The sequence below is a fragment of the Chrysoperla carnea genome, chromosome 1, assembly GCF_905475395.1.
Source record: "Chrysoperla carnea chromosome 1, inChrCarn1.1, whole genome shotgun sequence".
Classification (NCBI taxonomy): domain Eukaryota; kingdom Metazoa; phylum Arthropoda; class Insecta; order Neuroptera; family Chrysopidae; genus Chrysoperla; species Chrysoperla carnea.
Window position 1 is genome coordinate 53913001 of NC_058337.1, and position 72089 is coordinate 53985089.

The following is a 72089-nucleotide window of genomic DNA, read 5'->3' on the forward strand; positions in this document are numbered from 1 at the left end:
ACGGTTTTTAATTCTACAACAATTGGAAAAAGAAAAACATAAAAGGGCACATCGTTTTCTATTATTACAGGCGAACAATTGGGGTGTAATTTGTAACTAATTCACAGCATCCTTGTGGCTATACATGTTTTTAGAAGGGTCTGAACTATATTATTTTCAAATTATTTGACAAGTGTATATATATATGTTTTTCAAAAACTATTATAATGCCCTTTTTTTTCCTTCCATATTGCATTCAATAAATAAATAAACACTTAGTACATCGATTAGACAAAGTATTGGTAAACTTTTAAAACATATGTTTTAATTCTCATATTAATATTTTATATCTCGATTGTATACGATTGAAGTTTGAAGCAGTAAGCAAACAGGTGAATTTCATTAAGGTTTTTAATGTATCAGTTTAAGACTTATTCATTTCATTTTTATGATACATTTTCTGGAATAAAAACTTGGAAATTGAATGAGAAAAATGGACAAGCAAGTAAATGAGTTAAAAAATTAGCATAAGGCTCGAGTCTTGAATTTATGGAATTCTAACAATTTGAGGAACAATGGCAGGAAATTTTCAACTGTCAAAGAGAACAATAATTGAAAAATTGGAAAATTGCACTCCATGTTTCAAAAAAAAAAAAACTCCTGGGACAACACGTCTTCTTAATATATTTATTTTAAGTGCATTTCGGGCCCTTTTTCAATACGTTTTGGGAACCCGGTCGCTTAAAAGTGGAATTTCCGAAAAAGGGAGAAGGTAGATCCTATACTAATTTATTGGGTTTTATGAACAAAATGAGTCATGTTGAATCAATTCAATCCCCCCCCCCTCCTCAATTTTCAGAATTGATTTAGAAGTAGTCAAACTTCATATTAAAAAAATAATTATCCAAAATTTCCCTGGCGCTTGTACATCCTTAATGTCCTGGCAAATCACTTATATCTTAAAACCTCTGATTTTGTTGTTGTTCTAAAATGAAGTTTAGGGCTTCTTCTATCTATTCTCATGAGATCTGTCAGCAGAAAATTTCTACTGACATACAAATATAAAAGGTTGTTCTTCAGGTTTGTGTTTCAAATTGTAGCTAAATCTAAACCATTTTAGAGTGATTGTTGCTTTCATTCATTCAATACACTTTTCGATTATGATTCAGCTGTTACTGCGACCACCCAGTAAACAAATTAACGTGCTTATTTTACTGTTCATGTTCTTATAACAAGTAAACATTTCTTCAAGTCAACGATCACAATACTCACCTTATTCAAGAAACTTTTATTTACTAAGAATATATTTTCTTGCAACAAGCACTTTTTTCAATTCTGAATGACAGTACCAACTACCGGGACATAAACTGCCTTCTTTTAAAATTTTTGGATCGCAACTTTAAACTTGGACATCATTCGAATTTACCCGGATAGAAAAACGTGTCAAACAAGCTCTGGAACAAAAATTTTTTTTTTGTTGCAAATTATGTTTGAAAAACGTGTCATCTTAGACAATGGAAACAATGCGTTTTGGTCTAATCTGCAATTTGACACTGGTTGATACGTTTTTAAGGGGAAATCAGTTATACTTTAACGATTTGTACACTGTTGAATAAGTTTTCCAAAACAAATTAATATGCAATAAAAAGTAAAAAAAATAACGATAATATAATGTAGTTAAAATATTCTTATTTTTGGAGTCGGTATCAGCAAAGGAAACAACTCTGACAGAACAGTTTGCTACATTAGCTTAGTTGACACCGACTCCAAAAATAATAATAATTTAAGTTTTTCTTTTTGTTAAGTTTTATTCTGACAATTTTTTTTAATCTGAAGTAAACTAACTAATTTGTCACTAAAAAAAGAATCATTTAACACTTTTATGGTTTTCTCATGGATACCGTTTTCAGAACTGGACCAAAATGGAACCACACGGGAAACACCAGCTTTCAAATACATCGGTTCACCCAGTCAAAAGTTCTGAGGTAACACACATTAAAAAAAATACAGTCGAATTGATAAACACCTCATTTTTTGTATGAAGTTGGTTAAAAAGGTAAGTATAGTTTTAGTAGTAATTTCAAATAGAAACTGATGAGCCATTCTTTCCATATCTACGAACATTGCCAGTAATGGCAGTTAATAAAGAGCTTAAAATAAAAGCAAAGAGTACCTTACATTTTTTGTCCACAATTAATGTTTGAACTTTAAAAATATTGAACGTATTAATTTATTTTTAACTGACGAAAAAGAAAGGTTGTTAATTTGACTGAATTTTGTGTGTGTGTGTGTGTGTTTGTTACCCAATATCTTTGCTGATTTTGAACCTATTTTAATGATTCCTGATTTATGGGATGGGGTATGTTTTCAAGGCAGAATTGCAAAAAGTGTCACAGACAGAGCCAATCTGAGAAATTTCTTAAATATTTTCATTTAATTTCCGCATAAGATGAAGATTTTTTTTTAGAAAAATTTAATGGTGGCCATTTCCATCCATAATAGAAAAGGAAAAATCTACATAAAGTGATTTACCATACTAAACTCCGCCCACAACAAATCAAATCAGAAAGAGATAGACATACTAAGCGCCCATATATGAAACGACGTCGCTTACTACATATATAAATCGACGCATATAATACGATTGAAGCCCCGACCATTATCATAGCGCGCGTCATGATTACACAAAACAAACAAGGGTTGTGAATAGCTCAGATCAGATAATACACTAGGGATGTAAGCACGTGTCCAGTACACATGTACAACGCACAAATCTTAACAATCCACACGTGTCCTCTTGAACAGTGTTAAAGTGTTAACGTGCGCTATTAATTAATTTGGTGTTAACACATATGACATTAGATTCGTTAATAAATAACGATACATCAGTGAAAATGTTTAGTATGGAACATCATGGCCATGGCCATAATCAGTTCTTCTTTGATCCACAAAATTTTGTATCAAATAATCATCATTTAACAAATCATCGTAGCTCACCTGGTATGCTAATGAATTCGGTGAATAATAATAATAATAATAATGGCGGAGGGACTCATTCTTCTGCTGTGGTAACGTCTTCATCGTGTTTTGGAACAAATAGTGTAACATCCACAAGTTTAAATGACTGTAGTAGTGGTTCCACAAATTCTAGTGATATGTTCTTTTATGATGATAGTTGTACCAGCGATACTGGATCGAATTATTCGTATGGAAGTGATCAAGAAAATTCGTGTACAAATTCAACAAAAGAGTAAGTGTGTATATTTTAATTGTTTGATTGAGTTTTGAAATAGTTTGTCTTGGATTTGTTATAAGCCTTTAAAATGATGTGATTTTTTGGACACAACAACCCCCCTCCAGTGACCCCCACCCCGGTTATTGTCACAAGTGGTCACTTTATTTTGGTGGGGGCGCAGATAAATATATTAAACATTATCTATTTTTGAATGAACTGAACGAAACCAGTGCTTCCACTAGAATTATATTTTATTAATTACATTTAATATGTTCTTTATATTTTTGGTTTCTGTATTTTAGAGATTGTTAGAAGTGAATCCTAGTTAGAAAGAAATAAACCAAACAAATCACTTGGTGGGCATATCTTTTAATGATAAAATATAACCTGAAACTTTTACTTTTTTGAAAGTTTGATATGTGGATTAAAATATTTTAATTGGAGTCCCAAAGACTTTTTTATGATATATGTCAATTTAACTGAAAGTTTATGATATATGTCTTTATACAGAATGGTCCATTTATAATAAGATTCATCAAATGGTAGATAACGTTTAAATAATCATAATACACTTATAGTCGGAAAATCGTTCTTTTCTAGGTACATTATAGTGATAAATTTCGAAAATCAGCGGTAGAGATATGGGTGTACCAACCAACACCTCGTTTCGTTAAAAAGTTTTTGCGTAACTGACTATATTCCAAATACAATAAATAACGTTATAAAATATACCATTCAATAGGATTTTAATTATTAAGTAACAAATTTCCATTTTTCTAAGCAGCCGTTTTGGCAAAATTCACAAAAATATCATTTTCTTTCTAAAATTTCAACATCCTGTATCTAGAAAAGGACTCTCAGTCAGTCGGCTACAGACCCAATTTTTTTAGCATTTGATGAAGTCCTGCTGTTATAAATTTGACCATCCCGTAATAATTTAATAATCAATTAAGGTATATTGCATTAGGAATATATTGTATCATTTGTTCACCACATTTTATGCAATGATGTCGGTTACTTCGTCCTTATCCAAGCGACGACAATGTCATCAATCCTACCGCCCATTAATTATAATTGCTCACACTGCCGCTGCCTGAATTCCAACCCATAACCTAAGTCTGAGTAGACAAACGGTTAAAGTCTATCGCTTTAGACCGCTCGACTACTTAGGCTCTTATTTAATAAATATTTCAAAGAAAAAAAAATTTTTTTTTGGGTTTCCTTCAAATGAATGTGGAAATTATAGTTGAGTACTTGCTACTCTTACCCATATGTTATAATTTTGACAGGCTTAACGGTTTTGCTCTTTTTATACAGAAGACAGTATGAGCTTTTTTAAAAAAACTAGCATATTGTAAATAAGAAATTAAAAAAATTCATATAAATGTGTCTATCTGTACACAAACATTTCATTTTACTTCCATTACCGACTAAGATTCCTGATAACACAATGTACCTACCTTAACACAACTTTTGTAGTTTTGCCAAATTAATAACTTGTTTGTTAGTACTTACGGACCAAAAATTACACAAATTAAATTCTTTACTCTGAATTTTCATTTTTTCGCAAACCACTTCAGTCGATATTTTTATAAACCAAACTAAACGGATTAAATCTACATTATTTTCAAATTTCTTGGTTATACTTTTGTGTAGCGTAAATTTTTTTTTTATTTATCTCTTTAATTAAAGTTCTGAGTCACAAAACTTATAAATGTTAGTTTTATTCATATTACTTAAGTTATTAGATTCATTTACTCGATAAAAATTCAGAAATTTCGAAACTCGCATGTAAGAAGAATATCTAATTAGTTTTTTATAATTTATTTATTTATTTTAGACGCCTACGCCATCATAAACGCCGACGTCGTAATAAATGTCCCCAACAGCAAATTCAACAACGTCAAGCTGCTAACTTGCGTGAACGTAAACGTATGCAAAGTATTAATGACGCATTCGAAGGTTTACGTGCCCACATTCCAACATTACCATATGAAAAACGTTTATCAAAAGTGGATACGTTAAAATTAGCTATTGGTTATATCAATTTTTTAAGTGAATTAGTTAGAGCGGATCGAAATAATAGTAATGGTGGGGATGGCACCACTAATGGGGGTACTGTACGACAACCATTAAAAGAAGAGCCTAAAAAAGTTATTGTTAGAGGTAAGTTTCAAATTTTAAGTAAAACCTTATACAAACAATTTAACATGAAAGTTATTCAGGGAAAAAACTGAAATACAAAAGTAAAAATTTCTTCGTTATAATATTGGTAAATCGGAAATGTTTATCTATGCCAGGAAAAATAAATTTTAAAATAGTTCTTATCATCAATATTACAATGAAATTTTTTCCACTGTTTGTCATAGCAAAGTAGAGATATTTATCATAAGCAAAGTGGTGAAAAAAAAAATTTTGCTAGAATTTATTATTTCAGCATTTTTTTGTGCAAGTCTAATATTACGATTATAGTTGCTTATAGCATCCTTAATGCAAGTGCTGTAAGTTGTCAATTTCCCGAGAGAAAAATTGTTCATAATTTGTATTACGAAATCTCGACAATTACTACCTATCTATTTACTCGTTATTTCTATTTTAGTGATACGACGCTAAGACCTTATGGTTACCATATGGATTTTCTGATTAACCTGAGAAAAGTCAATTAACGGAACTTGAAAAAATCTTGTACCTAATGAGTCAAACGATTTAACTGCTAGAATTAAATAAAAAACTTTTCATTTGGACAAGATTCCAATAAGATGTTAAATGATCTTTGGTTGCAGATTATGTTTTTTTTTGCGTTTTCCGTGTGTGTTAAAATTTCGGATGGGTTAAAAAATTGGGAACCAACTATTTTTTATTTTTGTATACATCTAATGACTTTCTTTCAATTTTTTATGGCAGATTAAAATATCATGGAATTCCATTAACCATAAGCTGCTGTAAGTAGTACACAAAATTCAATAAAATCCCAATTATTTAAAAGTTCTATTATATTTACCTTGCAAAATTTTTGAATTTATTTTTCTCATCTCAGACAGAATAATCTTTATTTTCCGTGCGACAGGCATCTAATCGATCATTCTAGGAGTAAAATGAGAAGAACGTACAGAAAGCACGCCTATTTAAATCACACATTGGGCATTAACCTTTAAATGTAATTAAGAACACAAATTCTTTCTTTTTAACTGATACAATAGTTTAAACTAAACTGAACAAACTCACAGGTTAAACTGCTATTAAAATTCTGAGCCTAAGTATATGATATAGGTACTTTGTTACATAACTTCCCATGGCCTTGTTAAAAACATATTAGACCATAATAATTGTAAAAGATAGAGTTTTGCTCGTGATCTGCAGTCCATTCAATGTCGTTGTCATTATGTAAAGGTAGTGTGGGGTTAATCTTTTGATAATGGCGGATAACACTCCAGATGCGGGGATGGAGGTGCGAGGGTGAAAGTGAAAATCTGCTCATGATAAGTAATATTTACGCCTTTTTTACCAATATAATTTACATCGCTTAAGAAGTGAAAACTGAAGTAGGTGTATTACGATCTTGCCTAAGGATAATTTTTATTAAAACTCCAGACCTAGTCATCTGCTCAAAATTTTAACTTCTTAGGTGACGTATATCACATTGGAAAAAGGGCTGAAATATTACATATCAAGAGCAGATTTTCACTTTTTTTTATCGAAAACAATTCCCTCCCTCCGCATCAGGGGTGTTATCCGCCATTGCCGAAAACGGTTACTAAAAAAATTGAAAAAAAAAATTGAAAAACTACAAAAAATGGAAAACAAAAGACAGCCTGATGCACAATACAAAGTACGCAATGACCGAGGACTAGACCCCGCCCAGATAGGCGCCTTTTTTCCTGCTACCGTCTCTACTCGAGTTTCACGTCCTTATATATATATATATGTTCTTGGTCGGATCCCTTTCTATAACTTAAATAAAATGGCCTAATAAATTTGAACAATAGTACCCTAATTAAATAACAATAATTAATTACTGTAAGCTTCGCTACTGATTGAACCATGTTTTGTAACCACTTCAGTTTATGAACACCCAAAAACATCTGTTTTGTGGATGCATAACAAATTAATAACAAATTGATACATGAATTAAATATTTTATCAATAAAAGTGTACCGTCATCCACTTCATTGGATACGTCGCATACACCATTGACGCTTACATCAAACATATTTGGATATACTCGTTTAAGTACAAAGTAAAATTTATTGTCCGAGTATTAAAAATTTTTCCTGTTTGGGTCTGATTGTAAGAAACTATTTGGTGCTGTTTGTCGTAGATAGCAAAGTCTCATAGGTAATAAAATTGTCTTTTTGTACCAGAAATTCTTAAAAATACCTCAGATATACAAAAGAAAGAAGAGACGGAAAATTTTTTCTCGGCAACTAATGTTTTGAGTTGTAAGTTCATGAAACCGAAGTTAAAGAACTTTGTGTTTAAAATGCAGTGATGAACAAAAACCTTGAATTAGATCTAAATTGACAAAACAAATTTTATTTGAAGCTAGGCCCACAACTGATTAATGATCTTGTTTATACTAGTGAAAATTTATCCTAAGCGCTGTGGCAATCAACAGGCACGTAGGGCATATTTCCAAAAGTTAATTTCCTCCCAGATCTTTAATATTATTCCAACAAGCTTTTTCAAGGAATTAACCGGATATGTGACGTACAAAGGGGAAATACCATCCAAAAAAATTTAATAATTAAAAACTTTCTTTACTGAAGGTGAATAATTTATGTATTTTTAATTACACGTTGTTAAATGGCAATTCGAAACCGAAGCAACTGAGAAATAATTTATTTTTCTTCTTAGTTTGCTCGAAGTTTTTATTGAACCAATTATTAAGCCTTTGAGTGTATAAAAAATATTTAATAAATTTGTCTGCCATAAAGTTTGATAATAAAATATTATCTAATCAAAAAGAGTGGTAGAATTATAGTCAAATCGATACAAAATTGGGAGATTAAAAACTCAATTTTGAAAATTAATTCAAATACAGATTAAAATTAATCTAAAAAATTTGCCTCACTTGTCTACGTGGATATTCTTCGTTACATTTTCTTCCTTATAGAAACCATTCCTACCAAATAACATTTTCCCTCGTTTACCTCTCCCCACTATTAATTATAATTCCATTTTAATTGTTTTGGTTTCTAACCCTAATTTTTTTCTCTAAATAAAAGTAGCCCAAGTTATTTCTTCTATCCCGGAATAATGACATATCATAAGGCATATCTATGGACACGTTTTCTTTTCTTGACAGTCCCACGGAAACTTTACATTTGTGTTAATCCAGGTAATACCAACCATATGTGTGCCAAATTTCATCGAAAGCCGTTTGGCCATTTTTGCATGATTGAGAAACAAACATCTTAACTTCAAAACATCAAAACATACAAACTTCGGCATTTAAATAATTATTAAGATAATTATAATTTATTAGATTTTATAATTTCTTACATTTTTCAAGTTCTTAATTAACTCTTTTGTCTGCGTATATCTGCTATTCCCTTTTTCATTATATTTGAAAGCTTAAAATCCATTACAGTGATGAGCTTTGTTCGTCCTAATTGCAGTGCGACATCGTTTTGTATGATCTAAAATCAATTTTTTCTTAAACAAGTGAAAACAAACAATTGACCAAGTTAATTGTTGAAATACCAAGAAAAGACAGTGTTGATGAGTGTTGAGTACGCAGTCGTTTGTTTTTTACGTCATGTAAGTAAAGAAAGATAGCCACTCTTACACACAAAGTAATAACAGTAACTTTCTTTTAATTGAAGCCCTAACAGTGATGTTTACGAAAAAATGTTTGAAACAAAAGTTGTATATTTTTTTATAAGGAAATTTTTTTGTTCTTTTTCTAACGGTATACAACAAGGATCCTACGGACACAAGACCCAATTGTCCTATGTGCTCATTTACGAACTGGACCTCACTTTTTACGTCCTTAGCACGCTATAAAAATTTCAGCTTGATAACTCCTTTTGTTTTTGAGTTCGTGTTGACGGGCCCCTATTACAAAATTTTATTCGTAGCATCATTATTTTACAAACTTGGGACTAAACTTCGTATACCAGATCTTGATATATTTCACATACATTTGATATAAAAAGATTAAAAATTATTATTACTTTGCATTTTAATGGTAACACGGTTCTGACATTAAAACAACTTTTACACATCAACCGCTTTAAAAAATCAAAATTTTATGGAGAAAAAAATATTTTTTAATTTTGTTTTTTGGAGATAGAGCTTTTTAACTTATGACTAGATGCTCAATATCATTGTTTTATTCACAAAAATAGTTCTGTAAAAATTCCTGATATCTCGAAGTTTCTTGTTTATGATAATCGGGCAGAGATACCAATAATAATTGTATTCATGATATCCTACTAATATTATAAATGTGAAAGTTTGTATGCTGCGATATTTGTTACTCAATCACCTAAATACGAATTTGAATGAAATTTGGCACACATTACCGGTGTTAACACATACGATACTTTTTATCCTAGAAAAATGTTATTCGTCATGATATCCTTCTAAGGATTTAAATATAACACATACTTGTTATCCCAGAAAAATGCTACGCGCCTGTGGGATTATCAAAAAATGAACTACAGAATGTTCCACTTAAAATTTGGTTTAGAAATAAAGAATATCTAAGGCTATTTTAGAAAAAGAATTAGAGATCATCAACAAAAAAATAAAACCCATGAAATTGTGAGCAAACGGAGGCATGTCTACCGAAACGAATGGGTAACTGCTAGTAATTAAATAATTTTATCCTTATAATTCCGTCCTATACTCTCTCACATATCTCATAAATCATCTATGACAAAAATAAAAAATAAATTTCTGTACTAATTAATAATTTGTAAACTAATTATAAAAATATAAAAACACTTAATTACACCAATATATTACTAAACAAATTTTTTTTGTTTCGTTTCTGGTACATTTATCATTTTATTTTCCCCGTATGCGTTACAAGCGTGATATATGTATTATTTTTTTTGTTTTATGAGGGATGATTTTTTTTTTTTCATATTTCATATTTATTAAAAGATGGGGTGAGATGTATTTTGTACACCTGCATTTAATACATACTGTATATACATATTATTATAGGTAACGTATAGAAATATTATTTTAATAGATAGACAATGACAGATCTTTGTGGGGTCGATTAGGTCACACACCGGATACTATTGGCACGGAACCTATAATCATTAATTATTATACTATACATATTTAAGGCATACAGTAAATTGAGCATGTATTACCTATAATAAAGTATTTTCTATAATTTTAACTAAATATTTCGATTTCTTTGTAAATATTAGACTTACAGAAAATATTCTCTGCAGTGTTGAATTTACCAGGACGCCGAGTTAACCCGTGACTATAGTGGGAAATTTAGGAACTTTTTTTTAAAATTATACATATAAGCAAATAGGTATGTAGCAAAATAAACAGTATTCGCTTGTGCTTCTGACTTAAGTTATGAACGTATATATTTTAAAAGTTCCACATTAAATACAAAAATTTGTGATAAAACTAGATTTTGAATCGTTGGCATTTTTCACTGTATACTGCTGTGACAAATCAAGAAAAGTAAATGTCAGGCCGTTAAGTCGAAACCAACGGACCTAATTACTTACAACTACGTTATTCCCCCCCCCCCCCAGCTCACATAAGGGCATATACAGATTTCTTAAACCATCTTCTTCCCCAGTAAAACGCTTACGTAATTACTGTGTGGCTCTTTATAAAGTTATCCGTTGTCTTACGGAGTTGTAAATTAAAAAGATCAACAACAATTTTTAACCTTTTATCAGCGCAAATACAGTATTTAGTGAGTTACGCACCAATAAATCAAATTACATTGATAATAAAATTTAAAGGGCGAAAGCAATAAGTACCTATTAGAAAAGTTTTATTTTTTGTTTCAGGAATTGGTGCTGGACATTATACAGCCCATTCATTGTCTTGGTCCCGTACCAAAGATGTAAATGCTAATGGTATTATGTATGCAAAAGTTTGGACACCAGAAGATCCACGAGCTAATAAACATTTACAACAATCCACAACAGTCCAAGTAACAATTTTACCAAATTTGTCCCCAAATTAATTGTAAACTAAGTGATATAATCTTATTTATAAAATCTACTATTCAGAAGGTACTAAACGGCTAAAATCATTTTGTTTCATTCTTTCGATAGGTATAATTTAAAAGGGAGTTTATATAACTTACATCTCAGCAAAGCGTATCTGGATTATTGGGATTTTACGCAGGGCGTACAACTAGTCAAGCTTTGCATAGCCACAGCTAGACCATTTGGCAATGCTTGGTTGAAGCTCACTGGAACAAAGTTGAGAAGGGTGGTGGGAATCTGGGCAGGACACTGTAAAAAAAAACTGCAGGGTGTCAGGTATATAATGTTTGAGTCCGAAACCTTGGATTCATCAATCCTGGGAGCAATTCCGACGGAAAATCTGTGTGAATTTTTCTATAGCTTCATCTACTTTAAATAGCACTCCTTACTTGAAGACGCTTCGCCTCCGGATGACAGGATGTTTTCAGGGAGGGCACACAGGACCTCTTGGTTAAGATCAGTGTTTCTCAAATTTGGCGATAACGCTCCCCTTATGGACGCAAGAGGCTTACAGGGGGGCGGAATGACTAATTTGTTTGGACAAATGTAATAAGATAAGAATGATATAACACTCTTTGATGGGGCTGAAAAATAATTGATTCTGGAAGTGAGCGGTAGACAAAATAAATTTGAGAACCTCTGGTTTAGATGTTGTATACCCATTTGCAGTACCACTTTCATCTGTATTTTTATTACATTTCAGCAGCATGTAAGGTTTTTCGTACATAATACTAAGCTAACCAATTTTCACATCGAAAAAGTAAAAAGTCAACGAATCTTTATTATCCAATTTTATTAATATTGAAACTGTCCGCCAGTTTTAAAAGTAACAAATTAAAAATGACAAGTAAAGCAATCAAAGAAAAGTGGTGTAGTTATGTTTAGCAGAAAATGGAACATAAATTAATATTCCAGTAATTTTTCTGAGAGAAATTAAAACTTGTTTAACGTTTAGTACCTGAAGATTATTTATTATTTGTGCAATATAAAAACAATTCTCTAGTCTACTCAAGTCAAAAAATTATAAAAACATTGTTATGAGTATTATTTACTTTTATTTTCAAAATAAAGGAAACATTTACATATGCGGGGTGATTTTGAGATGTTATGATATTTCATTTTGACGAAAGATTAAGTGTTCTAATTTTGTAGGATGTGGTTAAATGATTGATTTTTATATTCAGGTGTAAAATATTTTATAATTAAAATAAGGCTTTTATATTAGTTAAGGATCCATGTATAAAAACATCATAATCGTCTAATGGTTGGTAAATTGATGATTGTGATAAGACAATACTTTTCTGTATAGAACAAACAAAAGTTTTGTCGTATTATCATCTGCCAACCAACAACCATCAAAGGGTTAGAATTTTCAAAGGATATATGTCAGCTTCTATACAAAACAAGTTTTGCTCTTATTTAAAGACGAATCTTATGTGACAGAACTTGCTTGTTTCAGAAATTCCTAATTTAAACTTTCACGCTTCCCAAAATTAAAAAAATAAGTCTTTATTGATTGTAAATTACTTTACTTCTGAATCATAATTCTAAAAAAAATATCTCAAACCAAATTCCAAAATATCTCAATATTCAAAATCAATCCGTATAATTATTTTGCTGTATTATAAAAATGAAGACTTTTTGTAAATTATTTTGTAATATTTATTATGTAAATAAAATATTTTTAGTTGTTTTCTTGAAAATTGTCTTGTTTAGTCATACAAAAATATCCTGCAACTCAGATTTGAAAGGTCTATCATAGTTGACCTTGGCCTAAGTAGGAGAATAAAGCGCAAGATGGAAGGAGTGGGAATTTTAGTAACGAAGTTCAACTAGGTTCGCTCATTATTACAAAAGAAATACGTAGGATTTAGCAGTGAAAAAGGTAAGAAATGTTCCTAATTTGTGTCGACTGAGATATTTACTAGGAATCGATGGTATGAATTGATATTTACCATAAGAAAAGAAAGTAAGATTACAGATGATATAATAAAACCGACCTATGGACGAGTTGGAAATTGGAATTTTAGGGCAAGATGGGAAAGTTTCTACAATTGAGACAAGCCATTATTAAAGAAAGGGAGTTGAAAAAGAAACCAAAATGAGATTCTGCAAGAGCTGAATTCACATTTAGGCCACGGATTGACTCATCTATATATATATAGGTTAAAAGTATCTTCTATGATAGTTGTATAGGGAATGATTGGTCTTGCCAGTATGCACAGGTGAGACAAGGACTACGCAAGGAAAAAGTAAGGTAAAGCATATGTTGAAAAATTTTATTAATTCAATATGAAACAACAATGCAAAAATTATAGTATATTATCAGTAGTAATATATAAGCCGAACATCATTTTAGTGGCAGGACGCGAGGCTAGGCCCATGCCACTCTTAGGATTTTGTTGTTTTAATAATAATGCCAAAAATCCAGACCGTTTCGGTGGTTGGAAAAGCTGCCAGACACGCTAAAAATACTCTTTAAGATAGAGTGAGACGGAAGTCGAGAAAGAAAAAATATGAGAGACATAATTTTTTGGATGCGTGCTTCGGTGTATTATACGTTGTCATTGAAGCGTTCACGTACTATGTTCTGAAACAGAAAATGGTGGTATCTTATATATCAATTGAAATAATTTAGGTAAACATACCCTCAATCTTGCCCGTATAAGCTTTCTATTTTACCTTCAATGTGAGGGAAATATACAAGGGTTTTACTTCATGGATTTTGGATCCAATATTAATAATTTATTAATATTATTACAGAGTTATATGAATATTTAAGTTTACATTTAAGACTGATTAAAATAAAATATTTATAATATATGCTATTTTAACAATACAAAGTAAGACCTGCCATTGTATACCTCCTTCCCCTATGTATCTGCACAGGTTTGACCATTCTAAGTGATATAGCAGTAACATATCATACAGTAAGATCACCTAGAATAGTAAAACCTCTGCACATTTTGTGACGCAGAGTATACATAAAAGGTAAATTTAAAACTGGAATATGATATAACTACTTACTCACCAACAACCAAAGAGACAGCTGGTAAATAGATAGTCAGAAAAAAAGAAATTTTTTACTTTTTTCGATAAAAAATTTTCGAATACAAAGCCACATTGACAAACAATCTTCAACCTACCTGTATTCTGATAAAATACATATCAATAGCTGTCCAGTAAATATCAATACCTGTCGAAAACAAAAAGTTTCAAGTTAAAACTGACTCTAGGTACTACATATTACCCTACTGAAATGTAAATCATTTAACAGCCATACGTAGGTACATTATTTAAATCTGGAAAACACGAGCTGCTATTATCTATGCAACGGTTTGCTTTAGATTCTTATCTAGCTTCATACTGTGGCGTGATGAAATTTTAAGCCAGTAGCATCATATATAAAAGTTTGAATCCGTTTGAAGTTCATGTCAAGGTCTTGTAGTATACATCTTATTTCTTTCAGACTTTTCTCTTGGAGCGTATCTTACTTCGAAAACTAAATGATAAAAAATATTTGTAATTCATACAATTTTTTGAAATTATGTTTCAAATAGAAGTTCATAATATTTTTATGAGGAATATTGGTCCTAAAAGATTTGTTCTTGTCATTATTTCTTCTTTATCTCTAAAAAGGAAAATGAATCACCCTTTACAGTTGTGAATGACACTGTGTTAACATGAAAATAAATCCTTATATGTATTTTCCATTATGAGAGACCTTTATATATTTCCTATGAGAAAATTTCCAGATGTTTATCAAAAGATAAGCAAAAGTTTTTATATATACAAACACTGTTATGTTACTAACAAGAGCAACACAGTTTTACTCCTTCACTCCTGTTTTTAATGGTCAAAAATTTTAGAATTTTGGTAATTTAAAAAATAATTATTATAAAATAATATTATTAATTTAATTTAATTAATTAATTTAATTTAATTAATTATAATACATTAATTTGATTCCATCAAAGCCAAATTTGCTAATGCGATATTGATGGGAAAATTGTGAATATGCAGTCCTTATTTAAGTATTTTTACTATATCGATTATGGGCGTTATTGAGAGAGCTGCACTTTTTAAGTTATGAATTCGGTAAATTTTAAATTGCTCCTTCCCCTAGACTTTAATTGATGACTATTTGTCTTTTATTTATTTAATAGAAAATAATTGGCCCGACACTAGACCCAAGCCAATAAATCCACTTTTTAAAGTTAAAAATAAGTTTTCAAATTTTATCTTTTATAGTTTCAAAAAAAAACTTACTGTAAGCTAAGCTTAGATTATTGCGGTTTACCTTCATTAATTGACCAGATGAGTTTGGTATAAAATTTGGTAGAATAAATCGATACCTAATTTGAACTAATTAAGAACCTTTTGTCCTTTATCTCTAGTTTCAGGAAAATCTCTCGGAACTATTACGCAATTTAGTACCATGAGGTATCCAGAGCTTTTTTCTGAATCTATAATTAATTCAATGTGCTCGATTGATAAGATTCAAGTTATTGGTTTTTTAAGATTGGTGTAATGTAACAATTTTCGGCATTTTATCTTTCTGTGAAAGCTTTTTTATGTACGCAGTACGGAGCTAGGGAAACATTTTTTTTATTTTTAAAATCCTTGTATTCTAGAAAGTAAAACCTTAAAATTTGAGGAGAAATTAAAAATTTTTACCCAGACTCGATTACAATAACTTCTGTTCTTATATTTTTTTTACAAAAATAGGAATAGAAGTTAAAAGGAATAAAAATTTTCATAATGGAGGATATTTCGTATGGCAATATAGAGCTGTATCATGGAAAACTCGATGTACATATACATATATAACGGGGCGTTACCATTCAGTTCGAATCAATATTATAGTGAATTTTCCATTGGTTACATCTTTAATTTTCCCATAAGGAGGGTTCTCATCTATCTATCTCTTATACGATGAAAACTGTGGGTATTTTACAGTTAAATACACTTGGAAATCATAAATAATTTATGATTAAATATTGTTACAGAAAAAATAAATAGCAAAAATTATGTATTTCTTTTAGTGAAATACTGTGATAACATTGAAAAAAGTTGAAAATTATAAAAATTCTCTTCTCAGTTCGATACTTTCTATTCAGAGCAAACACCCGCAAGCATGAGTACAAAAAACATTAGAGTTTTGAAAACAAACATTTTTGTCTTAAAATTGTTATTTTAGCATATACAGTGTGTCACATTTAAGATAAAGACACCCGCACATTTTCGCTATTTACAGTAATATCGATTTGAAACTGTACAGTCATACAGGGTGATGGGTGATTTTTTTAAAGATACATAAACGAAATCTGAACTGTAAACTCAGCCTTACAAATAGACAAATAGGCCGATTCTTAATATTTTGTCAAGCATCAGAGATAGTTACAGATATCGAAAAAAAACTATTCGAAAAAGTTGCTTAGAATATTTTTTTTATACCCATATACCGATTTTTATCTAATTCGCATTTTTAATTTTTTCATTACTTTGGTATTTACTCAAAATTATTATAAGTTTATTGAAATATTTCAATAACACTATTAAATTATCAATTTGTCCAGTTTTTACATTCCGTAGCACACTAGTTATAAAAAGCTTATTTTTTAATTTTATTTCTAGTGTGCTATGGAATGTAAAAACTGGACAAATTGACAATTCTTATGTACTCAAATATTTCAATAAACTTGTAAAAATTATTAGTGTGGACCAAAATAATGAAAAAATTGCGAAAAAGTGCGAATTTTATCATAAAAATCAGTATACGGGTATAAACAAATTTTCTAAGCAACTTTTCCTAATAATTTTTTTCGTTTCTTCAAATTTGAGTTCTTCAAATTTTATTTATAATGATCTTTGAAACGCAAAAAAATCGATTATTTTTTGGAATCGATTAAAGTGGCTGAAAATTGCATGGTTGGTTCATTATAAGAAAGAAGTCTATGGCCCTATACTTCTAATCATTTGGTGGGAACGGAACATTTTTGAACCAAAACTTTAATTACATTTGTGTTAACAATAAAAAAAATTTTTAATAATAAAACAATCAACTACTTTCCTCAACAATGTCTTTACTTTATTGGTTAAATTTATTAGTTAACTATTGAGTTTTGAACAAAAGTATGTAAAGCACTTTCGACTTAAAATTGTCAAAAGAATGCGCTCTTAAACTATAGCCATCGAGTCATAGGACACTCTGTACATACAGGTATATATTAGAATTTTTAGTTATGAATGTAATAAAATAAATTAATTCATTTTTCATCCGCTTTCGAACAATAAATTGATATGTTACTTTTTATCTTCTTTTATTCGAAAATATGATATGAAATAGATATCTCATTGGTAGAGATGATCGGATGCCATGAACGTTGTTTTTTTGCATTTATATACAAAATGTATTTAAAAAAGAGAAAAAAGACGATGTATTTATAACGTATGACTAGAAAGTACAAAATAATTTTAATTTTATTATAAATTTCATATTGAAAAATTGTGAGGTTGTCCTGTTAGATACATTGGTTAAAAGATTGTATGTAGAGAATAGAGAATATCTCACAGCTTTTTAACATTGAATCTTATTAAACTTATTTTGTACTTTATAGTAGTTGCATATGTTAATAAAGCCAGTTTTCTTAGTTTTTGACTATTTTTGTACCATGTTGTATATATGAAAAATATATAGTATATTAAGTTTAGTCCCAAGTTTGTAAAGCTTAAAAATAATGATGCTAGGAAAAAAATTTTGTCATAGGTGTTCATAAAATCACCTAATTAGTCCATTTCCGGTTGTCCGTCCATCCGTCCGTCTGTGGACACGATAACTCAAAAACGAAAAAAGATATCGAGCTGAAATTTTTACAGCGTACTCAGGACGTAAAAAGTGAGGTCAAGTTCGTAAATGAACATTCTTGGTCTTGGTTCCGTAGGACCCATCTTGTAAACCGCTAGAAATAGAACAAAAGTTTAAATGTAATAAATGTTCCTTATCAAAAATTAAACAACTTTTGTTTGAAACATTTTTTCGTAAACATCACTGTTTACCCGTGAGGGCGCCAATTAGGCGGAAATTTTATAATATGTACTATACTTGATTATCAGTTATGTATGTGTCACATGTTTGTTTGTGTGTGTTATGTGATAAAGAAATCAACACTGACTATGCATGGTATTTCAACAATTAACTCAGTCAATTGTTTGTTTTCACTTGTTTCTATTATTCTAAAAATAATTGGGAAAAAAAGTCAAAATACTAAAAATATATATAAATATTACTTTTGTTATTTTTCAATTAACTTTTTTTTTACTTTTTGGATACCAATCTTAAAACGAAATTTTTATAATCCTGAGCTTATGATATATTTGAATAATCAAAAGAAGATTAGTGTGTGCTTTTGAAAGGAACAATAAAAAAAAACAATTGTAACAATATCCTGTACCTCTGTGTATGTATTTGGGCCCTTTATTTTTTATCAATTTATATATGGAATCCCCTATTATATTGAGTATTAATTTATACTTTTTTGGTTTACAAATGATTGAACTCCAGCTGCGTTTATTCTCTTCAAGTGTTTATTTAATGTTTATCGAAATAATAACTTGATGTGTCTATCCCCGTTCTCCCCTTTTATTCCCTTTTACTCCCTTCTACAAATAAAATATCTTTGTATTACAATGATAGGGCAATCTAAAACAACATTATGATTTATTTAAACTATATTTTTAATGATTTGAAGGGAAAAATTTTCATTGTATGCAGTTATCTACCGGGTTACCGGCGTTAAAGCTCTACACCTACTTTTCTTCTTAGGGTACGAAATTTTGAAAAAATAAATTATACGTATTTAATCATTTGTAGTCTATCATCTCAGGAGATGATTTTCAACGTTTCAGCATTCAACTTTTGATTTTCAAATGGATCACTATATATTTTTTGGAAGAAATCAAATTACTTGGACTCCTGTAAACAACAAAAGTTTTTCAAAATCCCTTATGTTAATGGCAAAATTACCGTATATTTTAAAGAATCTGTTAAAATTGAGCTCCATTCACGCTTAGGCAATTCTTAGGTCAGGATTCCTAAGAACGATTTGAAATAGCACCTAAATTTCCAAGAGAGGGACGAGAGAGGGTTAAACCATGTGTAGTTGGGAACAAATGGTTTAATCTATTGACCACCTTGGTCTCTGGATTTGACTCCAATAAACTATTTTTGTGGGTATGTTCCAAAAAAAGTGGCATCAATAGAAGATCTATAGAACTATACGAAAAATTCAAACTTGTGTAGATCTTGATGAGGCCGGCATAAGTGCTGCTACAAGTCGATCGATGGGATTATAGATCTATGGCCTGTCTAAGCGTGGGAGCAGCACAGTTGGAACAGCTCCTATAAAAAATAGGGCAATTTGGACATTAAAGTGAGTTAGTTTCAATATGTATTTTCCCATTAAAATGTGCCGTAACTTTCGAAAATTATAAGGGATTTAGAAAAAAAAATTTGTTATTTACCGTAGTTTATTTACTTTTAAAATCTGAAAAAAAAAAACAGGTATAGTTCATTTGAAAATGCCTATTTATCTGAATATTTTTCTACAGCTATAGTGTAATTTCTTTCGATTAAATGCAATTATAATGACATATTTTTAAGTCGCATTTTCTGCGAAAGGTAACGACTTTCAAAAAAAATGTTTTAAATAAAAAATTAAAGTCTGCAACTTTTGTCTTAGTTATTTTTTGGCTGGTTAACTACAAAACGAGCTATTATCCATAATAAATTAAAATAGTACATCTTGTATATTTTATTTTATCAAAATTTTGCATCAAAATAAAAAAGAGGATGGGGCGTTAAAAATTAGTCGCCCGGTATAAACTGAAATCTGTTGTCTGCAAAGTTTCATTTTTTTGTTGAAATCAAAATTGTAGGTAAATTTCGAAACCAAGAGAATAACCGAGTCTTACCAAGAAAGTAGTAAAACTGAACAACAATTTACTGTAAATTTCATACTCAAAATTTATAATTCTATAAGTTTAAAAATTGTAGGAGTTTAATTAATAAGAATTTTTAGTTTTAATGAGGAATAAAATTTAATTTTAAGAGAATCTTGTGAACTTATGTACCGATTTTGCCATTTTTTATCCTTACATTTTATTCAATTTTTAGCGTACTGTACCGTTTTGTTTTTGAGACATCGTGTCCACGGCTATACCGATAAACAAGTGTATTTTGAAAAATAGGCCGAATAACCACGAATAACCTTAAAAGTAAAAATTATAAAAATATAATTTTTCAAATCATTACAGACTTTGCTAAAATAGATCCACAAATAATCAACCCTAAATTACCTATAGGTCCATCCATACAAATAAAGGTAGGTATAAAGGCACTACATAGCAAATTTAAATAAAATTAACAAACCCTTACATATAGCAAAACATTTTTATTATATTCAATCCTGATGTGTGTTCATCCCTATAAAATCCTTAATTGTTATTAACGCCTCCTGAATTAAATCGATATTAATCTTGTATCCAAATCCTTGATTAAAAAATACTCGAATATAAATAATTTCATAAAGATTTATTCTTTCTCTATATTTGTCGTTTAATGTGAGATCAAATTCATGCCCATTGTAAAAACCTTGAACTTGTTGCAGATAGTAAGCTAGTGAGATACAGGAATTAATTTGAGAAAAACTGAAAATGATTTTAATAGCTGAAGCCGTCGTTTTTCGTATCTTCAAAAATATACAGGATGTTTCAAAGTTGCACGGCACTCAATAAGTAGGTAATTATTTTCGGGCATGTTTATATACAAATTTTTTTAGAGATCTCCAAACTCAAAACCACTCCATCAATCGTTAAATGAACCCGATTTTATACTATATAATGTATTTGTGTAATTTTCTCGATTTTTTCAAAGAAATATTCCTTAAGGAATATCTCTTAAGGTAGTCCTTTCACTGACTGGAAGTAAACTGTGCATTTTAAAAAAAATTAACATTGGCGGCGAAAGGACCTCCTTAATTCAATAAAATACGTATTTGACTTCTTAAAAATTAAAGTATAGCAAAAAAATAGTGTCTTAAATCAAAGTATTTACTTGCTGCCTTAAGAACAAATTTTACCGCTAGTACTTTTTTCTCAGTCTATTATTTATTTCTCAATAAATTTCATTGTAAATTATATATTTTAGTACAAAAACAGAAACCTAAATATTTCGAAAAACTAATTTTTCACTCCATCTAATCGAAATTTCTTAGTATAATTCAAGAACAGTTGGTAGGGTCTTACTTTCTCGTTAGACAAAGATTTACACGGTAAAGTATGATCGAAACTTCTCATACGATAGATAAAGACTTAAACTTTTACAAAAAATTTATTTTCCCTTGTAATCTAATATTTTTTAATTAACATTAACGGCAAAAAAAACTCCTTAAGAAAATTACAAAAAAAGAGGAATTTTTCCCCGATTTGAATAGAAATAATTTTCTAGAATCGTTTTTAACCCAATAAATACAAAAACAGAGGCGTTTGACAATTGAACAAATGGTTTCTAAGATATTTACTAAAATTTTATGGAGGGAAGGTTTTTCGGAGCAATTTCTTCAGTCGTAAGGCAGTTTTTCGATCATAAGATCAACACATTTGTGTTTTGCAAGTGCATTTGAATTTGAATAGTTGATGGTAATTATCAACCAAAAAAACATATATAAATTTAGTTCATTTTTGCTTCCAATCAAAGTTTTCGGGTCAAGTAATTATGTGGTATTACAAATGTTTTGTTACAAAATCAAATCAAAATAAATAGGCGTAAATTTGTACGGCATCATTCAAGCTGACCTTGATATAACGGAATTCACATAAACAAGAGAGTTGTTAAACGTGGTATCATCCGTGATTAACCAGACATGACCATGTGCAGCTCTTCAATAAAGAAGAAGAGAAAGGTAAAAATATAATAAATGAAAAAAAAAAACCGTGTGAAATTAGTATTCAGAGAGAGTTTTTCAAAACACAATGACGTGGCCAGAAAATTATTACTTATTATTTTTTAAATTATTTGTTTTAATTTCCAAAATCAATTGTGATCGTAAGTGAAAATTTGTATTTTTATAAAAAATATTTTTGGTAAATTTTTTAGCAGGGTAAAGCTGGGATAAATCTCTAATTTAAAGAATATAATACTTAATTCTAAATAAGCTAGTTAAGGCCAGTTATAATTAATAATTAAAAAAGCAATTAATTTTTGTATACATTTACGTAATTTTTATTTGTTTTTATTTTATCATAAAGGAAAGTGAAAGATTTATATCAATTTTTAACCTTATGAGTGGCAAGTATTTCGGCTTTACTCTAATTTTGTTATTATCAAGAGAAAATATGGGTTGAAATCAAGAAACTCAAAAACCGTCACTATATAAACTTAATTTGCATACCTATAAATTTGAGACTCATTGAGTCATCATTGTCGCTCATCAAACGATCGGTTCTTTTTTTATTTCAATTTTTACTTCTAACAATATTAGATCATCTGGATCATAAGAGTTACACTCATCTGTTCAGCTAATTTAGGCAATTCATTGTTTTAAAAATTTCAGAATTATGGCAACAAGATTTATCAAAAGATATCACAATCGGTGCAGCAACATCAGGCTATGATAAAGTTCAACTACGTTGTGGAGCAAATTCGATGCAAGTCGATATTACATTATCAGATAATAATGGAGATTCTACACAAGGTCGGGAATCGGTCAATGATTTTCAAGGTGTTATTTATACACGTGGTAGCTTTCATCGAAAACAAGCACCGTGCTATTTAGATCCAGATGATCCAAGCACAATAAGATCAAATAATGGAAGATCGTTTACATTGAAATTTCCATTAAATAAGTGTCAAACATTACATGTAAGTAGATACCTCCATACTAAAGACTTTTTATGTGTATTAATTGAAGGTGATCAGAGAAGAGTCATACAGTTTTAAATTAGAAAATGGTGGAAGATATCAATTAGATTTTCGCTTTAATTTTAGACATTAGATCATGATATTTTTTTAAAAAAAATATTCATGTAAATATCGCTTCTTGCACGTACAATAGGGCTATTTTCATTTTCAAATATACACCTCCATATTACAAACATACACCAAACTGTGAATTTTTGTAGATGTTAACAGAATTCATAGTACTACAGTAAAAGTTGTTACAAAAATCGGCTAATAAAGAAAAATGAAAAAAACCGCTCGCATTTTGCTGAAACCTCATGGAATGTGTTTCTTAGATTTCATATATCATTAGTAAGGCATGAGTTAGTGGTGAAAATGCTTCTATTCATCAATAAACATAATATTTTTAATTCAATGAAACGATCAATGTTAAAGTCACTTACAAAATTAATAAATAGGCAACTTGTCGGGCGTAAATGTTAAGTGTTTGTCAAATAATCGAAAACTATTATACATGTATAACGTATATGTAATTCAAGTTGCCTATTTATTAACTTAGTAAGTCAACTTTAACATTAATATTTTCATTGAATTAAAAATTTATTGTTTATTAACAAATAGAAACATTTGCAAACAACTCATACTTTACTAATGATTTTTTGACACCTAAGAAACACATTCCATGAGGTTTTAGCAAAATCCTAGTGGTTCCTTTCATTTTCCTTTATTTGTATCATCTTTTACTGTACTATCATGAAAATGTGAGATTATCATATGAAAAAAATTTGTTAACTTCAAAAGAATTTTAAAGTGGATTAATTTGTTAACTTCAAATGCAACAATTTTTGTATTCAGATCTATTTATTTCATGGAAAAATCAATGAAGCTGATTTTTTGATTAAATGGGGTCGTTAATAAAAAAAATCGTTTTGGAGTTAAGGATATCATTTTTTAATTATGCTTACATCCACAAAAATTAACAGTTTCCTGTGGCTTGTGGTATGGAAGTGTAAAAAGACCATATTTTTTCAAAAGAAGATAGATAGCCTAGTTATTATCCCTAAGAAGCGTTCATTTACATGAAATCATTTGTAAGTTAAAATGCCAAGATCCAATATCTAAATTTTCAAGGAACTGTTATTAAGGTCTCGTTCGATTTTCTCTTTTATTTCAAATTAAAAAGAATAAACCCAATTTGATCAACCCATATTGGTTACAAAAGTATACTGCTGGATAAAAAATTGAACTTAGTCAATCCTACCAGTGATGTCAAAAGTCCTGGTAGAGCCCCTTTACCCATTTCCTGTACTATTTAATTTTTCTTTTCAAAACATGTAGATTAGGTACAAAATCATATTCATTAAAATTGTACCGCGCCAACTTGACGCCATGGTGCTTAAACTTACTCTTACATATAGGAGCATCTTTTTCGACATAATTCCTGGTGGTAGTTCACTACTGACGTTTGACCCTTCGTAACGATCACCAAATTGCGAACTAAGAAATTTTTGGCTTGAAATATACCAAAAAAATATATAAAAAATATTTTAGGGTTTTATTATAAATTTCGGATTATATATTTCTGGTTCATTTGCGTTGCCTATTGGTTAACCCAACCTTTTTGGAATCTCATAAGCACCAAATAATTAATGAAATCAATCTATTGTTATAAAAATGGGTAAAGGTCTCTATCTTTCTCTTGTTATAAAGAGTATTATTATAAAATAATTTCTTCATAAATTTAATGATCTTTATTTATTTTAGAATGGTGATATATATTCAAACGTAATTGTTGTACAATATGATAAAGATTTAATAATGCCTGGCGATGCTGCATTTAATGTGGAATGCGATTTTAGTAAGCCGCGTGATATAACTGTTAATGCTGATTTAAATGCTAATGAAAATGGAGTTAACAGGTAAAGTATACAACTAATTTATTATATGCACTCATTTTAAAATAAAAATTGTTCATGTTACTCGATGTTACCCCTGTTTCGTCTTATTGTGCAAAATTTGGTAAAAAATAAGATATAGGTATTGAATCATTTTTAATCTACTTTATATTTAGGGGAAATTTTTTTTTTCATATAACCTTAAGAGATACAGTACTCTTAAAGTGCTTAAGTTTCCGTAAACAACAAAAATTTTTCAAGATCACCTATGTTTTTCGAATGCTATGGCACTTCTTAACTAACTCAAGTTTAATGCCAAAATTACCGCATATTTTAAACAATCTGTTCACACTGAGCTCCATTCACGCTTAGGCAAGTCTTAAGTCTGAATTCCCAAACAAGATTTGTATTAGGACATAAATTTCCCAGAAGAGTAATTAAGGAACACATGGTTCATTTTATTGGCCACCTCAGTCTCTGGATTTGATTCCAATTGACTATTTTTCGTGGATTTTCATATTAAAGTGTGCCATTCGAAAAAAAATTTAGATAAATATTTTGTTGTTCGCAGCAGCTCAACTTACTTTTAAAATATGTACAAAAAAAATGAGTGACCCATTAGAAAATAAAAAATTGCATGTGCTGTATGTCCTATGATGATGGAACAAACAAATTTTTTTCGCTTCATATAAACAAGATTAAAAATGATAAAATTAGTATTTATTTTTTCATAATTTGGACCCTAAAGAAAAGAATGGTGCCTTCTTTGGATGTATCTCGAAAAATACTAACCATCCTTAACAGTAAATGAGCTCTACTTTTATGTTAATTAAGTCTTAATTACTCTAAATGAATGATAGGCATGAAAATCTGGTTGACTTTTCGTATCGATTAGAGAAATTCGTATCGTTCTGGGATATCTCCCACCGAACTTGATTAATCTCCGTAGATACACAATATTATTTTATGCTTTTATTTCGTTAACTTTACTTTATAGAAAAGCAGTGGCATCCCGAATAACTTTAACTGATGCTGATCCAGCCGCTTCAACAGCAGATCATCGATATAAACGTGCAATCTCTGAAAGTGATACAGATTTTGTTGAATTTACACCAGCGCATGTTCTAAGTAAGCTAAAAGATGAATTGTAAAATTGCACTATCATATAGTCAAATTATTTTTTGCTGTATATACAAAATTAGTTAATTATATATGTATATAATTAAAAACAATATTGAATCGGGTAAGAAAATTTGTATCAAAAACATTGTACTGCATGCTTGAGTTTATCAGAAATCGAATAAAATGTTTTTGCATTCTTTGAGATTTTCAACAATGGCAACAGATGAAATTGAAATATAAATCAAGAGAATCTAGATGAGGTGTAAATTTATATCAATAATATAGCCAATAGCAGGTCTCTCTTACTCCGCCTCATTTCCAGTTTGGTGATTGATTGACTGACTCCCTTGCATAATGGTCTAGTTTGAAAAAGTTCCGAAAAACAAAATTGCAAAAGTTATAAACAATTTTTTCTCAGAATAATTATTTTAATTGTTTAAAATCTCAAAATTAAATTGCATGATCCACGCATGTAAAAAATGTCAACAAATAATTAGAAATAAATTATTTTGTAAAGACAAAGAGGTAAATTAATTTAAATTATATTGTGATGAAATACTTTTCAGGTTATAAAATTTGAAACTTATCACATCCCATCGACGCAATATAAATATTAATTATATTAATTGATAATATTTATCATACTATGTATATTTTTATGTTATATTAAATACATTTGTTTTGCATAAAGTATCTAGCACAGTGTGTATTTATTTAACCTTTTATTAGTAGTATAGGACCATTAGAAAACTCACAACAATAATTATTTATTTTATTGTTCAGCAAGGTCCTTTGATAATTACGTTAAGATATATAATGGGCATTTGAAACACATTTTTCTGTGTCAATTAAATATGGCGATTGCAAATGATGGCTGCCACAAATTTCCTTAAAAAAACAAACAAAAAGTAATATTAGATTAAGGAGGGTCCCTCACCAGTAATAGAAAAAATAAATTAGTAGAAAATGATCCAAATTTTTAGTATGTTGTAGTTAACAATACATATTATTAAATAAAAAAAAATGTGGGTATCTTATCGATCAATTAAGAGAGTAATTAATTAATTAAAAATACACTAAATAACATAGCTATCATCCTCATATCATGCTATGTTATTTAGTGTATTTTTAATTAATTAATTACTCTCTTAATTGATCGATAAGATACCCAAATTTTTATGCTATGTTATTTAGTGTATTTTTAATTAATTAATTACTCTCTTAATTGATCGTTGATCGATAAGATACCCAAATTTTTTTTTTTGATTTAATAATATGTATCGTTAACTACAACATACTAAAAATTTGGATCATTTTCTACTAATTTATTTTTTTTTATTACTGGTGAGGGAACCTCCTTAAGCTAAATAAATATTTAAATATAAAAAAAAATTTTTTTTGACAATTCAAAATTGGTTAGAATAGTTTCATGACTTTAAATACTCCGAACAAAAATGGTGTTCCTTTTTAAATCATATACAGCTAGGGACGGACCTTAGTGTCAAAACCTAGAAAATTGATTATTATATTTTGCTAGTTTTGGTTACCATTTAAAGATTAAAGTGTATTCACTTTTTAAGGCTCTGTAATGAAAAATTATTATTGATATCCGACTAGATAACTTTAGATTAATAAAAACTAAGTTTTAGAAATGAATATAAAGTATATTTTTAATAATTAATAATTATAATATATATAATACAATAAAGTGGATATGATTTACATAGCCCATAACTTTTTTTATTATTAACCAATGCAACGTAACGGATGCAACTTCGTCACTTTAATACAATCACTGTCAAACAAACAAAGCACCATAAGCTTACCAAACAAAATATCAACATTTTATCATAAACATATTATAAGATAGAGATCGCGTAGTATTTGATCCCACTTAAGGCTCGGGATAATAAATAGCACTGTGCTTGCGGGCAATATAGGAAACCAATGGATTCGGTTCTGAGACGTTAAAAAATACATACGGTACAATTAAAACTGTGTTGCAGATCAAGCACCTTATAAAAATGACTCAATATGTACTATTAGTTTGAAATAATGAACACTAAGGATTTTTAAAAAACTGAGAAGAAAAAATCGAATCTCAAATTTCAATAAAAAATATTCATAATAAGATTACTTACTATACATATATAATAATTAGTTTATATGTTAAGATTATTATGAAAAATAAGCAAATACGATAGTTTCTTCTTTGTAAAGCTATACATTTTTCAGAACTAAGGCTTTGTAGTTCAATATCGGTCGCGGAATTACAAGCTCAAATACCTTACCTTTAAATCACAAAATGCTATTTCTAGTTATCAATCGTATAGTAGAAGATCTTAAAAGTTGCGATTATAAATATTTATATTCGTGGCAGGCATTCCAATGATTCTTACTTAGGTCAATTTAAACCAACGAAGGTGAATACGATTTATTTGAGAGTCGTGGCAAATCGAATCGAAAATTACACTTCTTAAAATTATGTTAAATTAAAAATGTTTTAATTGAACATAAAATTGAATTAAAAACAATTTTAATTTCCTCTTAAGCAGTGCCCAATATGATTATCAATGTTTTTAAGTACATCATAGTGTATACCAGTTACTCAAAGGAAGAAATTAAATTAGAAAGTTGTTTTTATAAGCACATTATTATTCGGAAATTTTTGAAATTGATTCAGTTTGAGTCTATTCTAAAATCATTCTTGATTAGCATTTGATTTCTACCAAATTCATAAAAAAAATCTATTTTATAATTTAAAACTTTGCTCAACCTGTTAATTATTATCGAAGTATTGTTTACGCTCTACGTTAAATTATTGCTAAATCGAGTCTCTATAAATAGCTACCTCCATCTTATAATATCTCTATGCATTTAATAAAACATCACTTAATTTGAAGGCATTTTATAATATTTTAAAACCAATTATATTTTAAGTGATGCTTACAAACGGTTGTCCCACAAAATGTATTCACACTTTAATACCACATTCTTTCTAATGTATTTTTTTTCTAAGTATAACCCATTTAAAATAATGGCTGATATTAGACTAGACTTTGAAAAACTTATATTTATTTTAAAGTGCTACCATAAGTGTGAGAACGTTGTGGAAGTGCAAAGGCGGTTTAGAAGGGAGCTTTAGATCCACCGACGGGTCACAATCGGGTCGATCAATCACTAAAATTGCAGCTACTGGGCACGAGAGCATCATAATTTAAATTTATCAGGAGTTACAGTGTGGTGTGGTGTGGTGTGGGGAACACTGGGACTGAACAACACTGTTTACTTGAATTCGTTGCAAGGAAATATCTTGCCAAGTATTCGTGAGCAGTTTGAGGATGAAGAAGACTATTATTTTCAGCAAGATGGAGCACCTCCCCACTATCATCATAATTTGAGAGCTTGTCACAATGAAAATCTACGGAACAGATGGATTGACCGCGGAAGTGCCATCATATGGCCCCCGTCTCTAGATCTCACGCCACATAAGATTTATTTGTCGAAATCGGCAACAGTCGATCAATTCAAGGCGGCAATTGATAGGGAATGAAACAAAATTCCTAATGAAATGATTTGCCACGTTTGCGATTCCATTACTTCGCGTTATCAGGAATGTTTGGATCAAAATGGGCATCAATATGGAAATTTCGAATTTGACTAAACAAATTCTACAGCTGTCTTCTTTAATTTGTATTTTTAATCTGTAATCCATCTAAATATATACTGTTTTTATAATCACGCAAAGTGTGTATACATTTTTTCGGGACACTATGTATTTATTTTTTAAATTTTCACATTATCGGACTAGCCATTTTAAACCACTCATCAAACATACTTTTTTCTAACTTTGATCAAAATAAAATATTATTTTCAACAAAGTTAAAAACGCTTGTATACGCAACTGTATATTTTTCGGCTTACTTGGGTCGTGTGCCAGTTGTGTTTTGTACTCCGATTTATAGTTTTCGAGTACGATAGGTAATAAAAATGTGATATTTTAGACGTCACGTCGCTCGAGCGTTAAATTTAAAGAGACCGTGATGAATTTGTTTGCCTTCATTATGCACTCACGGTCTAAAACGACTAGTTGCGTGTATAAGCGGACTAGCAAATTAATAATAAAGCTTATTCTCATTTAATCAATTAGTTAACGGGTCATATACATTCACTTAGTCAACGGGTCTCTTAACAATCCGTATAATCTTTATTTAAACGCACTATATAACAAGTTCGATTTTAATTTATTGTTCTATGTCGTAGTTATTCGTAAAAAAGGACACCTCACAAAACAAATAGAAAACAATTATTGAACGGGATAATTATTTAACATTTTGTAGTTATAGACAACCTGAATAGATATAACAATCCAAAACAGATTCAGCGAAAAATAGTTAGGTACATTTAAAATTATTTTTTCAATTGTTTTGTATGGGGTCTTTAAAAAATAAGGATCACAGAATAACATTTTTATACATTAAATTTGAAAATATGTATATGTTTAGCTAAATTTGGGTATATTGGAATAGTTAGTGGAATTAAACTAATTAAATATTATGTTTGAATATTTTTCAAGGAAAATCAAAGTTTACTTTTTATTATAATTCTAATATAATAGGTATTCACATTCGCCATTTTGTATTTTCAAAATCAAATTTTTTAAAAAGCTATTTCTACTTTATAATTAACAAATAAAAATAAGAAGTAAAAATTTTTTTATCACAATTATTTCGCAAATAATAAGAAAGAAATGTCATTAGTTTTTTTAATCTTTCGTATAGTTCAGTGAAAAAAAATATATAAACGTTTGAAACGATCCAAAAATTTAAATCGTTCCATATCATTATGTAGATTGATTATATATCATTTTTAATAGTTTTAAATTTTAGGAATGGCAAAAAATAGCGTTTGAGAACATTCACCATCTAAATATTTTGGTTTTACTATGACAATTAAATAAAATGGCATCTATATATCGATGTTATGCTGCGAATTTTCGCTCAGTTAGAGATTATGAAATCAGAAATGAAACATTAATACTGAAGGTTCGGTGTAGAACACTGTAGGATTGTATGTGTATCTAATAGCTCGTATCTGATTTTTAAAGTAAGTCTTTAGGTAGTTTCACTCGATCATTTTGAACATTTCTTGAGAGCGTAGTCATATAGACAGGCATTCAGATAGTTTTCACACCTTTTTTACTAAATGCATTTGTAAAACGAGAGGACTAAGACAGAGAGGGCTAATAGTATGCTTAACTTGCTGAAATGAGGTAAATAATGAAAACAAAAACCAACAAAGATGGTATACTATAAGTTAATCATTATTATATTTTAATATTAATTGTATAAATTTATCATTAGACAATCGCGGCACAAACCAAGTAACCAAGTTTATCAATGCTTGCCGTATATTAGTCGATGATTTATCTCATAACCCATGCTTAATAGATTTTACCTAGGTTTTTTTGGTAATATATCAAATATCAAAGGAAATGCATTTTGAGGCGATCTACGCTCTAGTAAATGTTTAGAATGAAATAGAATTATTCCTTTTAATAATATAATAATCATCTTTGTAAAAGTGATAAGACGGTATCAGTATATTAATGTAAAAAAATATTATAATTTTCTTCCATGAAGCGTCATGAAAGTTTTAATTAAATAAGTTTTTCTCGAAGTTTAAATTTGGACAAACTTATTTTGAAAATCAAACATAAATGTTGGTTTAACTTTATAATGAATCGATTAACCTATAATTTATTTAAGTCGTAAACTTTCAAAATCCATATTTAACACAAGAACAGCCTCGTATAAAAATTTCTTATCACTTACACTATAACGATTATCACCATGAATTTGACGTAATGGATCAGATAACGGGGCACCATCAATTAATGCTCCGTTCACACCAACACACTGTGAGAATACAGTTAAACGTTCCTCTTTTTTTAAACCAATTGGTACATAAAATTCACTATTACTAGTTACTTTACTATTGGTGTTATAAAATTTAGTGCTATCATTACTTTCTACAAAACCAGATGTTGTTGTGGTTGTTGTTTGATTTGTAAATGAATTACGACGCGATGATAATGTTGGGGTGGTTGAGCTACTATAAGATGTAGTTTCAGGAGATGTCATACGAGATTCCCCTGCTTCTAGAGCACGTTCAACTTCTGGTAAACTTTGCTGTTGACTTTGTAGCAATGGAGATGATTTGTAGTTGTTTGTTACATAATGGCGACTACGCAATAAATGGCACAACTGAAAAAAAAAACTATATTTTACTTTTAAAGTGAAAAAAAAAATGTTTTAAAATAATTAAGTTTTGTTTTCTACTAAAATAAACTAGGTTTATTAGCACGAATTCTTAGTAATAATAATAATAATTATTATTAAAATTTATTTTATTTGACTCGAAAACTTATCAAATTGTTTGTTTTCACTTGTTTTTTTTTTTTTTTTTTTTTTTTTTTTTTTTAAATTAAATTTAAGAATCAGCATAGTTACAGTTAGAGACTAATCTTACACGTTCTCACTCTTTCATATATTTCAAACCTACTTTTGACTAAATATGGTGACATTAATCACAATTTGTTACGAATAAGGTGTCTTTAGGATATGCTAGCTTATACTATCCAGAAAATGGGTGTCCTATATGTAATAGTTATTAAATTGTTTTAATATTCTTAATTATTTTTGTAAAAATATTTGGCATCAATTTAGCGAACAACTCTGTAGAAATATAAATGAAAAAAATTCATAATTTACCTCACAAATTCCATCTAATACTTGTTGAGTTTCTTGCATTCGCTCGCGTTTTTGTTGTTCAGTTAATTGCTCATTATTGTCTTGAACATTGTTGCTGACGATAGAATTGTTGCTGACATCCTTGTTACTATTGTTGTTGTTATAATTATAATTAAATGATTTTAACAATACTTTATGATATTGTGCTAATTTTAGTTGACATAATGCCATTACATTATGTGCATGATTTAGTTCGACACGAAGTACTTCCGGATCCTAAAAAATATATTTCATAATTTTTTAAAGAAAGTTTGTATGTGAGAGTTTTTTTAGAAACTTTCTATGTAGTAGAGTTGATAATCAAGTTAGTTCATTTGAAAATATTCAAGCCCATTAGCCTAGAAAATTAAGTGAATAATAAAATTTTTTCAGAATTTAATTTGAATTAATTTTGCCAATGATAATATTTGCGATTAACTTTATAATTTCAGATATATTGAGGCAAATTTATAATTGTTTTTGATTCCTTTCTCACTGCATAGCGAATTACTGATTGGAAATACGATATTAAATCTTCTGTGAATAAGCTATAATTTTATAACTTACGTGTAATGTAAACCCTTCAACTATTGATGTATCCGTCGAGGCCGCTGCATCGGTCGTTCGTCTTGTTATAGCTGGAGCACTACTCGTAGCCGCATTCAAACGTAACGATTGATTTTGTAGTTTGGATAAACGTTTTCCAAGAATTTTCTTTTGATTATTACGATTTAATGAGTTTGTGTTGGTGATATTTAAAGCGTTTGGAGATGGAGTTGACGATGATAATGATAAAGAGGAAACAGATCTTTTATTAAGAAGATTACTACTATTCATTGACACGGTGCTGTTATTCGATGAAGCTGATGAAAGATTCTGAACATGATTTACCATTGTAGGTGGATTGCGCTCCTAAAATACATCCCAAATTATTTTTTTTTCTATTGAAAACTTAATAGTAAAACGAAAACAAAAAAATCTAAACATCCCTGTACGAAACGAAAGTTGTGTATGAGTATACATTTAAATTTGTGAAGTTCGGGAAATTTCATTTAAACTGAGTCAAGATGTTAGATATACTAAATATTGTCGGGCGCGATGCCCATTTTGTAATTACGATACAGGCGATAAACAATATTTAAATAAGTATATGCAGAAACCAACGCTGTAATGTGTATTTTAGAAATATTTTGATGAAAATCAGATTAGGGCCTCTATATAGGGAGCAAATTTTTTCGTAGCTTGAACTTTATATATTAAAAATCCACGGAAACTAGCTGTTTGCAAAATTTTCAACCTAAACCTCAATCCTATTTGTGGAGTCTTATTCAAAAAAACAGATCTTATTCAGTTAAAACAAGTTTGTTATCATTCCGTAAAATGTAAAATCAAAACCAAGGACAGATTATCTTTAATGTTTTGTGAACTTACCTGTGGATTTCGTAAATGTAGTGCATAATTTATAATATACATAATGTCGGTTATTGTCGGATATCGCATCAAATATGTCAAACAATATGTGTAGTCAGAATTTAATACTGCAAAAAAATGTCTATTTAATAATATACATTTATTGAGTGTCTCAGCATACCTGAAAGTGGAAAATGACAGCATGAAACGGGGGAATTTCTTTTTCAAACATTTCGAAGATTATAAGATTAATTGTAAGCACAATCATATAAATTGTAGAAAAGATGATGATCCTCATCTGATGATGAAGTGAGTGATTTATGGACTATCATACTAGATTGTAAGGAAAGAGGTTATATTTCTGAAAAAATATAACTGAAGTTGAAGCCCTGCAATAAAATTAATTGTAGCGTTGTTATGTGAAATCTAAATATTTACAAAATTATTTTTCGTCATTTTCCACGCGTGGTATTCGGAGACCTGATATTTCATATTAAAAATTATAAATTCTTGAAAGAAAACTTACTTAGGAAAGTGCTTTTTAGCAGGAAAATCTGGAAGGATGTAACAGGAAAATACAATAAGGAAATAAAAATTTTGAATCAATACTTACATTGACTTCGAATTGTAATTAACATGGAAACCACAACATAATTAATAAAATCAAATGATTTGCCTTCGGCAAATATTGCATCCCACAGTACTAATAAGTCTTGCAATGGAAATTCCCTACCAAACAATAAACGCAACCATCGACTGAAAATATAAAATAATTTTTCATACTTGAAAATTAAACATAAATGTGTTATAGTTAAAAAATAGTTAAAACATATTTACATCAAGTAAAAAAATTTAAATAAAGTGATAGTCTAATCATGATCGAATTTAGCGAGTATCAAATTTGTACACATTTTTAATTTATAATTAGAAAAACTTACATTCCAAATAATGAGAATGAGATGTCTAATGTTTGTAAATGTTCACATAATTCAGGATCAGCATGCTTTAATATAAAATCCCGTATATACTTTAATCTAGATAATATTTCATTTTCTGGTCGGGGTACATTCTACGAAAAAAATCAGAATAATGAACTAATCATAAAAAATTATATGTTTAATCATTCATTACTTTTGAGCCAGAAATAATATTTGATGGAAAATAACCAGTATTTGTTGGTTCCATATCTTTAATATTATAGCAAAATTCAATTCCATTCATTATACTTTCAAATAAAGCGCTAAAAATTGAAAAAATTATTGTTATTATATTAATTATTTTTGTCTATGTGTAAATGGCGCCTTTAGAAAGGAAAGTTTGTTCTAGGACAGTCTAAATTTAAAGTATAAGTAACTCAAAGGATTACAAAGGATTATGATCAAAGGAAAATCAAGAGAACAACTTAAAAAAAAAAATTTTTTTAATTTTTTTTTTTTTTTTTTTTTTTTCAAATATGTTCTAAGCTTTGAGCTTTATTGGAAACATTTCTCACCATTAGCAAAATATATTACCTTAGGTGTTTCGGTAATATAGAAGGCATACATTTTGGTCATTTCTACCAAAATCGATTTTGTCTAAATTTATAGAATACGTTTGAAAAGAATGGAATGGAGCTATCCAACATCAAAAATGTTGGCCAGTTAGTATAAAATAAAATAGGTAAGTTTGAAATAACTAGAGAAAGAAAGTTTTTATAAAAATATTAACCAATGAAATATTTTTTCGAAAATAAAATAGAGTAACTCGATAAAATGTGAACTTGATAAAATTTGTGAAAATTTTTCAGAATTAACTTTTTTTTTAAATATTGTTAATGTGACTATCTACGATTTATTTCAACGATGACATTTGGAAAAACCAGTTTATTCATTATCTTTCCAATTTTTTTTAGTGGGGTTTTTTTTGTGGTATACCTCGGCCTTCTGCCAATTTCACACAGATTAATTCACAAATAACTGAGCTAAAACTTTATCAAATGTAACACTGTGGGATCGATTGATAGTTTGGGGCATGTGAGCCTCATAAAAAAGCCGCACTGTGCAACTGTATATGACCTACGATGAACATTCGGGATTTTAAAGAAAACATGGGCAGTATTAATAAATAAAGTAAACTTACAATCCATCTTCTTCTAAGTAATCTGGATTTAACATTTCTTGAATTAATATTCTGTAAAATAAAGTTAATATTCAAATCACGTGTTCTATAAATGATTAAAATAATATGTAAGTTGGAGAAATTTTCGGTAATTTCAACTGAATTATTTAATTCGTATATAAAACGTATTTAAAACATTATTCTGAAACTAACCTTAAAATTCCATGTTCCTTAGTATGTAACATCGCTTGTTGATCACAGTGTATGACAAATAAAAGTGGTGCTAAGATTTCATGCATACCTTGTCGATAGCACATTAACGGATGTACTCGAGCGTAAATAAATAAAATATCAACCATTATATTTTGTATACTTTCTTTACGGAAAAATTCGATACCGGGGAAAGTACGATCAACATCTTGACGAATCACTCCTCGTAATTCCTTATCACAAAAATGCTGATACCAAATGCTCTGTAAAAATTTGCCATTTATTAATATTCAAGTAGAGAAAAATAAGAGTTAACACAACAAAACTTTCTTGACTTAAGAATACTTAAAATTTAAAGTCTACCCCAAATCCTATACAAATATTTTTTATTCTAAATACGTATTTCAACTACAAATTAAACACCGTAAGTTCGAATCAATTAATCGTACGTGTTATTCATCGTTAATTCTGATATTATTTAGTGTATCATCAAACTAATTTCTACTAAAGTTGATTACATTATGATGGAAATTAGAATTTATAGTATAAAAATTTGAATTGGCGAGGTTTTTAATTGAAATACTTAAAGTTATCATTTATTAGCTATGATAATTTATCATTCCATTAATAATTAACCTCACCGTTTGTTAAAACCCAAAACTTTGGAAATTTCGTTTTTTTTCGATTTTTTTTTCCATAAAACCATGGCGGAAGATTACTTTTAGAACACGAGGAGTTAAGTTGAAATTGAAGGGTAAAATTTCTCGGAATTTGCCTTAGTTTTCGAGATTTCCAGGATGAAAAACGGCCAAAGAGGTTGACTCAAATATTTTTCATTTATAAAAGATAATAAAACACTATTAAAAGTAACACTATTAATTATGAATTATGGAAATAATACCGAAACCGTAATCAAACCATCTAATTGTCTAATTTATAAATAATATAATGCAATCTATGTATTTAAGTTGATTTTCACAAATCCTTGTAAACAACTTTATGTTTAATGCTACAGGGAACTAGCAAAACGCAAATGCTTGGAAATTCATACGGATTTATGACAAAATTTTTGACACGAAGTTCTAAAACTCGTACCTTTGTATTCTGTGATAAAGGATCATCATTCTGTTCATCACTTTTTCGTGGATCTGCAGTCATTTGAACTTTTAATTTCTGATAATGATCTCGAGTATTTCGTACATGTGTAATCCATTCGTTTGAATTCTCCGACAAGACTTCTAACATAACACGCCAAGAGACACTGCGAAATCGTGATGCACGTAACATACCATTTTGAGCTTTTATACGCAAACTTTTAATATTTTCATTATCAAACAGTTGTGACCATTCGTTTCTGAAAAGAAGCAAAGCTTATTCATTTCGGTATTTAAATTAGATGAAAATTACACGTACTCATATTTCTGTATCGCACTATACTTTTCTTCAGTATGGAATTTTTCATAATTTGATGATGAATCATTATCTACATCTAAACGAAAAATTGAAAATATATTAAAAACAGGTTTTCTTGAAGAAAAATAATTTTAATACCATCAAATTGTGAATCTACAATCATATTAGACATGTTTTGATAATAGAATTAATGCTTGCAAATTAATTATCAACAAATAACATAATTAATTAATTGCGTTACTTTTAATTATATTTTTATCAAATTGTCAAAATTATCAACAATCCATCAGTCATGTCATTTGTCAAAGGATTTCTAACTGAATGTCATTTTATTTTTACAGAGATTTGACTTACCGGCTTAACAAATAGTTCACGTGACAATTAGTCATTTAGTAGAGACATCTATCTCTGATTGAAAGAGATTTCGTCTTTATATGTTCTAATTCACTTGCAGTTTTAAGAAAAATTATTTTCTGCTTTACTTGCTTATCCGTGAGTTTACGTTTTCTAGAAGTATCAGTTGGTATTTCAACCACAGATGACTGAAGCATATACAAATAACCGTGCCAATAACCGATTTCGAAGTTTCTAAGTGAATTAACTGGGAATGGGGTGATTTTATAAATCCATTTTGCAGCCCTTAGAATAGTATTTAATGAGTTTTGGAAACTTACTCATTTCTTCTATCCGTCTTCCGCCTTCTTTCGCCAAAATATCATGAATTTTTACGGTTTGTAAGGCTTTGCGCACATCTACAGTCGTTTCAAATGAAGCTACAGAGTTGAAAATCTGTGCAGTCCAGACTGTAGGTTGAGCTAGCTCCACGGTGAGGAAGGTGCCTTTTTGGGTGTCCTACTCAGCATAGGACACCATATTCCCTTTTTATGTGGAAATATCATATTTTTTCACGTAATTCTACAGCCCCACCATTTGAGGAAAGAGTTAGATGCTTAAAAATGTATGTGAGAATTGAGTTAATGTTAAGGAAGTGCTTTTTGGCCGTGATGATTCTCCGCTTCCTTTCCACCCTTAATTGTAAATAAGTCGTGTGCTCGAAAATATGAAATGCCAAAAATCTTATTTCAATAAAAAGTATCTAATAGTAACAAGAAGATTCTAATGATAGGGAAATATGAACTTACTGATGAAGCTTGGCTACATGCGAGTTTCTTATTCAACCCAAGTTGGTCGTTAGGTTTTGATTTTTCACTTCATTTTCTTTCTTATTTAAATCGCAAAAGACCTACTTCATACTCAATATTAAAATCCCTATATCTTCAGTCTAAGTCGTATACTATTTTAGAAATTTCATTTAAAGTTAAAAGTGAGAGTCCAGAAGAGATGTATGGTTGGGAAACTTAATATCATATAATTCCAACTGATTACTTGTAAGGTTCCGCGAAGATTTAAAATATTGTATAGAATCTTTTTAATTAAACATCATAGAAAAACAATATATGGACCATGATGAATATAGTAGAATTTTGAATTGGAAATTGAAAAGTTTTTGCAAACGTTGCATTACGTGAACTTGTGAAAAGAAAAAGTTGATACGTTGATGATTGAAGATCATTCTTTTGATAATTTAATGAGTCAAGGATAATGATAGACAACAACCCACACATTTATTATCGATAATAATGCATTCATTATTTTCATTAAAATTTAATCTAATTATACAGGATGTTTAAATAATATTTGTACACCGTCTTTAAACCATGCGAAGAAGAGTGTATAATTAATACCTCACAGAAAGAAAAAATATAACAATCCCCGTACGAAATCAGTATTCGGACACGCCATCGATCACAAATTTCACTATGAATTACTATATTACGAACGAACACGAGTGATCCTACTAAAAAAAGCGACAATGCGGTGTGTGTTTTACGTTCTGGAACAGCGGTATATAGAACATCATCTGCTAAACGGTATTTTGAAACAAATCACAACAACGTTAGTCAAAAAAGCGAACCAGAGCAAATATAATTAATTGCAAGTGCAATGAAAAACAGAAATAAACAGTCGAAGTCTATGATTAAATATGTTGGTAAAACTTGTCAGGTGAGCGCGACAAGTTACTCGGCTGCAGATGTAATTGCTTGGCAAATTAAACCTTTCAAAAAGGAAAAAAATTTGAAGGAAGTCTGTTTAGCATGCGCGCTCTCACTTTTTGACGATTTAGATAAAAAAGACAAGATAATTTAGCGCATTAAAGATACTCCTTTATCTAGAAACACAATAAAAGAAAGCATTTTAAAACTGACCGGAAATTTAACAGATCAACAAAAAATTATTTGATGCCACGTCTATGGCCTCATTAAACAATTCTTTAAAGAAAATGGCACATTGAAACTTAAAAGTGTCCGCCACCTATGGTTTACGTGAGACTGGATAACAGTTACCATTGGCTCAACGCTAAATAATGACATGTTTTTGAGTTATTCGACTTTCAAGTTGAGATGTTTCATGACATCAAATTCATTTTTTATACAAAAGCGTACACATATGTATTATGTTTAGCCTAACAATTTTTCTTCTAAAAGACGGATATCTTTCGGAAGCTTTCGAAAAGACTTCATATGCTAATAGGAATTAAGGCTATCACACCACAGAGTTTGCTATTTGCGAAATTTAGTTTTTTAACAAGAATATAACGTCTTTAAATCAACGATTTTAAAGTTTTAGATTTATGGTCATTTAAAAGAAATCAAGCGGTAGAAAAGTGACAATGGCTGTCTGCAAGAACTTCGGAATGGGTTCCAGGAAGAAATATAGTTTTCTATGTGTAAATCCAGATTATAAACTTTGTGTACTAAATTTCATCCCAATCAGTGCAGTCGTTTCAGCATGATTGAGGAACAAACATTGAAACTTACAAATGGCATAAGAATAATCTTTTAATATAAACACACATAACACTTTTGACTAGATTTTGTTCGAGCGAAACTGTAGCTTCCTGAGAATTAAGCATTTTCAATGGTAATTACATAGGTAAAGAAAATAATTTTAAATATAAATTTGTTTTTAGCGACCAACTAGAAATAGATGAAAATAACAGTACCTATACTATGCAGGTTAATTAGATTGAAATATATTTTAAATGATATTTTAGCTGAGACATCAAAAATTTCTTTGTTTATACCTATAGGGTGAACTATAATGTACATTACATTAAATTTAAACAAATTAATTAAAAACGCACTAAAATTCATTTGATTTAGCAAATTTTAATCTTTTTCACATGTACATCAGCGGTAAAGTTGAGTGTGGTCCCCTTACTGATTTTTTTGAATTGAACTTTATGCCAATATTTTAATAAAATGATGTTTTATTAACCTTTTTTATTTATATTTTGCGTAAGTCTAATACTAAAAAGTGTAAAAATTTCGTCGAAGAAGACTTAGTTCTACTAACTTCTTCTACTTTCTTATTTCTCTTTCTGCTCAAAAATGGGAATCATCTAATCGTAAGGATTCAATTGTTTAAATATATGTGGGTAGATAGGTATATGAAATTCTAGATACTCTGGTGATTGTAGATAGTAGTCGTTTGTCGTTGATAGGAATAATGAAGCAAAACACAGTAAGTCTTCTTTAACAAACACTAATAAGAAGGTGTAAAGTTGTTGGAAGGAAGCATGAAACTATAGCTTAAAAACCACTAGACAATAATACAAGCGAGATATACATTATATACCTATTTTATACAGAATGTATCCTGGAGTTTAGCCAATGATGAATATAGTAATAATTCTTTAGTATAAGTAAGACACTGTTTTCATTTAGATCAGAGGTTCTCAAACTTACCTCGTCTACCACCCACTTCGAGAATCATTATTAGAGTCCACAAAGCGTGCTATATCAGTCTTTTCCAATTACATTTATCGTATACAAATTGGCCTTACCGCCGCCCTGTAGGCCTCTAGCGCCCATTAGGTGGCGTTATCGCCCACTTTGAGAAATACTGATTAAAATAATAAAAAATGTGTTCAACAACAAGTTAACATACTATTTTTACCTCTATACAGATGGATAGTCTCAAAACTCCCGCAGTTACTGTAGAGGATGATCGAAGACAAAGAGTATTTTCTCGATTATTGCCATTTTGTTAAGAGGTTTCCCCTTCCGAATAGAAAAATTAGGTCCAAGAAAACACAAAAATCGAGTTAAATTAACAATTGGAGTAGTAATTTTTAAGATAGCGTCTGAAATATTGTATGAATAGCTTTTTTTCGGAGCGATTGAGTAGATATTTCGAACAATACTCATCTAATAGTCAAATGTTTATTTAAGAAATATGATATATCAAAAAGTTGGATTTTCTTGCGTATTTGTTATAAACGCCGAGGTTTTATATCACATACATTAAGGCATTCCAAATTCTGGTCGCAGGTTGTAAACTATTTTTCTTGATCCCCTAGTCCCAAGGACGATCTACTCGGCCACATGTAACTCCGAAAAGAGTGTTTTTTGTGGCCTGCTAGATTGTTGCTATACTATCTAGCCGCAATAATTCAAGCCACAAATCACCCTACCCGAAGTTAGATCTGACTCGAATGTGGCTGAGAACTCTAGGATATTTTTAATTAAATTTCGATTTTTGACTCAATTTCCTATACAATTTTTTAAATATATTATGAATACGTATTTCGACTACCATGTAGTCAATAGCATTCGTTAGTTAATTGTAATTACTCTTAAAGTGTATGTTACTCATTGCTAATTTGGTGCAGACCGTCACCAAAAAATATTTAACATTAAATACAAAGGCAAAAATCATATTTCCGGCAAAAATCTAAAAGTTTTTGGTGTAAATTTAAACTAATTACACGCTGTACATATAATATCTTAGCATGATTATACATATGGCATACACAGATGTTAGTACTAAACGTAATTTACTACCTAACTGGTTGATTCATACAAAAAAAGAGCGTTACAAATTATAATCTCTTGTTAACTAATGCCGGGCTAGGCGAAGAAATCGAGTTTAGGCCAGTATACCTGAACATTAAACATTAAAAATAGTATCGTGCTATCCCTGACAAATAAATATCTTATTATTATCAAAGTTAAACTTTATACATGATACCATAAAAAACGCGAAATAAAATTTGTTTACCTGCATACAGGTATTGGCAAAAAAACCAGACTTGGTCCAATATCTGACCTTGTAGGTTTGTGTGAGGTTTGTATCCCAAGGTTTGAAACGAGGTTATAATTCGATGTTAATACAAAATTGAACCATTCTTGGCTTCCAAGCTTGGCCTAATGCCCAAATATATCCACCTAGACTTGTCGTCGTATCTACTTTATAATGCCCAAATGCTTTTTTGTCATCTAGGTTTAATATACACGTCTGTGCTACACACTCTTATTTTGTCTTGAGTGTAATAATACGGGGATTTTTTTTATGAAAATTTACCCTGTAAATGTATTGATTGTAATCCTTGATTGTAATGGCGTTTTAATTTTTATATTCCTGATAAAAAGTGGCCGATTTTGTTTTAAGTTTTTTTTTTTAACTTAAGAAGGTTAATTAATCTGAATGATTTGCAGCTGACTTCAATGAAAATTCATCAAACTTGTAGCTAGGTACTTGTATTAATAGGGTGGGGAGTTTAACTTAAACAATTGAAAAACTTGATGTACGATAAATACAATTTCTCTAAACCTAACTCTTTTAACCTGTGAATGATTCATAGGTAGGTATCTGAGTACCCCAGGGCGTTATAATTTTTCTGTTATTCGTAGAGTTTTTGACATGTATGTAGTAGTTGCCACTAAATGGATCTTGATGCCGCCCTAGGCTCGGTTTGATATGCTGCCCTTTCGGCCGCCATTTATTTGGTTTTCAAAAATTTTCGAAAGTAGAATTAGTCATTTTTTCAAAATTTTTCACGAGACCACTGGTTGAAGCTACTCGTAAATTTTCAACTGCTTATTTTTTATAGTCTTGGAAAAAATGGACACCAGAGTTTTGTTATAATTTGCTCCCTCACGGGTAAACAATGATATTTACGAAAAATTGTTCCAAACAAAGTTCGAATTGCTCCTGAATTGGTTCGCATTTGAAATTTTCGAAAATTTTGCCGCCACTAATATTGTGCTGCCCTAGGCCCGGGCCTCACGGGCTTAAGACTAAATTTAGCACTGAATAACTCGTTTTGTTGGACAGTTGCAAGTCATTTACATTTACAAATTATGTGACTAACAGTCCTTAAATTCATTTAATTAACCATTCTGGAACTTTCAGGACCCTTTACGAACATTCTGTTTAGTGTAAAGTCTATTTATGCACCAATTTCTCTTTTTAATAGCTACATCTCCGAACCTCTCGATATCCTGCAGCTCTAAATCTAAGCCCATTTCATCAATGGTTGGTTGTGTAACATGAATTGTATGGCCTTACCATATAACTGATATTTTACAGATATTTTTTGTTGCCGGTTTCTGTAGTGCCGTTAGTAACGAGGCAGTTTAATAGAAAAATTTCTCCGTGTAGTTGCAAGTGTGCTATTAGGATGTCTACCGTAAACGACAAACTATAACTAGGATTATGATAGGTGCATGTGCATAGTTATACACATGACATGTAGAATGAGACGTTCGCGTTGGTTGGTTCTAAATAGCCGCAAGTGTTAGGTCAGCTTTAATTATAATATATGTCATATTACAATATTATTGTATAGCAAATGTTTGAAAATAAAATATTATTATTACGGGAACGAAAGAGACAGAAAACGAAAATCACGTTGAAAAGAAAATCAATGGCTTCCTTTTTGGAATCTAAACTATAGGATATTTGCCAAATATCATTTTAATTATTTTTTGTAGATTTCTCTGTATGGTATTGAGTTTTCAAATTAAGATTTTAGTACCGTGGCAAAATTTAAACTACCTAATGTTATTATATTAATAATCAAACACATGTTGTTGTTATCTTCAAACTATACGTTTCTCAGAGGATGTTGCTTATATTTTTTTCAGATTGCGCTTGTAGAAAATGTTAATTATATCGAGTCACTTGTACCAAATTGTAGCCAAATCGTACTATTCTAATAGTGTTCTTCTTACCCCAATGTGATATGCTATTTTTTACGCTTAATAATATTTTATGATGTTATTATACACCGTGTTCTCTTATTGACTGCATAAATCCAGTTTACCAAAATATTTTCCAAATTTGGATCTGAAGCCTAATTTGGGAGATACGGGTATGACAAAAATTGATAAATTAGTTTATTCACTGACTATCATTCGATAACTAAATAACATTCAACTAAGGAAGGGATTTAAAAAAAAGTAAAGCCACAATGGGTGTGGTTTGATTGTTTTTACTAATAATCTAATGTTAATTAATTATAAAAATATAAAAAGTGGGATAATTTGACTAAATCCAATTAAATCATTTTGTACTTTAAAAAAAATCTCTTCTTTAGTTGAATATTATTAAATGAAATTTACTAAGGTCTACTGATTATCATTGGCTACTTGTTATAGAATGATAGTCAGTGAATGAACAAATTTATCAATTTTTGTTGTATCCCGTATCTCGCAAACTAGGCGTCAGATCCAAATTTGGAAAATATTTTTGTTGTTGTTCTTGATGAGCTTATTTTGGTTGGCTGGATTTCTGCGGCCAATAACAGAACACGGCGTATAAGCTGATTATACTTTAAGCCTCAAATTTTACCACTCAGTACATTCAATTGAAAAAAGTGTGACATCACTATAAAGCACATAAAAAACAAGGATATTCGAATGCTTTTCGTTCTTGTATAAATAAAAGTTTCCGAGGTATGGTACATTAAAAAATGTATTAAATGTTTAAAATTGAAGTCGACAATAACGTTTAATAATGGAAAAATTGAATATTATTTAGAAAAAACATAATATTCCTAAAAATATCTTCCAAATAAGCTATGGTACCCGGAAGTAGTATGATAATTCACGGAGCTATGTATATACGAAACTAAATTGCTAATAAGTTTTTTCGGAGATAAAATGTTCATTCAATGAGCCATAGCTCGAAAGAATTATTTTTACAGGAATGAAAAACAATCGAATCAAATTTATTTATGTATTCTATGACCTTTCTATAGTCGGATCACAATTTTTTGATTGAACGTATACGATTCAATCTCAGCCAATTTTGGTGATAGAGCCGTAATATGCAGAATTATGCCTTTTTTTAAGTTTGAAGATACCTAAGTGATTCCTTTTAACTTTTTTCAGCTAATTTATACCTTAAAGAAAAATTTTTTTTATTTCTTCTAATTTACGGGAGAACAACTTTGACATTACTGAAATACCTATAATTTATTATTTTACATCTATCTCAAACCTTTTACTATCTCAAAATCAGTATTTCCAATACTAGTAATTGTTTTCCTTTTAATTTTATTCAAATTTTTATTTTAAGAAAGTTCGTAATTAATTTTTTTAATTTCTCATCGTGTAACCATTTTATTATACCTTGTATATATGTAATATATATTATATACTAAGTTTAGTCCCAAGTTTGTAACGCCTAAAAATATTGATGCCACGAACAAAATTTTGGTGTAGGTCATAAAATCACCAAATTAGTCCATTTTTGGCTATCCGCCTGTCTCCCCATCTATCCGTCTGCCGGCCTGTAATCACGATAAATCAAAAACTAAAAGAGATACCAAGAAAGAAATTTTTATAGCGTGCTGAGGACGTAAAAATAGAGGTGAAATTCGTAAATGAGCAACATAGGTCAATTGGGTCTTGAGTGCGTAGGACCCATCTTGTATGTCCTTTCGAAAAGCGGAACAAAATTCTAGAAAATTTTCGAAATCCCAATAATAGTTGGTTTTCAAGCACTGATTGATTTTCAAGCAATGGTTTCATCAAGCACTGATATTCAATACTTTCTATACAAGATATTTCAACAATTAACTCAGTCAATTTGTTTTTTTTTTCACTTGCTTTTAATTATTCTTAAGAGGAAATTTGCTTAACGTACTCAACTTTTTTTATGTTTTCAGTAGGCTTTATACGTGTAATTTGACATGTAAACGTCTCTTCATTATCTAAAAAGCAACAAAAACACAAACATTATTGAAATCTGTTCAATAGATATTCGATCGACAAGTAAATGAATATTGACTTGCCAAATTTAAATCAAACAAACACACATATAAAGTAAAAGTTGAAAGCACATTAAAAGCTTGTAATAATAATTAATATAAATAATGAATTGATTTCCAATGCTGATAAAAGCTCCGCAATGTTCAAAGTTAGCTAGCTGCTAACTAGCACTCACTCATACACAGACAATACAGATAAAAACCACATTAGAGAAGGAATTTGGTAAGACAAGTTACAATAATATAATAACAATGTAACAACAGTGGTTTTATGTTGTGTATATATTGTTGCTTGTGGTTTACTTTGTTTAACAATGGGTTGAATTGGTTTGGGTTTATTACCTACCTACTTCAAATTTATTCTTTAGTAATCATTATTATAATAATTACTATTTGAAAGTCGTTGAAAAATCAATGGCATACTAGTAATAAATCTTTATATAGGGGGTTAAGGTAGTACCAGCATGAAATCACTTTTCGACAGATTTGGCCGAATTTTTTTTCTCGGGTTTATAATAGCTTTATTTATGAATTCCTAAAATTTCATAATTTTTGACCGTTTAGATCGCGAGATATTTAAAGACAAAGTTCGCGATTTTGAGGGTCATGTCCCATTTAAAGCATGTAAAATGTCCGGTCTCTCCAACTATTTTTTATGATATTATTATATATTGAAGAAAAAGTAGAAAAAAATGTTTATACAATAAAATTCTAAAAAAAAAATTTAGAAATTAATTTTCACTTTCGAGATATTAATTTTGACGTAAATTGATCGAAATTGGGACGTTGGCATAATTATTTCCCATTTTAAACGGTCAAAATTTCTGAAACTTTGGGAATTAATAGTAAGCATTATTAAATTCTTAAATTTAATTTTTCGTTAAATTCTGTCGAAAAAAAAATTGTACCATTGCTTTAACATAGAAACTGCAAATACCATGCTGGAAATACCTTAATATATAGTATACCAAGAGTGCAATTTACGTTGTGTTCATTCTCTAATTTCACAGCAGCTGTAGATGCTGTCTATGAAATAGCAAAGTAGAGAATGATTTTCCATGTGCGTTGGTTTTCAAGTAAAAAGAAAATAACATAGAGTACAAAATGTTGTTATTCATTTATTTACAAGTAAAATATTAATTTTTGTGGTTTAAATTAAAATTTCAATTAAATCATTACTATTGGTAGGAGCTTAGTTATGCCATATTTAAGTTTTAAACATAATGTAAGTTTAGTTTTGTAGATAACATTTGAAAAGATCATTGACGTTACATTACATAGACTGAATGTCAAACGGTTTTAAGCGTGCCAACATCTGAGGTAATTGCTTAGGTCTAATTCATTGAAGATTCGTAAGAAAAAATGTAAAGTGATACGTGATAAGTATTTTTTTTAAGTCAAAAAACGAAAAATTTAAGTGAAATCACGATGTTTTATAGCCTCCACCGCTCTTGATCTCACTTATCCCTCTTGAATAACACTTGAAGGGATTGTTTTTCGCCGCTAAAATTTATAATGTGAGTTTTTCATAAAAATTGTTTAAGTAAAAGTTGAAGCTAATTTTGAGTCAAACAACTTTCTCATTTACACTTTTACAAAAACATCATTTTTTCTTAATCAAAATCGTGAAAAACCCTTTTTTGATACTTTAACGCCACCTACTTTTTGTAATTTAACTCGTATGACGTTGCTTCAATGACATAAAATGTAGCTGACAATGTCTTCTACATTTTTTATTTGAAAAACTTTTCCCTTAAACCAATAGATTCCGAGAAAAACGCATTCCAAATTTTTTTTCCCATTTTTTTGGATTTTCTCAAAAACAGCGGAACGAAAAATTCTCTTAATTTTTTTTAAAGTTATTTACATGCCCCCCTAACGATCTATAACCTCAGAGTCACTATTGTAATTTTTTCCAGGTCCGGCCTTTTTTTCGTCTATATTGACTGAATCAATAGGCTACCATGTTTAGCTAAGCGTAGTGTTAGTGATAAAAAAGAAGTTTTATTCACATAGCATCAATAAAATTACCAATTGAAGATGTTACTAGGCATTCAGAAAAAGAAACTTGTAGGGTTTTCAATGAGTCAACCACATATTTGTAAAATAGTGCTCCTTAGATTAAACAGAAACGATTGCATGTTGATTTGAGCACCTTTAAATACAATCGATGGGGCATATTCAAAGTACATTAGGTTGTGACCCTTGGTACTTTATGATATTATACAATCATAAACACTTCGCATGTATCATGCTTTCCACGTTTTTATCGATAGTTATTCAATATTTAAACTCTCAAAATAAATACAATAGTGTTGATGAATTTTACTGCAGTCCAGTGTTTTTGCAGGTCAATTTCCTTTGCAGTATAATACAACCGTTTGAATATCTGAAAAGATTTTACTGATTGAGGTCGTGCCATCATAATGTATTTGAAACTAAATTTTTATTTTAGTTTCAATTTTTTCTGTACTTTGTTAAGGATGTAAAAAGTGAATTTGAGTTCGTAGACGAGCCCTATTGTTCAACTAGATGGGTCCGTAGGAGGCTAACTTTACTACGAAAATGGACAAAACATTCCAATCTCGCATTAATTTTGGGACTTAATAATAATATAGAAATAATATAGTAGCACAGCAGTAGCACAGATATTCAACATTCTTTTCAGTCGTTTAAGGCAATTTTTCGAACTACAAAAGTTGCCTAAATCTTGTACAGTTCTACATAAAAAGTAAGGTAAGATAAAATTATAAATAATAAACAACGTTTTCTATCACATTTTCTAAAGTAAGCAAACTAGAAAGAGATAGTGCTATTACAGTGTTGTAAGACTATTTTTTTCTACTATTTACATTTACTTTTGAGTTTATATTTTTAAAGATAAAGTTCAATAAAAGATATTATGGATAAAATTATGGATAACTATCGATTTGGCCTCTGGTCTAATGCTAAATTCACTACAAGTACAATTCATAAATATAAAAAAAATAAAAATAAAAATATGAATAAACTTGTTGCCGGTGGTTTTTTTCAACAAATAAAAGAATAATAAAAACTTAAATAATATATGAAAAATAATATATAAAAGTATACAAATACAATATGAAAATATTAGTCCGAAAAATATACGAAAAAAAAAATACAAAAACAGTTCTTAAATGTTGAATAAAACCAAAAACAAAAAAGTAAACAAAGAGAAAAAGATACAAATAAATATAAAATGTAGTTTATCTATCTTTTATTTATAAAGGACATATTATTATTTGTATTATTTATTGTGATCGAATACAATATGTATATTATTCGAAATACGCGAATTTGGCTATTTATTTCTAAAATACATAGCATAAAAGTGTCGCTGTAGAGCTTAGTTAAAATAGAAAGTACTCCTTACAGTCTAAGATCTGAGTGGCTTTTTTGAATACATATTGGAGATACATTGAAAATATTAAAGTTGCGTTATGCCAGGCTATTTTAGCCCCCACCAAATCATGCCAGGCGATGATAACTCGACTTATGGAATATAAGACTTTAAAATGGTGTAGGTTTTAAAGTGCCTCAAGAACATTTCTTGCATAGGAAAAATTGCAAATTAAAATCACCTGCCAGGCTATTTTAGCCCCCACCAAATCATGCCAGGCGATGGTATTTCGTATGATTGAATATAAGACTCTAAAATGGGGTAGATTTCAAAATTCCTCAAGAACATTTTTTGCATAGGAAAAATTGCAAATTAAAAATTTCATGAGTCACTAACGCCGCCAACCTCCCAGCCAGGTTGTCGATTTCACCATCCATACATTCGCTTATCAACTTTAATATTTTCAATGTGCCTCAAATATGTACTCAAAAAAGCCACTCAGCTCTCCAGCTATTAGTATCTTTTTGAGTTATTCACCTGTATTCATACTTTTAGGACTTCCCGTATAATACATTTTGAGTGTAAACAAAGTGCTTTTTAGTCCGATAAATGTTCGAAACTCGGAAAATAAGTTTCACGATGAAATTCCCACTCTGGTTAATAATGAGTAAGATATATAATTACAAATTGAAGTTAGAAATGTGGTTTCTTAGTAAAAAGCCAACATTGTTTGTTCCAAACGTTTTTCCGAAAATCATATAGTTTAGGCAGAACCTAAATGCTAAGTTTTATCAAAAATTGTTGTTTTTTTCAAAATCTAGACGCTTTTTGAAGACCATTTAAAGTTGTTCAAAAATCACCTACCTAAAATTGAGTATAAAAACGAACAAAAAATCTAGATTTTTGCATTCAAATTCTTTCTGAACTATTCGGTTTTCAAAAAAAATGTTGATCTTTTTAATTTAAGGAAAATTTTTCTAATTTAAAGTGCTCTACGCTAGAAGAGATAGAGCTATCAGCTAGAGAATGTAAACTCTTTACCTCGCGTTCATAAAACATACTAATCAATTTCAAAGTCTAACATTAAGAAAATAAAAGATAAACTATTAATAACCCGGGATAAGGGTTGAGGGTTGCAGTATGGCAGAATCATAAAAAGACGATATTATTTAAACACAAGCGGGTTTACATGAGTTAGTTTACTGAGGCCAACATTTAAAAACAAAGTATGGTTTTAAAGCCACAGTTTAATTTAAGTGGTTCGATCTTTTAATTCTGATTTAAAATAACAGAAATTTAGCGAAAATATAAATTCGAATCAATTAAATTCTACTATTAGGCTCAAAAACACACTTTAAAGTTCAATAAGTTGGCCTCGGTAAAATAACTCAAGTATACTTGTTTGCATTTATTCCCATATTACCTTCTCTATTTTTTGTAAAAAAATAATGAAGTAGGTAATATTTAGGTTATTTAAAGTTTTTGTTTACTAGCTTGCGTACAATTTTTTTTAAGATTGCATGGAAAGGTTATTTGTCTTTATAGTTTACGCCATTATTTTCATAAATAAACATCAATTATATTCAGAAAGATTTTAAAGTTAAAAAAAATTGTATGCAAGATAGTAAACAAAAAACATAAATAATTAATAAATGAGTTTAATGTTGACAAATAAACAAAAATAACAATTGTGAAAAAATTACACTCTTTGTCTAGAGCTTGTATTCGCGATCGCAAGATACGGTGGCGCCGCGCAGCGAGGATTAGTGAAACTATTATAGAGGATTTTGAGTTTTGACAGCTACACAAGTGCTGAATGTTTTTGTTGTTGAGATGGAAATTATCAAAAATGAAAAACGTTGTGGTGTTACCCAGTGTGGGAAAACAAGATCTACAGGCGTCAGTTGTCGCACAATGTCGCAAAAACATCTTGCACTTGCTTCCCGCGCCCGCTTTGCAAGAACAATAGCATTCGATTTTTTTGTTGTCATTGGCTACAAACACTTTGATTAAGATCTCATGAGGTTTCTCGGTGATGTTCGACGTTTGCAAACATGAAGATTTGATTAATAAACAATTATTTTGCTTCGATTGGATACCACAGAAAAACAAGTTTTTGGAACGAGAAAGCGCCTCTCCTTCCATCAACGGCCTTACTGATCCACCAAGTAGATAAAATATATCACCAATATTAATATCCAGGGCTTTCTCCATGTTAAAAAAACAAATAAACAAAAAAAAATGCAAAAATTTATTTTGACAACTTGAACGAAAATCCTCTATATCGGCCATATTTCATTCACACCAGAGCCATCTCTAGGTAATTTCGTTCGCCAATAGCCCAATTACATTAGGCACTTGGCATTAATATCAAATACAATTGAGCTTATGTTTTAGCGTATGTGCGATTCAGGGGGAAAATATTTGTTACGATTTGGTGTAACAAAAACTTTTAAAGGGTATCTTAAATTTTTATTTCAAACTATTAAATGTAGCTCTGGGTGGAAGAGAGAAGCGAGAGATTTTGAAAACGTTTTAAAACAAAAAATTACATCAAAATGACAAATTGACGAAAATCGATTTCCCTAGCAAAATTTAGACCATCAAATTGTCCAAGAGATTTTTGGTATAAAAATTTATAAGTATTTTGAACGTTTAAATGTATTTACAACGTGCTATGGATAAAAAATTTCGAACAATATCCAAATTCGTTTATAAGAAATAATATAAACATGGAATACTATGTATCGTGTGATTGGTGGATTCGAGAAGCGGTGAATTGTAGAATGGATGCTGTGTATGTATAACATCGAAACTCATTCGAGTTTTAGTTGAATACTTGCGTTCATACAAACATTATTATATCGTACGCTGTCGGAATATTTTAAAAGCGTGTATCAAATAACTTTATTAGAAATAAAAAATAATAACACTTCAATTAGGTATCGGTACCATCTTTTATGTAGGTATATATCCTTTTCGATTTCGAATTTTGAAAAAAAATGTTTTCAAATTAAAATTGCTATAATTTTTTTATAATTTGTGATTAAAAAAAGGAAAGAAAAACTTTTAAAACAAACTTTGAACTTCAGTTTTTGTGCTTTTACTAAACTATTTGAGTGCTTTGAGTGTAACTGAATTCATTTTGGGGTCTGAAAAAGTGGTGATTTTTTTTCTGTTTCAGGTAAGTCAAAATTAATTTTTTTTTTTAAATTTTATTAACATAAAGATGGATGTTATAGAATTTGGCGGAAGAATTGCAAAATTTTTCTATTGATGCTTAAAAATAATGTTACTTCAAGAATTTTTTGTCCACATTCAATTGAAGCGATTTTATAATAAATGAAAATATTCATTAAATAAGTGAAAACCTTCCGCCCGTTGAAAAAACAGGACAGTCATCTGGATCCGAATCCGAAACAGACCTATAGACCTACTAAGCTCATCCAAACATTGTATTTAAGTGCAGTCGCCAAGGACCTATACTTAGATACCTATCACTCAATGAAGTCGTAACATTTAGCGGTTATTTAGCCACAGAACAAGTGACTGTAAAAATCGTCAACTGGCATCGTTTGTAGCAATAAGGCACTTGTTTACGATCCTTATTGGTTCCAATTTGAAACATATTTAAAAAAAATGTTTTTACCAATTTTTGATAGAGAGTAGTGGTGGTTTTTTATTAGCACCGATTATTAAATTATCATTAATAAACTGAGGTTCATTAAAGAATTTCAAAGAATTCACTATTAATATATATTTCCTAAATTACTACGAAATACGACTTTGAAGTTCTTAACTGTAGATTTTCATTCATATAAGATATAAGTTTTATAAGATATCCAAATCTTAATACCAGGTTTAATATGTTATTAATAAGACCTTTGGGATTTAATATGTCGTAAAAACAAAAATCTTAAATGTTAAAAATCTATGATAACTTTTTAAATATAAAAGTATTAATTCAAATTTAGTGAAAATGTTTGATACTGAATAAATTCAAATATCTATAGTTTTCGTTTTTAATTGAAATTTTTTCTTATTGTAAAAAATGGTAGATTTTTTATGTGAAATTTTTTGCACTTCTTTAAAGTACACGTCTACAAAAATATGTAGTAAAAATAAAGTTAAAACTCCTATAATTGTCCATGAAATGCGGTCGCGATGAAGAAGTTTAAATTGATAGAGTATAACATAAAAATCGAACCGGAATCGAAAAAAACTCGAAGATTCTCATTCTATTTTTATTGTTAAATATTGTTAGGTAATATTCATGGGTAAGTTTTCAAAATTTTATTCATTTATATTTTTAATGTTTATCAAAGATGGAACAATACAAAGTCATAATTATATAAAAAAAAAGTTCAATTATTCACCATTTTGTCAAGAAATGACAGAATTCTACGTGCAACCGTCATAAACGTAAAATTGTTTGGATACTAGAACTTTCTTAAAATTTTGATAAATTTTTCAAGGAGAATACCTGGCGCAATAAAAAAGTCGTAAAAGTCTTTCACTTTTGAACAATCGTTTTTATTATAAATTCGAAATATACAGCTAACAAAATAACTCTAAAATAATGACCATTTTTGAACACGTTACAAAGACCTTAACTTTTACCCAGTGGCGGATTTACACATTTCCCGCCAGTAGGGTATTCAATTTTTGCCACCCATATTAAGTTCTGCAATTCAATACGTTAGTTCGCAATCGCTTTTTTCCGTTATTAGTATGATTTTGAACTAATAGATCGTTGTGTCAGTTCCTAGATTTTTCTTACAACTTAAGATTTAGTGAAGTTTACATAAGAATAGTCTTTGCACTTATAGTTTAAAAACAATACGAAGAATATCCTTTTTAAATTATCTGTTAACAATCTGTTCTATGATGGAATGAAATCAATTAAGTTATGAAAGTTTTTACATTATTTGTTTGCGAGGTTTTAAATCCGCAAAATCATCAATTATATTGTCGTTTGAGTTTGTTGTTTGTTCGTTAGTTCTGACTCTATGCATAAAAGACCTAAGGCGTTTAGCTTTTCTTTCCTTAAAGTAGATTGTTGATAGTTTTTCACCCGCTTTAATCAAGAAAAGCTTCTCGGACCAAAAAAAAATTTATTGATGGTGTACTTCGAACCATGCGAAGAGCTATATCCAAGTTTGGATAAATGATCTACAAATTCTGTTTTCACAGGAACGAAGGTAGACTTTTTAATGATCCAGAATCGAGTTTTATTAAAATTATTTCTGATAAAAGCTGGCATTGAATGTATTCCTGAACACTTTCATTCATTTTCTCATTAGCATACTTCCTTTTTCCGCCCGAGTCGATAATAACAACTCATATATTAAACGCTAATTCAGCATTCGTTCGCTCGGTAGCACTTAAAGCATGCAATAATAAGTGGTGGAACATATTACACGTTGTTGTTTGAATGGATCTAATAACATTAAGGTACACAAAGAAAAAATTATAATATTAATTAATAAAAATATGGGTCAAAATTACTAAATTTAATATTATTTATTTGTAATATTGAAACGCTATTGGAATATTTTCAAAAATTCATATTCACAAAAGTATACTTTACAAAGACAGACGCTGGTGTATTCGGTTTATTATTGTATAGGTAGTACTAAAATATTGAAAATTTTGTTAAATTTTTCTTTTCCCCGTGTATGTACTAATGTTTGATTTTTTTTTTCTGTAAGTTAATAAAAGGTTCTTTGAGTAAAATTTTCCGCCTCCTAAAATTTGCCACCATAGGCTCCACACTAAGCCTTTTGGTAAATCCACCACTGCTTTTACCGTAATTACTTTATTATTAGAAATAGGTAGGACGATACCATACAATTTTGAGACATATATGCAACAAAAAATTCATGTATGCCAAAAATTTATGTACCTAAATATTATCGGTAGTACTTATGTAGTATAACATGATAGAGCAAGGAAAAATATTTAATTGTCCCACTAGTTTAATATCCGAAACTCAATAAAGCGGTGTGTCAAATCAAAATCAACAATGCCGGAAAGTGATTATCCTGTTAAAATAAGGAAAAATGCAAATATTCATTAATATTAAGCTGGTGGGAGAATTGAAAATTTGTCAGGGCCATAAACTAAATAGAACAGCTCTCTCAACATTGCCTAGCAGAATTATCGCCTAATCGGTTCAACCGTTTAGACGTTACGATGCCACAGACAGACACACACATAGCGGTCAAACTTATAACACCTCTTTTTTTGGTTCGGGGGTTAATAAATAGTATTTATTAGGTATTTCTTAACATCTAAGTATTCCGATTATTAAGTTGTATTTAATGAAAAAATTACCGGAGAATAGAGTGTAGTGTAGTGGATAATATTTTTTCGGTTATGGTGGATTTATTCCCTGAATAAATATTGTGTTTATTGCTGGCTACTACACTTTAAGTTTATGGTAGGTACCTTTATTGAAAAGCAGTTTAAACATAAATTAAAAACAAAAAATTATATTTTATAAATCATTAAAAAACAATCAAATTATAGGGAAGCAAAAGGTAATTTCTTTTACAAATACTTTCACTGAAGAAAACGGAAAAACTATTTTTATTGTTTCACGGTACAAAAAAAAGCTATTTGTGTTAAGTACTTCTACTCCTTCTACCTCCTGGTCCTTTATATACAATGTTTTTCCTCTTTATAAACATAACATTTTTCAGTTATTTTATATTTTTTGTGTATGTTCTAATATAATATACCCACGGACAAAGAAATCGAGATATTAAACAATTTAAAATTTTCGGGATAGTTATTAGAGATAAGCACAGTATTTTTAGCTTATAACATACTGTTATTATATTCGGTGTAAATTACTTGTTTTCACGTAATATAATAATTGTTGATATTTTGAAATATCATATTTTTTGTAACAATGCTGAGAAACGAACTAGTTTTTTTAAGTAATAAATCCCCCAAAACGCTTTAAAATGCTTAAGATCCTGCGAAATCGAATTAAAAAAAATCATTAAAAAAGTCATATTTCATATTACAAAAAAATCATATTTCTCTCTAGTTATATATTTTTTTTAAAAGATGCATTTTATTGAAGTGAGAATTCCCATTTCTTATCTAGTTTTTGAAGACATGCAATACCTTCATAAAGGAGTAGTAAGAGAGGCTGAAAATTTGGCACTTATAAAGGCACATCCTTAACACTAAAACAATCTGCAAACCGATTTACAACATTCTAGCTCAATTTCGAGAGGCTGTAGAGATATTCAAAGCTATTAAAATCACGAACATGCAAAATTTACAAAATTTAAAAAAACCCGACAAATTTTTCGGATACGCAACCCTAAACTCGCGTTTGAAACATATCTAAGAACATTCTCCATGAAATTGTCTTTTTTCTTAAGGCCTTTTCCAAACTGGGCCGATTTGGAGGATCATCGCCAATCTTTAGTTTTTTCGGGTATGGAACCCTAAATTCGCACTAACGAAACATCAAACAGCTAAGAACATTTCCCATTAAATTATCTTTCAAACTTACAAAAAAATCAAAATCGGTTTATCCGTTTAGGCGCTACGATGCCACAGACAGACAGACAGACACAGACACACACACACACACATAGTGGTCAAACTTATAACACCCCGTTTTTTTTAGTTCGGGAGTTAAAAAATATAATATTTCGACATAAAAAAAGGAAGAAAAGGGCTGGAAAATTGATACAAAAAACATATCCTTGACACTAACCCAACCTAAAATCCGAGTTTCCACCCTCTAATTCAAGTTGGAGAGACTGATGCTTCAAGTCATAAAAGCGCCGAAGGAATACCCTCCCTTCATTAATTGATGAAATCACCTCTCTCCCACCCATAAATTTTGTTCTGGAGGTAACGCAAAAATTTATAACACAACCTCACCCCTCCTCCTAGAACTTTAATACTTACAAGGCATAAGTATATATTTTTGGAGAAAATAGGACTAAACAATTTGAATCCTTTTTTTAATTGTAATCGATTTGGTTTACTGTTTGCTTCAAGTGATAAATCTATTTTATAATGATACTAGCTTTTGCCCACGGCTTCACTCGTGTTAGTGATCCATTTCAATAGATTCCATAAATGATTCATTTACAGAACATAACTTAGTTCCGCTCTATTTACTACTCATAATAAAGACAATTCCAACTTTTAAAACTTTTAAGTGGGCGAATTTCAGTCTTTTAAGGAACGTGTGTACCAAATTTTATGCTTCGAGACCCAACAGTTTCAGTTGTGCGTTGATCAGTCAGTTTGCCAGTTTCTTTTTTTATAGCTATAGATTTAATATTTGCGTACCTATTATTTCAATAATATGTTATTAAGAAATTGTGAGTAATAAGCCAATATTATCGCCAATACCTTGGCGAAGTACAACCAGTCCATTAATACTCCTTTTTTTTGTCCGTAACTGTACACAAACCAAAGTTGTACGAGTTCACGGTATATCATAGTACTTACTACACGTTCGATGCGGTTTTATGAACAGCCTTTGTTTGTAATATCAACAGCAGTGCTAATGCTTTCAAAACAACAAAAAACTTTTTAGAAAATATGAAAAATCAAGTTCAAAATAAATATATACGACAGGGCATGTTTACACACATGAAGATAAGGATTGTCGTTACTACGAACTATGGAGGGTAGAGATAGAGGGAACAATCTTATATGAGAGACAAATTGAAAAAGTGTCCAGCGGTAGGCAGCAAATTATAATTCAAAAGCTCATCAAAATAGCGCTATCGTAGCAAAAGGTGTTTGATGTGAACTTCTTTACCCTTCTCTAACAATTTGTTTAGATCTTTATCTTAAACTTTGCACTTTCCTAAAGCAGCACTATCCTTTTGTGACTTTTAGATGGACACTTTTTATATACAGAGAAGTCTGAATGATATAAAAGTGCTGTCTGTGCAAGCTTGTATTTCCATGGCTACCGTAGTAAATCGTTGACGATTAAATTGCCGTCCAATAAAATGGCAATAGCTATGAACGATTCTATACAAGACAAATTTATTATGCGATTTTCTTATCGTTCAATGTATAAGCTCCTCTTATTTACTTAAATATAAAGTTAGCGCAGTCATAAAAATTTAAAAGTTTTCTTAGTTTGAAAATTGACAAAGCGCAAGGTTAACATCGGACTAAATGGGCAAAAGTCTGTGGTTATAAGTCACGAGGGTTCGTTAAATGCATCAATGCTGTGATGATGTCGAAAATAATAATGTGATGGCTAAAAAAATATTTTGGACAAAAACTAGTGCTATAATACAGAAGAAAACCCGATGGAGTAAACTGGACAATCCTACTAACTTTATCTACCGATTTTAATTGGAACCTTTTTACAGACCACTTTATAGATATAGAATGTTATACAAATATACGGCTTCGCAATAATTATGATTGTTAATTAAATGCTATTTATAGTGATTACCTAGTATTAAATAATTTAGATTGAATGTAATTCAGTAAATAATATTTTACATTAATTTCCTAAGGCAGAACAAAAAGTACAAAAGAATGAAAAATAAATGAACTCAATAGAAATTTGAATGGCTAAACTGGGAATTTCGGCAACAACGCTTACATCAAGAATGAAAGTCTGTTAATTCCATTTTACAAGAGAACAAGTGAAAACAAACAATTTACTGAGTTAATTGTTAAAATACCATGTATAGACTGTGTTGATTACCCTCTCACATTACATATACATACATGTTACACATATATAACTGATATTCCCGTATAATACATAGTATACAATTTGCGCATAATTTGCGCTCTCACGGGTAAACAGTGTTCTATCACTAACGGTTTAAAAATTGGTCCTACGGACCCAAGAACCAATATAGACCTATCTTGCTCATTTACGAACTTGACCTCACTTTTTACGTCTTCAGCACGCTATACAAATTTCAGCTTGATATCTCTTTTCGTTTTTGAGTAATCGTGGTGACAGACGGACAGACGACAGACGACAGACAGACAACCGGAAATGGACTAATTAGGTGATTTTATGAACACATATACCAAAATTTTGTTTATAGCATCAATATTTTTAATTACAAACTTGGGACTAAGCTTAGTATACCTTGGTATGTTTCATATACATGGTATAAAGATAATATGATAAAACAGAAAATTTACAATAAAAGTAGGTACTTTTTACAATTTTTTTTTTTTTTTGAATAACGAAAGAAAGCAGCTGTCAAAAGCACCCAACACAATAATACAAAATTTCTACAAAATAAAAAAATATATGAACCGCATTCTATCATCGTTCTATAATCTAGAAGAGAAATTGGAATGACTTCAATGAAAATGATCAGCTGTAGACCTGATAAAAAGTTCATTTGGAACTACTGCCGCGCTGAGATCTTAAAAATATTTTTGGTTTTTTTACGTTTTGAGTTTAAAGTATGTCAAGGTTGATTTTCATATACTTATGTCACTTGTTTCGGCTGTCTGAAAAATTGATTTATAACTGACTGATTTTTAAAAAGACAAGCTTTTATATAAGCAAAAACTATTTTTAAGATGAAAACTTTTGTTTAATATAATGGAGTAGAAAGTAAATTTTAATGAACTAAAAAGCTTAATATAAATTTTTCCTTAAATCATCTATTTGGCTATAAATAAAACTCATGGACAAAATTTTTTAATTCCCAAAAACTCTTTTTTTAGTTATCTTAGTTTGAATGAATACTCAGTATGAGCAAAAAATGAAAAGCTGTCTACTTGTTCGAAGTCAGTTAAAAATAAAAACTCTTTTTGAATGTTTATATAAAATGTAAATGCACAAAAACAAGACTGGGACCGGAGTATGAGGTGACTGAGTACCTCAAACATTATCAGTGAGTTTTTTGCTAAAATTTTATACAAAAAATGAGGTTTTAAATTTTTTAAATTTTCAAAAAATTCAATTATTTACGAAATAATTTTTTTTTAACTCAAGATTTTTTATGTTACTTTCTTTTATTCACCATTTAACATAATAGCACAGGTTGAATTCCTCCCTAGACTCACGAAAAAACAAGTGGCCTTTTATATTTTTTAATATTTGTTCAACCAGTATCCAGATACATTTGTTCACATTTTCTGTTATTAGTATGTTAACTATTTAAAAGTCAAAATGTATCAATTTGAAACTAATTTCCCATTCAAACGTATTGTCGAACTTGCTTTTGGTACGCGGAGAGACAAAACACGAATTGATGGCCTAGAGGAGGGAAAAAATTTTGGGTCATAATAAGGTAAATTCAAATCCATTTAATGTTTATTATGGCATACACACATACTCAGGTTCGGGAAGATTCGGGATTTTGTTGAAAAGCGAAATAGTTATTTAGCGGCCTCATCATCGAACAATTTTAATTAACAAAAAATATATTGGAAACTGAGGAAGCTTTCTACAGGAGTCTCAAAAATGGTGAGCAGTAATAAAATGATGAAAAGAACACGATGGTAATAGAAGACTATATAATCATCAAAGGAATAAAATTTATTTTAATCACCACCATTTTTTCGCTAAGCTTAAAATTTACGGAGAAATTTACGTTTTAAGTGTTAAGTTTAAAAATACACATATTCACATATTTTTTCCGATAAGTGGATTTTTTTGCTAAAACATTTCGCTAATTTCTCCATTTTATTTAAAACAAGTGAAAACTAACAATTGACTGAGTTGATTGTTGAAATACTCTATACAAAAAGTGTTGAATGTCAGTGCATGCATAAATAAATTAATAAATTAGTTGAAGCTACCAGCAAATCAAACTCCCTATCTTTTATAATTCCGGAGCAAATAATTATCCATGCTGAGTGACTTCCTTATTGCTTGTGAACTGTGGTCCAATTTTTGATGAACTTTTTTTTGTAAAATTAAAAACTGCTTTTAGTTGAATGATTTTTTTTCAATTTTTTAATTCGTACACACAGCCAAGGTACTGAAAAATTTCACAAATCCAATTTGTAAATTACATAAATATGAATTTATAGCTATTTTAAATAAATTTTTGCTCTTTTTTAAAATTATTACTTGATATACAACGCCATAGGGAGCCAATTTAGAAACTTCACACTATAATTTATAAAACCATATATGCAATGTATTTACATAAATGGTAAAAGTTTTTCCATTACATTACCAAATATGTGAAATGTAGGTACAAAAGTTAAACTTGCCAAAAAATATGAATTTGTCTGTATGGCCTTATCTATACCAAATTATACTGAAAAATAACCCTTTTAAACTAATGGCAATACACCACAGCTTACTCCTTCTAATCCATAAGTACCTGAATGACCGAACTTGCTCGGTATTTTTGTGAGTTAAAAAGACACAAATTTTATCACTAATATAAAAACCATTTAAAATATCTCCACACAAATACTAATTTGAATGTCCCGTTAATGAACTGTATTTTGTTAACTATACGATAAACATCAATAGATGTCAGGAAGAATCGTATTTTTGAGTTTGTTTCAGATTTCCCTGAAAACACGGATAAAACGAAATTTTCTAAAAAACCTAGCTAGATCGATTTTGCGCGCCAAAAACCCCTGAATATTGATTTTCATGAAAACCGTTGGAGCCTTTTCCGAGATTGCAGATTTTGACTAATTTGGTAGAATCGTTGAATTGATGTTTAATATTAATTTGAAAGTAAAATACATAAATAAATTCAACAACAACAAATAAAAATTCTGTATCTGAAGTTCATTTAAAGATACAAGATACATTTAAAATATATCTAGGTACAGATACAAATATATCTAGATATTTGTATCTAGATATGTTACAGCACAGATTTTTCACACAGTCAATTCCATAAGATAATATCATATATTTACTACTGAACCAGGTAAATCCGCAACGAAAAAATTTCATGCTCAAGTCGAAATTCTAAAAGAGAGAATAAATGTTTTCTTATGATATTACATGTGTTAGAATGCGCAGAGGTACTACTTTTAATTTTAAGAATTTTTAATTTTTTAATATTTTATTAGATCAGATGCGTAATGCAATTAAATTCATCCCCTACTAGTCACATTATTACTTTCACCATGAACTAGAAAAATTATTATTTTCAGCCAGGTTTATTATTCTGTATATAATTTTTTTTCTAAATCAATGAACAAGATGATTTTAATGAAATAAATAATGAAATTTTAATTATCAGCATATTAACATAGAAAAACGTTCATATTCACTTTTTAATATTTACCTATACAGTTTTTCACCCATTTACACTGAATTGGCATTGTATGACATATACAGCAGGACTTCAACAAATGATAGATGTCTGACACATCGACTTTTCAACTAATGTATCCGGCCCGTACTCACGTACGCTGCCCCAATCTGGTCGAACGTTGTACCTTCGAAGCTTGTGAAAATGCAAGAATTTCAAAGTCATTGTCTTCGGACGATTTCGAAAGTTTCCCTACGATATCCGGCTGTAGGTCTTATGATGTCTTCATATTTAAACAAACAATTTAATAAAGATTATGACTTTTATTAAAATACTAGCTTTTGCCCACGGCTCCGCTCGTGATTATGATTCATTTTAATGTATTCCATAAATGATTCATTTAATGAATCGTTGTTTCGTTTAGAGAACCAATTTTAAAGACTTAGAGAACTAACTTTACTTACATCACCTTTGAAAACAACGTGGCATTCGTTCATGGAGTTCGCTGTGCTCCTTTAAACAATGAAATAAAAAAGTGATACAGTATACTTTTCTCTCAATTGCTTCTGATAATGATTCATTTAGTGAATCATTGATTCATTTAGAGATCCAACCTTTATCATACGTATCCCCTCTATTTACTGCAATATACACAATGTCAACTTTGAAGACCCAAATGCTACTCTTCAACGCGCTGGTCTTCACCTAGTCCGCCCCCTAAATGTCAGCTTTACCTGTATCCCGTTGGAAAATAAGGCGGCATTTGGTCACGTATTTCGCTGTGCTCCTTTAAGGAATGAAATAAAAGTGTGATACAGTATACTTCTTTCTCAAACCATGAGCACTTGTACAATCCTACCTTAAAAACTGACAAACTTTCTTCCCTATTTTAGCCCTTTGAACAATGAATTTCTTGAAAATAGTAAGTAATTCAGTAGACTTTTCTGAACCATATGAGTTCACATATCATTTTTTGCAATTCTAACTTCAAAATTGATAAAGTTTCATGCAAACTTTCAACCCTATTTTGAACCTCTTACGGAATAAATTAGAAAAAAATACATTCAATAAAAGAGACGGTGTATGGTTGATCTTCGCCCATCTGATAATTCATCAGATGAGACTATAAAATTTTTAATTAACATTTCACTATATTTTTGTGTGGCTATTTTTAATTAATTTTAATCAGTTGTTTGAATTCAAGCCATGAACCCAAGCCATCATTTTCTTAAATTATTTATCTTTCTGCTGATACCAAATTCGATTGGTTAACAGATCGGTGTAGATCTGATGATACCAAATGAACAGGTGTAAGCCAATGTAAGTGACTACATCGATCTGTTAACCAATCCAAATTGATAATTTAATTACGAAAATAATGGGATAGCCTTGCCTGTAAAAAAACCTTTCATGGAAAAAGGTTAAAATTAATTTCATTAAAGATAGCCCTTAACACTAAAAAAAAAAAAGTAATAGGAGTGGCAGCACCCAGTTCAAGAAAGACTAGAAGATGATCGGAATTTAATTCATTTAGTGTTTCTATGTTTGTAATGGAATTGTAGTTTTTGACTAAAGCAAAATCTACAACACTTGCTTGTCCACCGTTTGAAGGATAGAGCGTAAAGCTTTGCTGTTAAGATGTTTATTATTTATGTATTCATGAATTGCGCGTCCACTTCTATTAGAGGCTAGGCGTCCCCAAGTTTAGTGTTTTGCATTAAAGTCGCCTATTGCCTTGACTTTAGGAGCACAGTTCATGAGCTCTTCAAGATCCACGTTATTAATTACATTAACTCTACCATTGATAACCGACCTGGCATAAACAGATATTATTGCTAAGCTATTTTCTACTTTTACTCCAATAGCTTCTAAGGATGTGAAGTTAAAATTTAATGAACTATATATATTTAATTAAGTTTAATGAACTATGTTTAATGTTGTTTTTAACTAATATTAAGAGACCTCCGCCGGCGCGGCGACCTGGTCTGTCCAGTCTGTAATTGAAATATCCGCTTAATTTGAATTGATATTTTTGTGCTGCATGAACTTCATTAATTAACATCAAGTCTATGTTATTTTTAGTGTCCGACCGAAGGTCGATTTTTGGCCGAAGCCGATTAATCGGCTATCGCCACAACATTCGGCCGAAGCCGAAGGTTTAAAAACATGATTTAAAACTTTAATATTAAAGTTGATCTCTAGAAGTTGATCTAGAGATTATGATCTTTAGAAGTTGATATAGAAGTCAATCTAAAGATGATTAAAAAAATTACCTTGAAATTTATTTCAAAATAATAACATTTAGAACAATTCGTTCAATTCCGAGGTTTGCTAGGAACCTTCGGCCAAAGCTTGTTTGACCGAAGGTGGTTTTTTTGGCCGAAGGTGGCCGAAGCCGAAGCCGAAGCTTCGGTCGGACACTAGTTATTTTTATGTATAAAATTTTTGGGTTCTGACCATTTGGATAAAATTAATTTTCAGACTTTGAGTTTGTAAATCATGATTCCAAACATTTCGACTGTGAGAACAAAAATTAAAATTCTTTGCAAAATACTATAAACCACATGGATATAAAAAAAAAAACTACAGTAACATGACAAACATGCATACGTTGATCTATATTTGTGTATAAAATTATTAAAATAGGTTTTCCATATACAAAATTGGCATCCCCTTTTTATCCCCTTAGGGGGTGAATTTTGAAAAATCCTTTCTTATCGGATGCATACGTTATACAAAGAACAAACTCTCCAAGTTTCAGGTCTGTACGATCAGCGGTTTAGGCTGTACAATGATCCATCAGTCATTCAGGACAAAGAATTTTATAGATATAGATAATGCAAGCACTGCAACCAACACTTTCTATACAGGGTATTTTAACAATTAACACAGTCAACTGATTGTTTTCACTTGTTGTTTAATGTGTGTTTGTAACCGATACTTCAAGAAACTAGTTTTAATCGTGAAATTACTAAAAATAATTTGTATCCTGCTAAAACTATGGATCACTGATGTATTTCTTGCCCAGTTGTTCACTGTAAAAGCTTATTCAATGGAAATTGTATTCTTCTATATTTTACGTCGGTTGACAAACCCTTAAAGGTAGCAACTAAAAGTTTATAATTAGGGGATTCGCAAAAAAGACAAATTAATTAAAAATTAAATTAAATAAAAATCATAAACAATATTTAACTACTTGCATGTTTATGGGCTGTTCTATAAAAAAGATAAACAGATGATGTCATGAAAATATTGACAGGCGAATATTTTGTAAGAGTGATTCGTAGAAATTTTCTGTGTTTTTTGTGAATATTTTTCGTTTTACTTAATCGACAAACTTATTATTATTTTGTATACTACACAGCAGGCATTTAATCAATTTCAAACATTTCAAAAAAATGTTATAAAATGCCTTTAACAACTACTGTTTTATGGATCTTTGGTCTTCATGAAATTGAAATATTTGTAGAATGACTCCTAGAAGTAGTTAAACGAATTATAGATAACTATAGTTAAATAAATTTTGTATTTAATATATTTTAAACTAAATTTGTCGCTGTAATTTAAATAAATAAAACGTGTTATGTATTTTAAAATGAAAACTAAAATAATACAGGAAGAGCTAAAAATGTATACTATATTTTATCGGTAGATGTTTAAAAAAAGTATAATTATTAATAACATAAATAAGCAAATAAAATTTTTGTTTGTTTCTCATGGGATAGTTTTGGCAAATTATATGTTAATGACAGGTTTTCTTGAAAAACTCATTTAAAAAATAAAAAAATCAGAAATTCAATTAATTAAAGCGGTTAATGGGGATGATGCTGACTTCACAAGATAAGGCAAGACGACCTCAAGATCTGAGAAATTGTCAGTTGTAAGTTTACCATTTTTATGTTTAAAATATTTTCTACTTCTTGATGCTCCTCCGAGCACGTTTTCTCTTTTCACCTTCTGTTTCCTGCATGGGTTATTACAGACTAATCAGGTATCGTTAATTTGCTGGGATATGATTAATACTGACAGTATCCAAGACTGTGCAAGTCCTACTTGAGTCAGCATTTCCTTATATCATTGTCTAAAAATGTGTAAGAAGCAGTTAAAAAATTCTGTGCAATTTTTAAGTAGCTGATTTGTGTAATTCTAAGAAAACTTTTCTTACAAATGCTGAAACGTCTTCAGTATTAATTTATTTTAGTGGAATTTTTCTTAAGTTTTTTTATCCTCAAACAAATTTACTATTTAATGTCCCAGCAAGGAGACAGATTGTAGTATAACAAAGAGATAGACAAAAATTTGGTGGAGACTATCTGCTCTTACACAGCATTATCTCTTAAACCTTGCATTAAAAAGTTTTGAGACATTTTGTACCTAAATCCAATAATTTACTGCATTTTACAATTGACAGTGTTTACTGTAATATTGTAGGTACTCGGTGATTATGGTAACATCGAATTCTAAAAGTATGATTCAACACCAAGTAGTATTTTCCCTTACTATAAATAAAAGCAACTGCATATGTTTTTGAAGTTGGAGAAATTTTATTTTGAAGTAATTGAAAATTACGCAGTCAAATTCTACATTAAAATCGCAAAACGCGATGTAAAACTGCTTTTTTGATATGTTATTTGGACCCATAAGGGAAGTGTGAAGCTACGTTATGCATGCAAAAAAAGTTGTGCAAATATTCGAACTTTCTCAGTTTTTCACCTATTGCGCAGGTAACATAACTCCGGCGGCTATTTGTATTGGTTTTTAAAAATTCTGAATATTTTTCGAAGTATCTACTGCAAATTTTCATCTCTCTATTAATCTTTAATATTTTTGCCCTAATTTCAATGATTGTTTTCTCAATCTTTTACAAATGGTTGGGTATGAGTGACTCATAGATAAAATTAAAGATAAAATTAGTGCAATAGAAGCTTGTCCCTTAAAAAATATATTTTATTAAAATCTTTTTTTGAAATAGTACCTGTATATCAGGCTGAATACCGGTCTGTTTGTTAGGTTTCAATTTTATTGTATATAATTGTACTTTGTATATGATTATTATAGTCTATACCTACCCAACATCATACAATCAATTGAATACTTGTTGGTAAAATTAATAAAATATTTTTGATAAAACTATTCACAAATTAAATTGTTAATTAAATGACATATTTTAATAATAATTAATAATTACATACATGCACAAACTTGATTTTCAACATCATGTTCTATTATTATTTAATTATTATTGTTTTATTTTATTGATTGATTATTTAATTATCAATACGTATGATCAATATGCATTTATATAAAAATTTAATTTAATAATATTTTATTATTTTATAAGCATATTAACATTTGGTTAAATATGATTGGATAAAAATAAGGATAAACAATAATCGTTGTTGTGAGGGTTGTTTTTTTATCAAATGTACATCTTAAAAGGAACTTTTAAAAACCGTTTTATCGAAACGTAAAAAAATTGATCATCAAATTTTTGCTAGCTTTAGCCGCATATATTTCCAGAAATAAAATTTTTATAAATTTATAGGTTTGCTAATACTTTTTCCGAATAAAGTCTGAATGATAAAGTCATTTCAAGGGGACAGTATTCAATTATTCTACGTGAAAGAAGACGTAAAATGACATCTTTTTAAACATTTGACAGATATACTATTGCAAAAGAATGTCTTACAACTCCAAGCGTATTGCAACTAACTCAACGCTTACCGAAACTTCAACACAGGTCTATAACACCTCTTCCTTAGATGCATTGCTTAACGCATGTATTCTGACATACTCGTGGTAGGCCTATGCCTAGATGTAAACTGAACACTAGGTATATTTTTTTTAATTTTTCGACAGAATTAAAACAAAACTTTGTCATTATATGTTTGGAAAAACATTTAATCTCGTTTCTATCCCATTTACCGCTTATTTGGATGAACCGGATCTAAACTGGATTGTCTCTTGATGTAAACTGAATGTTCTATCTCTTTCAAATGCGTATTGATATGAATGTAGGCAAATGAATTTCTCAATTTTTTGCACTTTCTAGCGTATCACTACCATCTATCTTGTATCATATCAGAATTTGAAAATACTGTATGAAATACAAATTTGTTTGGTTTCGGAGAAGATGTATGGTAATATTATATGGTAAGTGTAAGCTGGTTTTTTCATGAAATTTAATGGATTCATGATCTCTCGGAAACTCTTTATTTCATATCATAAGTATCCTGAAAGCTCTTAACATATGAGCACTTATATCAACATTTAGGGCTAGTCCCTCAAAGCTCCAGAACGTCGGAAGCTAAACCATAAGATCTGAAGATAATGAAATTAATCTAATTATATAGCCGAATTAAAATACTTTACGATGTTTTTTATGTTTTGTATACCTACTTTTTCTACAGTTAAAAATCTCGTACATGGAAACACAAATGGAAAAAGACGAAACATTTAAGTTCCATTTTCTCCTCTGTTTGTCGATTTCTTTTTTTGTTTTTATAGTATCTTTTGCAAGATTTTGTGTTATCAATAAAATAGTTTTGGAAACATAATTGAATATGGTTGAATTATGACCGTTGGGTGTAATTGTTGCAAAATTGTGATTTTACTTATAGTACGTGTATGTTACAAAATATAAAAAGTATTAAAAAAATTGTTAACAAACAATAAAAACATAAAGGTAGCCTTTTTTCAGGAAATTCTATGTTAACTCCCTTTTTTAGCTAAAAGAAGGACAAAAAAGATACAGGATATTAAAAAACATAAAGTATGAAATATTTATGTTGGTAAACGAATTACATAGGTAGTTACATTATTTAATGACAGTCATACACTGTCATAGCCATAGTTTGTTTATAGTCATATATTTTACTTCCTTGTACTTAAATGTTTCCTTGTATTAAAGGAAGCATTGTAATGGAGGAAGCATCATTCATTCCATTTTTAATAGTTTCGGAGCCCCTAGTACTATAATTAATATAACTGTGTTAGTGAGATCGGTTCACCACGAAAAGCACCTGTACGCAGAACTTGTGAGTACAGCTCAGAAACTTTGAACATAAAATGAACTTTCAACTGATTTTTAACAATAAAATTCATACCTACATTCCGATTGAAGGTATATTTAACTCTATAGATACTGTATCTTTGTATCTTTCCCTAGTCATTTGATTGTCCCTTAATTCATTTTGGCTAATATATAAGCGTACATGAAAGTGATGTGGAATCTAAATCAGATTTTTGTTGTTATTGTAGTTACTCGTTCGTTAGTCACTACAATAACTATTTAATGGATTATTTAATACAACAAAATCATAATAATGAAATATTTAAAAGAACAGCAACAAAATAGCTTGTGTTATTCTGGCTTTGATTTTATTGTAACTTTTTATTTGTAGTTTATTTTATAATATCAATGTTTTATCATTGTGGTAAAATATTTTTATATGCGGGTGATTTATTTTAGATTTATAAGGCGTGGACTGTTTCAATCAAGGAAAAGAATAATCAATCTACTATGCAAGAAAATAGTATATTACATATCCAGAGAGCAAAAGTAGAGAATGTCTCAGATCTCATGTTTATGAAACTGAGGGTGACAAACATCAGATCTGAGACATTCTTTACTTGCTCCCGTGGTGTATATATTACTTTGCTCTCTTTGCTTAGTTTTGCGCAGCGGGATGTAAGTTGACACTTTCTGCACGGGGGTGTGAAAATAACCTTTTCATCAAAAAGTGTCATCTTTCGTCCCGCTGTTCTACACGAAGTTGCCGCTTTCCGCTAAGTAGTATAAGCATCACAGCAACAAGTAAAGAATGTTTCAGGTCTCATGATAGTTATCCTCGGCTTCGCCTCGGGCGACAATGATGAAGCCGGAGACATTTCTTACTTTTTCTCCCTATGTAATGATGTGTAATATACTATTTTCTCCCTCCGAGTGGAAAGTGTCCTTCGTCCAGTTGTGCTAAACGAAATTAAATTGCCGCTTTCTGGCTCCGTCGTGCATACAAATAGTATATACACCAAGGGAGCAAATAAAGAATATTCCAAATCTCATAAGCAGT

At 29.7% G+C, this 72089-nt stretch overlaps 3 protein-coding genes across 4 annotated transcripts; 2 read left to right on the top strand and 1 right to left on the bottom strand.

The window, feature by feature from the left end:
* Window positions 1–2726: 2726 nt before the first annotated feature.
* On the top strand, window positions 2727–12285 carry LOC123305970 (pancreas transcription factor 1 subunit alpha-like). Its single transcript, XM_044887813.1, has 3 exons — window positions 2727–3229; window positions 5055–5380; window positions 11215–12285. Exons 1-3 carry the CDS (start codon window positions 2832–2834, stop codon window positions 11391–11393), a joined length of 903 nt encoding a protein of 300 aa, XP_044743748.1. The 5' UTR covers window positions 2727–2831; the 3' UTR covers window positions 11394–12285.
* A 10100-nt stretch (window positions 12286–22385) lies between these two features.
* On the top strand, window positions 22386–26997 carry LOC123305659. 2 transcript variants are annotated; one of them, XM_044887439.1, is made up of 5 exons: window positions 22386–22522; window positions 23031–23338; window positions 25142–25296; window positions 26270–26400; window positions 26961–26997. In XM_044887439.1, exons 1-5 carry the CDS (start codon window positions 22450–22452, stop codon window positions 26972–26974), a joined length of 681 nt encoding a protein of 226 aa, XP_044743374.1. In that variant the 5' UTR covers window positions 22386–22449; the 3' UTR covers window positions 26975–26997. The 2 variants fall into 2 exon arrangements, with proteins under 2 accessions (XP_044743374.1, XP_044743373.1); XM_044887438.1 differs by lacking the exon at window positions 26961–26997 and having other exon boundaries at window positions 26270–26492.
* A 5066-nt stretch (window positions 26998–32063) lies between these two features.
* LOC123302293 (TBC1 domain family member 5) lies at window positions 32064–38593 on the bottom strand. The gene is made up of 12 exons (XM_044885168.1): window positions 38454–38593; window positions 38316–38391; window positions 37998–38256; window positions 36906–37165; window positions 36714–36764; window positions 35727–35835; window positions 35534–35664; window positions 35209–35351; window positions 34617–34723; window positions 33753–34097; window positions 33168–33422; window positions 32064–32660 (listed from the first exon to the last, which is right to left on the bottom strand). The coding sequence occupies exons 1-12, from the start codon at window positions 38485–38487 to the stop codon at window positions 32154–32156; spliced, it is 2277 nt and encodes a 758-aa protein (XP_044741103.1). The 5' UTR covers window positions 38488–38593; the 3' UTR covers window positions 32064–32153.
* Window positions 38594–72089: the final 33496 nt, after the last annotated feature.

What these genes read in the sequence shown, in the direction of transcription:
- LOC123305970 (XM_044887813.1), top strand. Translation starts at nt 2,832, where the DNA reads ATGACATTAGATTCGTTAATAAATAACGATACATCAGTGAAAATGTTT. An exon ending in TGTACAAATTCAACAAAAGA is followed by an intron (nt 3,230 to 5,054) that starts GTAAGTGTGTAT and finishes TATTTATTTTAG; the next exon opens with ACGCCTACGCCATCATAAAC. An exon ending in TAAAAAAGTTATTGTTAGAG is followed by an intron (nt 5,381 to 11,214) that starts GTAAGTTTCAAA and finishes TTTTTGTTTCAG; the next exon opens with GAATTGGTGCTGGACATTAT.
- LOC123305659 (XM_044887438.1), top strand. Translation starts at nt 22,450, where the DNA reads ATGACGTGGCCAGAAAATTATTACTTATTATTTTTTAAATTATTTGTT. An exon ending in TTCCAAAATCAATTGTGATC is followed by an intron (nt 22,523 to 23,030) that starts GTAAGTGAAAAT and finishes TAAAAATTTCAG; the next exon opens with AATTATGGCAACAAGATTTA. An exon ending in AATGAAAATGGAGTTAACAG is followed by an intron (nt 25,297 to 26,269) that starts GTAAAGTATACA and finishes TTTACTTTATAG; the next exon opens with AAAAGCAGTGGCATCCCGAA.
- LOC123302293 (XM_044885168.1), bottom strand. Translation starts at nt 38,487, where the DNA reads ATGTCTAATATGATTGTAGATTCACAATTTGATG. An exon ending in TCATTCTCATTATTTGGAAT is followed by an intron (nt 35,352 to 35,533) that starts GTAAGTTTTTCT and finishes TTATATTTTCAG; the next exon opens with TCGATGGTTGCGTTTATTGT. An exon ending in AATTACAATTCGAAGTCAAT is followed by an intron (nt 34,724 to 35,208) that starts GTAAGTATTGAT and finishes ATTTTTTTGCAG; the next exon opens with TATTAAATTCTGACTACACA.